Source organism: Labrus mixtus, chromosome 1 (genome assembly GCF_963584025.1).
Source record: "Labrus mixtus chromosome 1, fLabMix1.1, whole genome shotgun sequence".
NCBI lineage: Eukaryota > Metazoa > Chordata > Actinopteri > Labriformes > Labridae > Labrus > Labrus mixtus.
Genome location: NC_083612.1, coordinates 19,526,664 through 19,598,752, shown reverse-complemented (window position 1 = coordinate 19,598,752; position 72,089 = coordinate 19,526,664). Strand labels below are relative to the sequence as shown.

At 39.6% G+C, this 72,089-nt stretch overlaps 4 protein-coding genes across 17 annotated transcripts in view; 2 read left to right on the top strand and 2 right to left on the bottom strand.

The window, feature by feature from the left end:
• apba2b (amyloid beta (A4) precursor protein-binding, family A, member 2b) overlaps positions 1-27,741 on the top strand; it is a 58,997-nt gene extending 31,256 nt beyond the window's left edge. Inside the window, exons 1-14 of one of the 4 annotated variants that reach the window (XM_061037149.1) lie at positions 1,014-1,139; positions 2,802-3,290; positions 3,888-5,173; positions 7,878-7,958; positions 10,351-10,390; positions 10,896-11,041; positions 16,026-16,061; positions 17,960-18,046; positions 20,610-20,795; positions 22,024-22,203; positions 24,611-24,823; positions 24,914-25,033; positions 25,559-25,699; positions 26,317-27,741. In XM_061037149.1, the coding sequence (XP_060893132.1) occupies positions 2,822-3,290; positions 3,888-5,173; positions 7,878-7,958; positions 10,351-10,390; positions 10,896-11,041; positions 16,026-16,061; positions 17,960-18,046; positions 20,610-20,795; positions 22,024-22,203; positions 24,611-24,823; positions 24,914-25,033; positions 25,559-25,699; positions 26,317-26,388 (3,057 nt within the window). In that variant the 5' untranslated portion in view covers positions 1,014-1,139; positions 2,802-2,821 and the 3' untranslated portion in view covers positions 26,389-27,741. Of the gene's footprint in view, positions 1-1,013; positions 1,140-2,801; positions 3,291-3,887; positions 5,174-7,877; positions 7,959-10,350; positions 10,391-10,895; positions 11,042-16,025; positions 16,062-17,959; positions 18,047-20,609; positions 20,796-22,023; positions 22,204-24,610; positions 24,824-24,913; positions 25,034-25,558; positions 25,700-26,316 lie in introns of those variants that run through there. The other 3 variants (XM_061037155.1, XM_061037144.1, XM_061037159.1) reach the window with 3 other exon arrangements.
• An 830-nt stretch (positions 27,742-28,571) lies between these two features.
• Positions 28,572-32,244, bottom strand: sord (sorbitol dehydrogenase). Its single transcript, XM_061037163.1, has 9 exons — positions 32,078-32,244; positions 31,931-31,964; positions 31,454-31,618; positions 31,026-31,185; positions 30,748-30,866; positions 30,212-30,277; positions 29,894-30,072; positions 29,175-29,296; positions 28,572-29,043 (listed from the first exon to the last, which is right to left on the bottom strand). The coding sequence occupies exons 1-9, from the start codon at positions 32,129-32,131 to the stop codon at positions 28,878-28,880; spliced, it is 1,065 nt and encodes a 354-aa protein (XP_060893146.1). The 5' UTR covers positions 32,132-32,244; the 3' UTR covers positions 28,572-28,877.
• A 1,140-nt stretch (positions 32,245-33,384) lies between these two features.
• Positions 33,385-36,738, bottom strand: terb2 (telomere repeat binding bouquet formation protein 2). The gene is made up of 7 exons (XM_061044246.1): positions 36,531-36,738; positions 36,339-36,420; positions 36,109-36,248; positions 35,760-35,821; positions 35,605-35,678; positions 35,444-35,517; positions 33,385-34,126 (listed from the first exon to the last, which is right to left on the bottom strand). The coding sequence occupies exons 1-7, from the start codon at positions 36,592-36,594 to the stop codon at positions 34,014-34,016; spliced, it is 609 nt and encodes a 202-aa protein (XP_060900229.1). The 5' UTR covers positions 36,595-36,738; the 3' UTR covers positions 33,385-34,013.
• Positions 36,739-68,119: 31,381 nt separating this feature from the next.
• Positions 68,120-72,089, top strand: part of tjp1a (tight junction protein 1a) — a 99,654-nt gene continuing 95,684 nt past the window's right edge. For all 11 annotated transcript variants that reach the window (XM_061037133.1, XM_061037107.1, XM_061037126.1 and 8 more), the window contains exon 1: positions 68,120-68,712. In XM_061037133.1, the coding sequence (XP_060893116.1) occupies positions 68,621-68,712 (92 nt within the window). In that variant the 5' untranslated portion in view covers positions 68,120-68,620. The remainder of the gene's footprint in view (positions 68,713-72,089) is intronic.

Sequence of the window (72,089 nt, the reverse complement as noted above, 5' to 3'; positions counted from 1 at the left end):
AATTTGGGATATAAGTGATCAGCATTAGCAGATCCCTCTTCACTGCCTCTTGCATCAATTCAGCATCAAAATGAACTGTCTCTAGCTGACTAGAGCTACCTGTGTGAAGGGAATATAATAAATCAAAACACAACTCGTCAGCATGGCTGTTAGTTTCCAATCAGTTGTTAAAGTTGTTCAGCACCTGTGAATGAAGAGAACTACGCAGATCAGTTTATAGACCTTCGCTCTTCTTTATATTTAGTGGCTGCGATAAAAAACTAATATTTTCCACAACTACCCAGGCAAATAAGGAGTATTTGAGCAACAGGAACGTAATAATAATAATAAGGACTCTGCATGTAATGGCAAGTGGAATGGAGCCCTTTTGAAAAGTGGTAATTTATTTACCAGGCATTTAATGTTTGTTTAATGGATGTTTCTGAGCATAATTCCAAAAATAACAATATTTCTTAAGAAATGTTTTTGTGTTGGGGGAGGACGACGATGCATTTACAACCTGTGAGTACAAACACGGCTGCAGTGCACTATTGCTATATTTTTAAACTCTCCAAATAGTGCAAAACAGGTTGGACAGATCTCCTGTGAAGCTTGACCATGGCAGCGTTACCATTCTTGTACAAATGAGAGCAAATTCAATAAACAGCCAAATCTGAACTGTGTGCCAGACAAAACAGATTTGGGAAAAGCCACCTGGTTAGGGACTTAAAGGATTTCCAAATGTACACAACAGTTGTAATAGCAGTGGGGGAAGACAAATGCATGATGATATGAAACAGAAGTACAGCAACAGTCCAGCAACACCACAGGAAAGAAGGGGGCCTCGTGAAGCGAGAAAGGGTAACAAAGAGGAGGTCAAAGGGTATCAGTCCCCAGGGGATGCAGTTACCCATAGTTACCAATCCTTACCATCAGCTCTGGGGAATTGGACAGGGCGGGGACGGGTCTCTACAAGAGGATGCTGGGATATAATGTGGAGGAAGGAGGGTGGAGTCAGGGAGATGCGTGCTGTGTAGCAGCTGGTGGGGGAAGGGAGGAGCAAAGAGAGATGGCAGGGAAGTAAGGAGGGAGGATGGGGCTGTTAGTGCAGCAGGAACAACCAGTGCTATTGTGTACCTCATCCCAGGCCAGAACCTCAGGTAAGAGAAAGAGTCAATATTCCATAGATCTTTACAAGCTGAGGGCAAAAGTTGGTAGAGAGACCATCTTATGAGCTGTTAAATTATTTAAAAAAATACTCCTTTAGCTGTAATGCAGCTATATTTCATTAGGTGAGCAGAACCTGTAGGTGAGGCCAAGGGTTTGTGCATGCATTTACAAATTCTGTATTGATCAGTAACCTCCTTAGAAATGCCCCTTTTTTGACGTTTTTTTTGCAATATTGCACCAAGAGCGCACTACATAAAGGTTTATGCCCTCATGGATGATTTACTTGGCTACCTGTAGAACAGTAAACTGTGTGTGTGTGTGTGTGTGCGTGTGTGCGTGCGCGATCCTTGTTTGTGTACTGAGTTCATTAGAGTGTTATAATTGCTGTGTAGGAAAATCTACCCATGGTGAAGGAAAATGTTTGAAAGCAGTAACAACACCCCTCTGTGGGCAGTTGTTCATGGCAACTAGATGGCACAACAGAGTTGTGAAGGCAAGAAAATGCATGATGGTACAGAGAGCAGAGAAAAAGATAGAGAACACATTGTTTTAAAGTTGGTTGCTAAGATTAATTTAATCCTTGCTGTGGTTTGTTTGTGTGTTGTTGATGCTGGCTTGCATGCATGTGTGTTTTGTATGTGTGTAATAGGATTTAGTGAATATAAATCTCTTTATTATTTTCCTTTTATTTTAATAACATCTGTTCTATAGAGTTGAAAGTAAGCTTACTCACACTTTTTTTTTGTAACAGCTGCAGTCACACAGCCTGCTCTTTGTTGCTCTAAATGTTTATATATTCAAAGCTTCAATCTCTTATTGATTACCATACAGGGTATTTTCATGTTAAATGGCTGGACAGTGAAGATACTAAAGTGTGATTGTAAAATCAGTCACGTTTCATCACAGTAACCACCACTTAAAACTGGCAGAGGTTCAGTTCCATGATGTTTCGTTTATGGTTTTCAAATTGAAAAAAATAAGAAGCATTGATTTTACGACTTCTATCTCTAAACATGTTCACCACAACAAGTAACATTGTGCTGCCTTCCCACTAATTAACCCAGTCCTCTTCTGAAAGAGACTTTATTGTCTCCCAGGTTGGTCATTCTCAGCCATAAGCTACAATATTGATCAATCAATACAAGTCTTGACTGACATCTGCAAGCCCACTGGTATCAGGGCACATGTGCAAGCCCTATGTAGAGATGACCTTGATTTAACTATTGATTCTTTCTCCAGCAGTGTCTGATTAAGTTCATCATGTGAAGGCAGTGTCCCTAAACAATGCCTCGCTCTTTGTGTCTGTCATTGTCAAGCTGTGCTTCAGCGATATATTGAGCCCACTGTCGCCAACTTGAATCCAAAATTGTGCTGAATAAGCACAAAAAGGTGCTCTGAGTGTGGGTTAAGTAAATTAGTGCTTCATAACAGAGACAGTTTGGGTAGTCAGCCACTCCAAATATGTTGCAGCTGTCTGCAAAGTGCAGAAAATGGGTTAGATTGATCATTGAAGGACTATGATTGCTGTGAGGGTGTGAATTTTAATAGAAGAATCAACTCCAAGCAAATTTGATATTTTCATGAGGGGGGGGGATTTAAAGTTGTATTTGGTTTTGCTCTAACGCTGTACCCCCTGTGTCTCCCTCTCCTAGGGTCAAACCAATAACAATGCATGGCCTGTAAGCAGCCCATCATGGCTCATAGGAAGAGGCCAGGGAACAGCGGAGGAAACAGTATGGCTGCTCCAGGCCTCTGTTCCAACCCTCATCCTACCGAGTCATGTGAACCAAAAGCCCTCCCTCCTCGGCAACGCCCGATCCGCTACCCCAAAGAGTCACGTGATCCGAAACCCCTCCCCCGTTCCTGTAAGGTACAATACTCCCCTCCTAAGTCTCAGGATGTGAGTCACAACCATCCAGAAGCAGAAGCGGACACGGTGGTGGAAGTGAAGCGCTACAGCAACCAAGCAGATCCAGAACAGCAGGAGCAGCGGCCAGCTACACCCTCCTCGCCAGAACATGAACGAGACCGAGATGAGCATGACGGGGTGGACTTCCATGGTGGAGCTGACAGCCTGGATGACGACTCCAGCTCTGACTACATTAATAACACATCAGATGACGAGGAAGACTATGATGACGGTGACTATGATGTTTATCATGTGCTTAATTACTTTATACTGATCACAGAAATAGATTATATCCTCCCCCATATCCATTCTTACACTGTTGATTATGATTGCTCTATTCCTTACTGATTCAAAGAGGGACAAAAAGACTTATTTCGGTTTTTTTTTATTTCAAGAGGAGATCTCGTTTTTTAACAGCAAACCCAGGAAAGCAAAACAAAACAACAACAAAAACTGTTAGAGGAAGCATCAGATGAAATGCCAACATTGCCTGAAATCACTCATTGTGCGTGTGTGAGTGAATTCAAGCAAGCGTGTTTTTTCTAAATAACATATTACATACAAATACAAATATTGTCCTTTACAGCATTTGCAAAATTCCTTCAGATTGAAGTTAGCAATTGTGCTAATTCCTACAAACCCTGTATGCAACAGACATCAGTAAGAGTAATTGTTAGAGGCAAACCTAAATGGAACTCAGGATTAAGAAATGTGATTCTCTCCTCTAATAAGTACCTGTGAGTGTTTAGAAATGAAGCTCTAATTGTTGGTTTGATCAACAAGCCCCATGCATTAAAAAACACGTGTTTGTGATCATAAATCCCTGCAGGGCTGGCAGAGGAGGATGAAGGTACGACTTACTACATCCGCTACTGTCCAGAGGACGACAGCTACATGGAGGGTGTGGACTGCAGAAGCCAGGGAGACTGTAACCACGGACACAGCCAGGGCGACAGCACCAACACCATGCAACAGAGTGAGGGACACGCTGATGAAGGCCAGGAGGCTGAGGAAGGGTGGGCTGAGGAGGGAGCGGTCGAGGGGGAGGTAAGAGAGGAAGGGTGGGTGGAAGGAGAGGGAGGAGAGGATGCGGGTAGGGAGGAGTGGAAAGAGGAAGAGGTGAGGGAGGAGTGGAGAGAAGAGGAGGAGGAGGTGAGGGAGGAGTGGAGAGAAGAGGAGGAGGAGGAGGTGAGGGAGGAGTGGAGAGGAGAGGAGGAGGAGGTGAGGGAGGAGTGGAGAGGAGAGGAGGAGGAGGAGGAGGTGAGGGAGGAGTGGAGAGAAGAGGGAGAAGAGGTGAGGGAGGAGTGGAGAGAAGAGGAGGAGGAGGTGAGGGAGGAGTGGAGAGAAGAGGGAGAAGAGGTGAGGGAGGAGTGGCGAGAAGAGGGAGAAGAGGGGAGGGAGAAATGGAGAGAAGAGGGAGAGGAGGATGCCAGGGAGGAGTGGAAAGAGGAGGGTCAGTGGGTGGGACGGGAGAGCAGGGTGGAGGAGTGGGGTGAGGGAGAAGGGGAGGTTCGCTGTGAGGTGGTGGAACAGGATCCAGATGAACAGATATATAATGGAAGACCTGAGCCTATTCTTGACCACCATCAAAACCATCTTCACCTCCACCCTCCCCCACTGCAAGACACCCAAGACGAGGAGGAGGAGAGTGAGGAATACTGCCCTAATGAGGAGGAAGATGAGGAGGGGGACGAGGAGGAGAGACATGGAAGGGCCTACACTGGAGACTACTATGCCCCAGAGGACAATGGGAACTCAGTAAGGGTCTCGCCGTACCTTAACCGTAAGGTGCTGGTGGTAGAAGGGGAGACGGGGGAGGAGGCGGAGGAGGACATTGACCAAATAGTTGCAGAGATCAAGATGAGTATGAGCATGGGAAGTCTAAGCAGCAGCACTGACCAAAGCCCTGAGGAGCTGGCGCAGGACCCTGCACCGAGTGACTACCCTCACCCCAAACCCGACCCGGCCCCCTACCCTCCAGCTCACCATCGCCATGACAGCAGACCTAAGTCCCTGAACCTGCCCTCCATGCATCACAACAACCCAGACCTCCAGAGGGGCATCAAGGCACATCCACGCTCCCCTGAAGACAGGCAGAGATGGCAGCAGGAGCAGGTGAGCAGTTTTGGAGAGGTCTGGGAACAATATCCCTAATACACTATTTTATTTCCAGAAAGTGAACACAAAACTCATACTATTCAGAGTCATAAGCCATAAGTCATATTAACAAGTATTTAGAAACACATTTGACAGTTGGGTTATCTAGATGCTTGAGTGTGTTAGATTAACAGGCTTGGTGAAGCGATTTCCTGTTTGTCCTGATATATGATAACTAAGTTTATTATCCTTAAAAAAACCAAAACAGATATACTTAGGTAGATTCAGACCAGTGTTTGCTTCCACCAGCTGTCAGACAAAGAACAAAGCAAGCTGCTTGCTAACTAAGGAAGCGAGATCTACTGTTCTGGGGACCAACAATCTGGTTCTTTTAAAATTGTAAAAAAACAAGCATCTGTTTGTTGCGAAAATCAAAACAATACAAATGAATACTTGTTTCTTTGTGTACACTATACACTTACTAAACAATACTGGCAATCAAAAATCTGATTTTTGTCAATGATTAAACATTTCAACTTCTGTGAAGGGATTTTTAACACGTTAGTAATACCCTTTGTAAAGTATCAGCCATTACATTTTGAAAATTCTATTCAGAAATGATTATTCCCCTCCTTTCCCTCAGGACTTTAGCTAAAATGCCTTTTTGTAAATCAGACTCTTTGATTTCAAGAAACCAGATGATATAGCACATGATACAAAATTATTCAGTTTAACAAAGGAATACACATTATACATTAGCTCAAATTATTATAATTGAATGTAAGAATAATTCTAACCACTGTAAAATGTACCCATGTTATACTCTGTCCAGAGACAGGGATGCTATTTTCCAACAGTGCTTTTTTTCTAGATTGCTACACCTGTAAATGCAAAAAAAAAGAAAAAATGTTACAGCAACAACTGCATGCATTGCTCACACTATATACCTGACTCTAAAAGAAAGAGATGTTGAAAGTGCACCAACAACTGCATTCAGGGGGCCCATAGAGGTCTTTATTTCTGATGTGTGCAATCGTACTACATGTATAGAAGGTACACAATGCACAGTATATTCAGGCTATTTCAGTGCTCTGTGGCAGAGACTCTTTCCACCCTGTGTGATTTAAAGAGCTTTGTAGTGAAGGGCACAAGATGAGTTACGGATGACATGCTGCTCTTTGCCTCCCAGAGACTATCTGCTGCGTTTCCCCTCCCCAGTGTTACCTTGAGATGTCCCCCTTTCTCATCTCTTCCTCTCAGACCTGGATTAGTGCACACACACAATACTCACACATCAATAGACTCCAGCACATGCAGTGCTCCCCGATCTTCTAAAAGTCAGATGGTAAAATTAGAACACAGATAGTCTCCTGTAGGCAGCATGCTGATCACACCTGCTCCACAGTGTGTGTACATGTGCTTCTACATTCATTGTGTAGAACTGGGTCAGACCGCGCGCAATACACTGGGAGGATTTAGAGCACCCTGCCGATTCAGATGAATCCTGGTCTCACTTAGATGTTTCGTCCTCTGGTATTGAATAAAATGTTCTCTGTCCACCACTTCAACATGACCTCTGAATGAACCAGGACAACAAAGAATTTAATAAGAGCTTTGCTGCACAGTGTGAAGCCAAGAGATTGTGATAAGAGCCCAGTTATGAAACAGAGGGAGGTCATCCAAACACATCCTGTTGGTGTGTTGTATTTGAATTGTTTGGGATAGTTATGATTTTATCTTTATTTTTTATATATCATTTCTATGGCTTTTGTCTGTAATTGAAATTGCTGATCCACTAAGAGACACCATGTCCACACTCATATTGTTAATTTTACTGACAAACAAACATTATTGTAATTATAACTTGCAGCAGATTTGAAAAATAGTTAGAAGGGGAAAATATCAAACACTTTCAAAAATAAAAAATGCTGAATCCATTGTGTTTTAATAAGCTGGCAGTAACTGCTATGCCTCTCAGTGCTGATCCTGTGAATGCTAATTATGCTAATAGATAAAAGAGTGATGTGGTGTTGATTAATGGATGAGAAAGTTCTGCTTGTTCGCTTTTGATCTTACAAATGAAGGCATGTACAATGTTTTCCTGGAGTCATTTTGGATCCTATACATGACTAAAACTTTGTTAAACATCACACTTTAGCATGCCGTTCCACCAAACCACACACATCTCATCTATTTAATGGATGTTTGCACTGCTGAATATGAATACTAATCAGGACTTTATGCTCAGCTCTGTTTAGCACAGGAGGCCACGTAGAGTCATGTTTGGTATGATTAATTCAATTCTTAATGAACAACAACAGTATAGACTATTCCTCTGAATTTCACTTTTTCATGCTACACCAAGGACTAGCTTTTATTGGCTGAAGGACTTCATTTCATCCAGATACACGAATGAATGTTAATGAGCAGTTGTGGACTGCAAGATGGATATCCAGGGGATAAATGTAATCCTCCCTCTGTGTGATTATATGCATGTACACTATATAGGTATACGTGATGAAAGACGAAACAAGAGAAAGGAGACTGGAGGACAAGTGAAAGACAGACTCAACACGACTTTTCCTCCATGATGAATCTCTGTGGCCAAAAACAAGCCAGCAACAAAAAAGAAAAAAAGAGGATATTTTCCTCTTTGCTATTCTATTTCATCCTATTTTAATCTTTATCTGCTCGCACCTGTTCTTCTGTGTTGACCTACCAGGTGAGCAATGGTGCAGAGCAACCCAGAAAACAACAGCGCTCCGACCTCAACGTCCCCCTGGAGAACAACAATGTACCCGAGGTAAGATTTTCTCTCCCGGTGCTTCCTAGGTCTGTTGCAGTCTGTCTGTTGCAGGTCACTTAGGCTGTGGATATAGGATATTCTTTCTTCCTGTGAGTTTATGTGCCTGTGCTTGTGTGAGACTGTCACACCGGGTAAATTAGTAATTGTGTAATTACAACCTCGGCTCATGTCCTCTGTTTGCGATGTCCTGGTAATTGAGCAGTGCTTGTGCTCAAGGTTTTATGAGATCCATATTTCACTGAAATGTCCGCAGTGGATACTACCTGTGTTGGTTCCAGCCCGTGCCTCTTTGTCCTTGGGCAGAGTAAAATGTCTAATTGTATAGCGAGCAGGTTGAGCAGGGATGATTGTTTGAATCTAATTAATCACTTCACTGTTCAGAGCTCTCTCTGCGGCCACCTCTTGTCTATAGCTTCCTCCTGCCTCCTTTTTTCTCCTCTCTCTTGCACCCCCCACAGCAAAGTAAATGTGTAGAGGATGAGTAACACTATACTCTTACTTCACACCCACCTTTGCGGTGTCCTTGTTCAAAGCATACAGTATATACCCAGGGCTTCTAGCAATGGAAGAACAAATGTGAATGTAAAGATGGACAAATGCAACTTTCTGAGTTCTTTCTGATCCAATACCTGGGCTTTGGATATCTGCCTATATTGAGTTCTGATCCGATACCAGTGATAAAATAATAACCCATACTCCTCACTGTGAGGAAGACACTGGGAATCATTAAGTGTAAGGAAGCCTCAGGTTTTCTCAACTTTGTAAAACATAATTAAATAGATAAATACCACTTACAATGGCATCACTGACGCACTGCTATTACAGCTGATTTGCATTGTATGTGCAAAGCAGCCAAAGCTTTGCATTCTTGTGTTGTCCATTTTTTTATGTTGCTGTTGCTGTTATCTGATACTAGGATCAGATTGGTGCATCCATAAATGAATGTGAGCAGGTCATTGCCAAAAAAAATCTAAATATTTATGATTCCTATTCCAAGTGGAATCAAGCAAATGCATTTCTTTACAGTTAATTTGGGCAGCAGTATTATGGCGAAAATGATAATCACAATCGTTCATTTATTTTTGGCCCATTTTTTTGTTGTACTTTCACACTTAAATAGACAGATCAATGCTTTCTGGCTCACGCACTAATGAAGCATCAAATACTTAAAATGAATACTTGAAATGTACCTGAATTGGATGCATTTTCTAGAGATTGTCTTGTTTTGCAATGCCTGTCAGCACCTGTATGTCCAATCAGACTCAAAGCTGATCGTTTGCACTTACAGACATCGTTTCCTTTTTTCTAGATCCTTGCTTGTGTTGTACTTACTCTCTGATATACATCGTTTTGGATAAACGGCAGGCAGTGGTTTCATTCACTCGTTGCATTTCATTTTTTCTTGCTCAACATCCCTTGCCCTATCCATGAAATACCTGCACACAACCAGCGGCAAGCAATTAAAAGAGACCAGCTCTTTGTCTTCTGTTCCACATATTTGACTTTTGATTCTACCCCTGTCTGTTGTTTACTCTTCCACTTAAGTTGGCGCTCTTGACATGACATTCAAACTTACCCTAAAGTAAAGCCAAAACCTCTTGGTCGTCCCCTGAGGGAGTAGCTGTTAGTCCTTGATTTTATATGCAGCAGGTTTGTGTGGAGCATGCATCTTAATCCCAATAATGCTGTCATTCATGTTTATGCGATTGTGGGAAGCCAAAATGGTGATCAGGATCAACCCTACAGGGAATGAATTATTAACATTAACGGGGTTCTTGCTCATCATTCTATAAGAAAAGCAGTATTGACGGCACAAATTATTTCGACTTCTCAAACTTCTTCTCATCAAATGGCTCATACTATTTGCAATGGGTTTGTATTCATATGTTTGTGAAAACCAACTACCTTCCAAATAGCACAAGAGCATCATGCTGCACACAGCAGGAGGGTCGACTTGCATTCTTTGGTAGGTCAGAGAGGAATCAAATTATTCTTATGCTGTGAGGAAAGGCAAATGTTAAAAGTCCTTTCTTAGAATTTCTCAATAAGAAGACAGAAATGATTTAACAGGATGAGTTGTTTACTTTGATTCTTTCTTCATTCATGTTTTTTTTTTCTAAGGCTTTACTTGGAGTAAACCAACAGGCTTCAAAATATGATGAAATGGAAATGAAATACATAAGAATTCAGAGAACTCGCACTGTTTAAATGCATAATGCAAATTAAAAAAATCAGCAGAGCTTAGCCGAGTGGAACACCTGACAGCATTCACAAATGGAATGAATTCTTAACGTGTTGATTGGTGTATTTGAGGCTTGAGAGACATGCCTAATTCTCTGTAAACCTTCTCACATCCATTTATCTGGTATATTATGTTTCTGTCTTCCAGCCAACAAAGAAGGTTGCATCATTCCCGAGCTTCGTCGATGGTAAGTTAATCTTTCCACTCACCTGCCTGTTTGGATATGAAATAGAATGAATGAAATCAACTCCTAATGTTACCCTGCCCTCCATCTGTCACATCCCAGACCTGATATAACTCTTCCCTGCCTCTGGAAAGATGATTGACCTAATAATGTGTGAGGGGCTTAGCTGCTGGTCTGCTCCTTCAGATCATAACAGCACATTATGTCCCTGAGTGGGTGACTGAGAGTGCACATCTACATATCACAGACGCAGATTATTCTCAGCCCAGCCTCCCACCAGCGCAGCACCTCCATCAACTCACAGCCAGCCTGGCCATCTCTTGGCTCCATCCCACCTAAACTGTTATCCCCACCTTCCCAGCTCTGGGGCAGCATTGTTTGGCTTCATTACTGCTGGATACAATACCCTCTCCACTGCAGACCCGACCCTTTTCAGCCTGACTCTACTCTGCCATTCACCATGCCTCCCTGTTAATCACCATTCTCTCTGCTTCTCTCCATGGCCCAGTACCAGGACCCTGTGAGCCAGAAGACCTGATTGATGGAATTATCTTTGCTGCTAACTACTTGGGTTCCACTCAGCTGCTGTCTGAAAGGAACCCCTCTAAGAACATACGCATGATGCAGGCCCAGGAGGCTGTGAGCAGGGTCAAGGTACTCAAAAACACACCCACTCACACCCTGACTCACTGACTCACACACACACACACACACACACACACACACACACACACACACACACACACACACACACACACACACACACACACGCACACACGCATTGAGTTAAGTTGTGTCCTGAAGATAACTCCAACCCATTTAGGATTTTCTTTTCTTTTTTTGTATTCTGTTTTTACCTCAGGAGGAGATAAACATAATCTTTGCCTTATTCTGGAAACATCCAGAACTTAGTTAGGCTAGTTTCCACCTGAATAACTTTCAAACCAGCAAAGAACCTTGAAGTGAATTCAGGAACTGTAGCTGCATTTTGAATACTAGTGATGTAACTACATGTATAGATCAATTTCAGGTGTAGTCCTAATTTTAAAAACGAAGTAGTCTACTTTCTGATGGGGAGTAATTTGCAGGGCTCATTTAGTGCTCAAACACAGAAACTTAAGTTTCTCTCACTTTTGTGCAGCTTAATTCACAAAATACAAAATAATGGGCACCCTTGTATAACACTCAAGAGAGGGGAGGACATTTCTTGTCATTCTGTAGCATTTAAAATATGTAGTTTTCTCCCTGGCCAAAGAAAAAAAGGGAATTAAAGAGAGCACTGTGGTCGATAGATCTTCAAATGAGCGAGGCACCAAAAAGAATAGTGACAAAACTATGGGAAAAACAACAGGGGGAAAAAAACTGAAAATTATTATGAAACGAACAGCAGTCACTTTGAAGACAGTCTGTGGTTTTCATTTTCCTTTCTGTTTGTATTTCACACAGACAGCAGACATCAAAGCATCACAGGATGAGTGTGTGCTGTTGTTTCCTTGTGTTTGAAAATGTGTTCTTAAAAGGCCCTGGGTTTTTAAAATGTGGCATTGGTCTGACGCCTTATCTTAACAGCTCTTCAGATGAGCTGGACCTCCAAAAAGAATTCTTAGTTCCTGAGTGTTTTCCCTCTGATTGTAGAACTATTGGAACTTTTTGGAACTGTAAAAGAAGTTTGTGCTCCTCTGATTGAGTTTGACTAGCTGTGAATCTCAGGAAAGCAAGCAATCTTATTTAACAATCTTAAAACAAACATGATACCACTTCCATAATTACACCTTCAGGCTTTTTTCCATTTTAATCCTCTCTACATTTAGTAGTTTGGGATTTTAGCATCAACAAGATTCATGTTAAAACATCTCTTATCTGGTGCACCAGATGGCCTAGCGGTTAGGTTGAGCCCCATGTATGGAGGCTGTAGTCCTTGAAGTTGGTGGTCCTGGTTGAGTCTGATCTGTGTATGGTCATAAAAGTGACCCTACCTGGTGGTGTCTGCCGTGAAACTCATTCAAGACTCATAACCTCAACCTGGGGGGACAGAGCCTTCTCCACAGCTGCCCCCTCCCTCTGGAGCTCACTCCCCAAACATATTCAAGACTGCACTGACCCATCCACATTCAAATCATGGATAAAGACTCGCCTTTTTAAACAAGCTTTTAATGTGTGATAGTGCTGAGTGGTTTCATGGGTTGTTTATGTTGACATTTATTTGACTTGTGTGAAATGTCGCTGTGTTTGTTAGTTTGTTCCGAGACTATGTTGTTTTGATCTTTTAACTTTTAACCGATTACAGTGACTTTTGGATGTTTTCATTTACACATCTTTTCAGTCCTGCTGATTTGCTGTCCGAGCCTAAAAGGGCTTTTTTTTTTAATAGCATGGCAGTTTTCTCTTTTCTCCCCAGAGGTGACAGCAAAATGTTATAGACATCTTGTTGCTCTTATGACTGCATTGGTTACCCTGTAAAATATACTACAGCCCCACAGGCAATATGTGCAGCAGGTTTTCATGGATAATAATGTTGGATTGTATGTGTTACATACCTCCTGATGATTGTTGTGAGTTTTTATTAGTAATAATTATGGGCAATTTCTCTCATGATAAAATGTACATAGCAAATGGAGCTGCTTGTGTCTAAAGCAAAACACAACTGGTTTAGTGTAACTGTATATGAAGTGTAAGCAGTCTTAGGGGGAACACATATAGAACTTGTGTTTGACACAACTGCCTCAACCTTATATTTCTCTTGTTGAAGTTGCACCCTGCTGTTCGTTATTGATGTCACAGTGTGATGAAGATATTCATGTGCATTTTCAGAAAGTACTGTGTATAGTACTAATATAAAATAGAGAAGAGTGACTCATTATAGAGTGACTCATTATAAGCCGGTCGATGTGTTCATGCCTCTGCCTAAAGTGCTCGTGTCTAACAGACGAGCCCAATTTCCATCTTTCAGAAGTAGTTAGACTTTACGCTTTTTTTTTTTTCCTTCTCTGTATCATGGACTAAGACTTGTTTGATCAAAGAAGATTGTTCCGTGATGTGATGACATAATGCAGTGCTGATGTTTGAGTGCACAGTTGTTGCCCAGACACCAGTCTCTTTTATCTGCCTCCCATGTGAACACAGGCTTGGCTGTGTTTCTAAATATTAAATGACCTCCCGTGCAGAAGTCTACTTTTAGAAAGCTGAAAGCTAAAAAGACAGTAGAGAAAGAGAGATGGAGGAACTTACTGCCCTGTAACATCCAATATCAGGAACCAGGTGCATTGTATCAGCAATATTAAGAATAGCCTGAGAAGCAAATACCAGACAGTTTTTTATGAACTCCTTTTTCCTGCTGGAAAGATTTATTTGTCCTCCAATGTTTTTTTGGCTTTATTTTCAAGGATCTTTATGTTTTATTACACGTAGTGAATTGACATATATGTTTGTCATTTAAATATAGAAAACAGATTGTTGAGTCCCTGCCCTACAACTACAATATAATACATGAGTCTGTAGCTGAAGGGGGATTGAAATGACAAGAAGGTCTAATATAATGATACAAAGAAAATGTGCACGTCCATATTTGTTGCAAAACAATAATTTTTATGGGCAACTTTCTAGGCCAATACAACACCAGTGTTTTGGTACGAACACCAAAACATCAATTGTTTTGATTTCTTAATTTGAGGATACAAAAATGTTTCTCTACAGGAAAAGAAAGAATAGAGAAGTTGAATGTTTTAAATAGTACATGTTGTAAAGTACTCCTGAATGAAATATAGATAAAAGTAACGTTTTTAAATTGTTTATGTAAATCATTAAAATAAATGATTCAATGTTGGTTATCAAAACAAACAGCTTCAACTCAGCATTTGGTGCTAACTTGGTGTTTAACAGTTGGGTGTACTTTGCCCTGTCAAATCTTTTCTCTTGAGTTTTGTCCTTGAGCCACAGTTTCTTTACATAATGACAACTTCTTGTTTGAAACACCACTGAGTTAAAATCAGCAATGGAAATGATCATAGCAGAAATACATTTTACTAAGTCTCCCAAGCTATTTCTTACAGCAAATGGAATCATATTTTTAAGTGTATTACTTAATCTTAAATCTGAGGAGGCATCACCCTGATCAAAATGTACTCTGGATTAAAGCAAAGTGAAGGATCAGGGTCTGAAAGCCTTTAAGTCTTGTTTGCTGTTTTCACTCTGAAAACCTCAACTGGCATCATTTCACATCTATTTCCAGTCTTCATCTGGTTCTCCTCCTCTCACTCGCTCAGTCTGTCATGCACAATTTCCTTCCCTGCAAAAAGTATTGTCAGGATGAAACCATGGCAACAGTTAGCTATCATCCTTTAGTGCCTCCCCCGATTGGATCGGGTCCAGTGAACCAGAGGACGTCCATTATTTCCTTTATGTGTCCCTCGTTGAAAAAGTAGTAGCTGTACGTTAAACAAGATTTCATCTTTGGCATTGAAATGGACATTGACCACTCACAAAAAAAGCACACATTAATGTGTAGACATACTTGTTTAAAGGCTGCAGATCAGCCTCAACAAGCAAACATGAGGTATAAACAAGCACTTAGACTATGTCGAGCTGAACTGAGAAAAAGTAGTGTGCCAGGTAAACTGTAGAAAGGCAGTATAGGTTATTTATGCAGATCTTTTTGGCATGATGTTCAGTCTGTTTGATGTAATATTTATAGAGCTTCATTCCCCCCACACTCTCTCCTGCTGTCTCTCCCCTCCCTGCTCAGCTCCTCCTCAGCCGAGCAGTAGATGTTGCTGAAACCCTCAGATGTCTGTCTTGCGTGAGAGCTGATCACGGAGAAGGAAACTTTACAACCTCAAAAAAAGACTCTTCCCTTTGGGCTGTTTCACTCACTCACTCACTCCCCCCCCCCCCCCCCCCCCCCCCCTCACTTATTCCATATCGGCAGTAACAGCTCGGCACAGTGGCTCAGGCAAACATCCAGTCTCACACTCTCTAATGAAATGAACGTCAAGATTATTTCCTCTGGTCGACCGCAGATGGAGAAAGTGGCGGTAGCTGGGCTTGAACTCTATAAAGTACCAGAAGAGTTGATTCTGAAAGATTACAGAGTATTGCAAAAGATTATCTGTGTAAGATGAACTCCTGCAGGGCACACGCCAAGACCAGAATAACTGACGAACTAATCAAGCTGTTAGCACATTTGCTGTGGACAACTGCCACCATGTTGATTTAAGCTGTTTAATTCCAAACATAGTGACTCAACTTTTTTATGCAGCCCAGTGAGCAAACCCCAAAGTGTGCAGTTAAAATCTTCCCCTTGACTTTTGATTGTGTTTGTTGTTTTTGTGTTTAAAACAGGAAAAAAAAAGCAATTCTTACCCTCTGTAATTGCTGTTAGATTTGTATCTGATAACCAACACGGCTGTGCCATCGCTTTCTTCACAAACACACACATACACTCACACTCACTTCTCTCTTTCCCTGTCTCTGTTTCTGACATGAGCGATAGCACACCATACCGTTTGGTTTGGGGCTTTACTGCCTTACCTTCCTTTATTTACCTTCTTTATTTCCTCCTCTTCCTCCTGTTTTTTGTGCTCCCGTACCCGCTGACCTTGCCCCATCCCAACGCCTGCCTGCCTGCCTGCCTGCCTGCCAGAGGGTACAGAAGGCTGCCAAAATCAAGAAAAAGGCGGTGTGTAAAAAAAACAGAGCAAAAGAAAGACCCTTTGGCCGTTTTCCCCTCCACTCTCACCTTTTGTTTTACATTCAAATTGTCCCTGGTTTTGTGTGTCCTCTCCCGTCTGTGTCTTTTTCATCTTTGTCATTTTCATTAATTGACTCAAGCAAATCTTTTCTATGTTTTTTAAGAATAGGGACACATGAGATTTTGTGATACGTCGATGGCTATACATTCAGTCTTTAATTAGCCTAAATGTATTATTGCTCAAACTGTAGTCACTGGAGAAGATTACAAGTCTTTGTAATATTCAACAAATGTCTTTTCAGTGTCGCAATATCCAAAACTGGAGTTAAAGATTTAAACAGACTAATCATGCCATGTTTTATAGAGTGAGATGCATTTTAAGCCTCGTACACTGAACTCATACACAACAACAGCCGTGAGCACAAGGTGATAGAAAACAAGTCAAAAGGAAACTGTACAGAAACATCTGGGGTCTGTTTTAATTCAGTGTAAATATTAGTCTGTATTCATCTTTGAAATAACACTTACTGTTTCCTGAGATCAAAATGTTACATAAAATGTTATGTTTCTCATGTGGTATTTTTGGTATAATTACATATTATAAATCCAACCATATTAAGGTATTGTACTTTTTTTGCTCTCTTTCTGTGTTGAGGATAAATTGCAGTGTTTCGAATGAAACCAGTGCTTTAAATAAAGGATTCTGGAGGTTATTGATGGAGGATCTTGAGCCGGTTAAAATGTCTAACAACCAGTTTGCACTGTATATAACATTAAACAATAAGATTTATGAGGGTGTGTTACTGTGCAGGTTTCACATTTCTCAGATTAACACATTTTTTCATGGTTTGAAGCAGAAAGTAAATCTAGCTATAATTCACAGATCATGTCTTTAACACTCTGGTGAGATACAGTGAGAAGAGGATTATCCATAAACGGCCTAAGATAGAAGAAGAAGAATTTGTGTTTAAGCATCAATCAGACAGGCAGAAGTCTGTAATAGAAGAGGCTGATTCGCACTTGTCCCATAAATACAGTTGTACATTAAATCCACAAGGCAGGATGGATTTGAAAAATGGGAGTATTACTGCATTCACTTACAGTATAATACCAGTGTTAGCTGTGCCTACGAGCTTAGCTCATTTAAAAGTACATACTTGTTTTGTGGTTATAGTAAAAGGATGTTCTGGAAATGAGTTACTCTTAAAGCTACTGCCCAAAAGAGGATTATAATATATTATCACATCTTTTTAGTGTCCATGCATCCTCAATGAATTGGTAGCGAAACAAGTGAAAGGGCTATTACAAGCCACCATTTAAAATACATGCTGTTATAATTACAGCTATATGTCTTTGATTTAATATTTTTTATCACCATTGCCTTATTTCAAAGTGCGCCATGCTTTTGTGATTAGCCAAACGCAAATACAATTTTATTAGCCTGCGCTTCACAGTGATTATAAAGTAATGTGTGCAGACTTCATCTGTGCTGAAGTTGCATTGCTCTCACTGGTGAAACAAGCCAGCTGGTCATGGTTTAGTGTTAAGCTGTTTCGTGTTTCTGTGCCAGCTGGCAATCCTCATGCCAGGACAGTTGATGTCAAGTAACACCACTGCCAAACTCTTCTTTTTTTTTTTTTCCTGCTTTTTTCCACCTCACCTGGAGACTCAACAACCTGTCATCCTAACAAGCATTTCTCAAACTGGATCCTCAAACTTTTCCATGCATGCATTATGGATATCTGAACTTAAGCCTTCCCACGTTCAACACAGACACCATTCAGTTGTGACTAATTATTTATCATAAACTGTCCTGTTGAATACTTAAAGCAAGGTTAAAGATGACAATCTGACCACGTCTTGTTTTTGTCTTTATCTTGTTGCAGAATGCAGACGGGGATGCTACAACGCTCACTGAGGTCGATCTGTTCATCTCCACCCAGAGGATCAAAGTCCTCAATGCAGACTCACAGGTGAGTACCAGCCAGCAAAAATACATTGTGATCCTATCCAATGTGGCTTTTCCTCCTGTGTGGACACAAGCTGTATATTCACTGAGACAAACAGGCCCTGCATGCAGGGCAATGCTGCTGTGTCATAGCTGACATAACTGCAGCTTAACATTTGATACACATTGCTTGTTATGAAACCTCACCAATGATTATTATTTAATAATGTAATCTCATGATGTCAGAATAAACGCTGCAAAGCCTGAAAATACTGCACGAACATCTGTCCTTATTGCAGTGCAAGGCGTTTGACTGCAGCACAATCTGCCCACCTTGTATTTAGTACAATGTAAATTCTTCATGCTTTGAACGTCAGTATAAACCTCGGAAAATAAACACATCTTTACTGGATGTGTAATTTGTGAAAAGGCTGGTGTTTGTTTCAAGTTAAAATAAATTCCTGCAGGGACGATGTATGTTGATTGGGATAACAGCAGAAAATGTGCTCTGAGTGAACACTTTATCTTCAGTAAGATTTCTCTCTTTAACTCCACTTTTGTGTTGGGGAAAAAACGCAATCGCCAGAAGGAAAAACCTAAGCTCAGGCTATAAGTGAACGACAGTATGGTAACATGGCCTAGACATTACTATGGTTAAACTTCCAACTTGTCCCTGTTGAGTGTGATGACATTTCCCAAACAACCTCTGAAAGCTTATTTAGCCTCTGCCTTTTTTATATCTAGTAAAGTTTCAGAATTAAGGAGCGGGGTATTTACAGACATTTTTACTGTATATCTGGACCACAAGAAGAAAATCTCTGAAGCTTGTGTAAGACACCTACCTCATTTCAGGTTTATAACCCAAACCCAAATCACAAGGCAAAAAAAAAAACCTTACTTTGAAATAAAGGAACCAGAAGTGCAGAAAGGCTCAATAATCTTTGGGTTTGAATTTTTGAATGCCTTGTTTAATGGAAAAATGAACTCTCCTATAAGTCTTTAAACATAACTTTGATGTTGCAGGTGCTTTGTCAAAGTTCACTTTACTTCAAGAAGGGGTGGTTTAATCAGCAGTTCAATCTTCAGGAGGTCGAGTCTTTGACAGAAGCAGAAGAATTTTGCAGAGCTTCATTTTGGATCATAAATAGACAACGTGCTCACTGTAGCACTTAAATGTACATTTGATAGATGATTCATTTGCAATGTATGAGTCGGAGCTGCTGTCTTGCTGACTGACTGACTGTGTGTGTGTGGGCAGCCGCCTGGCAGATACTGACGTGCTGCAATGCAGTGTGGATCTTCCTCTCATTTCCATCTGGTTGTCACTGGTCCTCGCTCTGTTTTAGAAAGAGATTCTGATTAAAAAGCTTCATTTCGCAATTGAGTAGCTCGATGCAGCTAGCATGGAGTTTCGTGGCACTGAATCTTTATACAAGCATCTCCAAAGGTTGGAAGGAGCAACAATACTTATTAAGCTAAAGAAATAATACCAATAGGATCGGTTAATAAACTGCAGTTAACTCAGCTGAAAATAAATGAAGCATCTTATCATTTAATATGAACAAACACAAGTTCCAACTAAAGATTCACCTTCTATGCAAGTCCATATCCTCTAAGCAGCAGCTCCATTGCTGTGTGCTCAAACAATGCCTCATATTATCTCCATTATGACACAGGATAATTAGTTGGCTGAGTGAACAAACATGATTACACAGTTCAAATCACCTAGTTTCATCAACACAAACACTCTGATATCCAAACCTGTCTCAAGTCATTTTTTTTGTACCCCTGTTTATTATTGTACCCATGATCATGTACTCATGATCTAATTTATTGGGCCGTTAATTGGGCTCTAACCAGATTATACACCAGGGTTGAAATCAATTCAGAGTAGACATTTTTATATCATGAAACTATCGTCTAATTCTATGTCCTTAAAGGAAGCAAAGAAACAGATATCCTGCACAATGCGTGGACTCTCCAGTGTATTTATAGAGCATATTGTTATGAAACACACACATATTGTTATCTTTGCCCAGCTGTGGTTCACTTTATTTGTTGTTTCATGGTTTGGTTCATTCAATCTCCCCATTATGCAAATAATAAAACCACATTTTCATGATCCAGTAGGATTCACATTGCGATGCTTTCACTGTTTAGTAAGGAGAGTATGTACCGTAATGAACTCAGTCATCTCTATTAGCTGGAGAGCGGTGAATAAAGCCCTGCATCGATGACATCACCAGCTTTTAAGGAGTTGGTCATGAGGCACTGAATTATTAAAATGTATGTGTTCATGTGCTTTTTGGGATTTCTACATTAGGTTTTTTTATTTAATTTATTTATTTAATCTCACATCCCAGTAAAAAAACAATGGCTGCTGTCATTCAGTCTATTTTTCATTATCTGTGCAGCAGCTTTATATTTAGATAACATCGTCTTTGCAGTTGGTTCCTCTGCTGCTCAGCTTATATAAAATACATGTTGTAACTGTACTGCATTGTTCAGTATTACACAAACAGGGTTAGTGTTTAAAAGATGATTTTTTTTCCTCTGATGAGTGTGATTTTGGATGGTATACCCCGCAGGAGACAATGATGGACAACGCGCTCCGCACTATATCCTACATTGCTGACATTGGAAACATCGTTGTGCTGATGGCGAGGCGCAGGATGCCACGCACGGCCTCTCAGGACTGTATCGAGACCACACCAGGGGCACCAGAGGCAAAGAAGCAGTACAAGATGATATGCCACGTCTTTGAATCTGAAGATGTAAGTGCTTTGTGTGTTCTTAAGCTAACAAACCTGCCGACTTGGTTAATGTGTTGATGAGAGAATCTCTATAGAAATCCTCCCTCGGCTGGGAGCAGGTGACAGGTTACACAGTAAACAGATATAACAGGAAGTCTGGTATTATGTAAGATGACTCAACTGGAGGATTTTTTCCAGTGTCTAAAAAAATGTTAAGAGGGGACTTTTGTCAGTTTTGTTAGATTATTATTAAATTTGAGCCTTCCAGTTATCTCCAATTATAACCTTTACTTTCCATTTGGTTCCGACCAACATATTATTATTATTTTTTTTTTTGTTCCTCACCGATACTTATGCTGTTACTAAAACATGGAGATTAGTACAATCTCTGACCTTTAGTAACCAATGAGAACGTTCCACTCTGTGAAACTACAGCATGTAAATTAGCTGGCCATTTTAAGTATTTATTTATCTATGTCTTTAAACACAGAGAGCTGCTGCTCGTCTTGTTGAAGCAGACACAGTAAGACTTGGCACCATGAACAATGTCGTAAAGAGGAGCCAGCAGCTGAGTTTTCTGTGCCAGTCGGTATAAAGGCTGGATTCCAATCTGTCCGCTCTTCCTCTAATTTAGCTGCCACGTTTTAAAGGCCTTCCAGAGTTATGATAGAAGCATTCAGCCGCTCATCCATCAACTTATAAACTGTTCCTGTTATTGTAGCTCCGCTGGCTGTTTGTCCTGACTTTTTGTTCTTGTTACTGTCCTGCAAAACTAATTCAACAACTATTGATTTTAAGTGTTTGGGACATTAATGTCTGCAAATTCAACAAGAGATTTATACATAAGAACAGAATTCAATTAAATAGGAGAATGGGGAAAACACAGCTTGCAAAATCACCCTCTTAACTCTCTCGATCTATATTATCTCTCACAGCCTTTGGGTTTCAAGTTTTTACAAGTTACTTTTCTTTCTTTTTTTTTTACACCTTTAACTTCTCTTGGTAGCAAAGGTTTTCTTTTTAGGATTGATGGGGGGGGGGGGTGCTTTGAAGCAAATACTTAACACCGTTAAACCTAACAGATAAGCTTCTTCAACGCAAACTTCCATTTTTCAAAAGGTTTTCTAAACTGTCGTTGACTCTGTTTTAAGCTCTTTGTTCAAAGATTTTTTTTTTTTCTGATCCTAATTGATCCTGATCCCAACAGGTTTTTATGTCATGATTGTTTTTTTTTTCTCTCTGTCTGCAGGCCCAACTCATCGCTCAATCCATCGGCCAGGCGTTCAGTGTTGCTTATCAGGAGTTCCTGAGAGCCAATGGCATCAACCCAGAGGACCTGAGCCAGAAGGAGTACAGTGACATCATCAACACCCAGGAGATGTACAATGACGACCTCATCCACTTCTCCAACTCTGAAAACTGCAAAGAGGTACGTCTATATTCATTTAGCTGCACAGGATTAAATGATATGCAAATAAAAAAGATTACTGAAGCTATTTGTGGGTTTGTGTCAGTGCGGGGAAAATAACAACCCATTCACTGTTCGACTTAACATGTGTGTTACACATCTAACTGATGCTGCAGGGCTGTGAGTGAAACATAAAAGTACACAGTAGCTGTTCACTAATTGGACAGATTAAACAGATGGTAAATGGAAAATACTCTCAGAGAATAACAACTCTAGCTTCTTCTCTTTTTCTTTATCTTTAACATTTCCTCTTTGCCCAACACTTGGCCCTGAGAGCCTTGACCGGAGGGTTTCGGAGAAATTAAAGGCGTGAAACAGATTCTGCTGTGTGAGCAGAGAGGCTACATGGTCGTCACCACACAGCTGCTACTTTAGGGACATATGGGTAATTTTTGTGATGTGGAAACAAGGCTTTCTTAAAGCAATAAAGCCTCTTGTCCCACTGTGCTGAGAGTCAAGCTCTGGTCTCAAGGCTTCCTGTGTACGATGGTCTCATGCGCAGGTGGAAAGAGCCAGAAAAGAAATATGCACTACACATTTAAACAGTGATGAATGGAACAACACACTTTTAGAAAGGCCTCTGAATGAAATTGCTTAAGTAATAAATTACTACCATTTAAAGCAATGGCATGTTGTTCACTGAGCTGACACTGGGTTCAGATTCAAGGTTTAGATTCAAAACTGTCTATAAAGAAAATGTGTTGAATGAATAATGTCAATATTATATACTGACTGTGAGAGTTCAAGTGGTATGTATTAATCTTAACGTCTGCAACAGCATAATCTATTCAATGTACAAAAACCTGGTCTAGGCTTCAGCTGAGGTAATGCGCTCTTCAAAGCTGCAGTATAAATTCCTTTTTTTGCCCAAAATTTGTTACATTTCATTTATTTTTCCCTTTCCATTGCTTACTTTGAGAAAATAATGGAAAACCTAACAGAATTCACTCTATTACAAAATAACATGTCCTTAAGCTAGTCATTCTGATAGGTGTTTTCGATGTTTTTAAAATTAATTTAAAGGGATCATATTATGAAAAATCCACTTTTACAGTGTTTTTGAACATATATTTGGGTAACCTGAATGTCTACCGACCCACTGAATGTGAAATAAACCCATCCAGTCCTCTGTTTGTGGTCTGCACAAGTCTTAAAAACACAGAGAAAAATGCTGTGTTTCAAATTTGCTCTCCTTATGACATCACAGTGGGATTCTGGTAAAAAACAAAAAACCTCCCCTCCCCTGATATCTCCACCCATGGACTCCACCCTCTGCCTAGAGCAAAACTTTTACGCAGGTCCGACATTTTTACTCGCTACAGAGGAGTGATGTCTACCGGGAAAACTCAGCAGGGGACTCACTGCATTTAAAGAGACACACACACCAAAACGGAGCGTTCTGAGAGAGCTGGTTTATACAGGGTCACAAACCTCCTCTGATGCTTGATTCATGTTATATTTGACCAAAGCACAGCACAGATGTTTTATTTAGACCACAGGGGGATTGTTTGGAAAGGTGGAAAAGGGGTCAAATATGTCCTCTTTCCAATTGAAATGATTGTTTAATTTTAAATTGTTAAATGTTTTCATATAGTAAACGTTGTGGATATTTGAGAGAAGCCATTGATTGATCAAAATGTTTGGATGATACATTTGCTTAAGATAAGTGTTACTTATTAACTTGCATCATAGCCAGCAACAATCTGAGGTAGATGTAGATAGAAAGAGTATTGGAGGAACTCTCTGTAGCTTGAATTTGGTCTTGTTTCACTGTATTTTACACGGTGTGGTATTTCAAAACCGGCTACCATTTTAGCTCCAGGGCTGCTTTTATACCACAGATTTTGACTATGATTTAAAAATAAGACCCGAAAGAAGGGGAATTTCAAGCAGACTTATAAAAAAGAAGATTCTTGGTGCTTTTACTCAGGACATCTTTTATTGATTTGAATCAGGAAAAGCTGTATGATACAGTACATTAGAATGGAGGCCTGTTACCTTCAGCTACAGCAGCTGTGAGCAAACTGTCCTTCTGACACTGATGTGAGCTAGAATAATGGAAAGAGAATAAATGCATAGAAGACTTTCTGTATAATGGCTGTATGTGTGTTTGTTGCTTCTTCTTTTTTTTTTACTGTGGGTGAAAATAAAACTACCATTTGATTCTAGATCTTACAAACACATCAGTTTGTAAAGGGGAAAAACATCGGTAGGACACGAAGTTGCGTGATAGACTGATGTTTGTGTCCTCCACTCTGTTATAGTCTCACATCCATCAGTTATCAGTTTGCTCCTGTCATATTGTTTTATATGTCAGTTTTTGTACTTGGTGAAATGTGTGACAAAGAAATCAAACCTGCCTCCACAGCTGCAGCTGGAGAAGAGTAAAGGGGAGATCCTGGGCGTGGTGATAGTGGAGTCTGGCTGGGGCTCCATCCTGCCCACAGTTATCTTGGCAAATATGATGAACGGTGGACCGGCAGCTCGCTCTGGCAAGCTCAGCATTGGAGACCAGATCATGTCCATCAACAACACCAGCCTTGTGGGGCTGCCACTCGCCACCTGTCAGGGAATCATTAAGGTACAGACAGACTGTGGATGTAGTGCAGCTGAAAAACATTTTTTTTATTTAACCACACAATTAATGTGTGTGTGTTTCTGTGTGTCAAAGGGCTTGAAGAACCAGGTTCAGGTGAAAATGAACATCGTCAGCTGTCCTCCTGTTACCACTGTCCTCATCAAGAGACCTGATTTAAAGTATCAGCTTGGCTTCAGCGTCCAGAACGGCATTGTGAGTACATTTCTGACTTCTTTATGTTAACCAGATGCATATAGGTTGGTTACTTTCTGTATTTTATATTAACAAAAATGTCATTGTTTAAAAAAAAAAAAAAAACCTAAGATGGTGTTTTTTTCTGTTTTGCTCATTGCCTTGTGTTCACTTTAATGTGATGTTTGGTTCGCATCAGTTCTGTTCAGCATGTGCATGTTGCAGTGTTGATTAATCTGCTCATTATTTGATTTGTATTGGATGCACTTAGGAAACATTTTGTCATTTGCAGTGTTTTGATAAATGACCGTACTGCCTTGAACAATATTTATGGCCATAGTAGAATTCCTGCTAAAAAAAATCAAATTCTCATTAGCAAGGATTTAATTTATCAATTTGGCCTTTTGAATATAAAATGTCTCTTACAGCCTCAGGGTCAGGTGCCATTGTTTTGTCACTGCAGACTTGTCACCTTTACAGAGGCAATCATTTAATTACATAACATGTAACCTGTGTGTGTGTATGTGTGTGTTTTTTGTCTGTCAGATATGCAGCCTGATGCGAGGAGGCATAGCTGAGCGAGGGGGGGTCCGAGTGGGTCACAGGATCATAGAGATCAACGGGCAGAGTGTGGTGGCCACAGCACATGAGAAGATTGTCCAGGCCCTCTCAAACTCTGTCGGCGAGGTGAAACTGATGCACACAAACACACAAAGGACTATAACACATCTACACTTTTAAAATATTTAGCAATGATCTTTGATTTCACTATTTACCTATAGAAACAAGTAAATGCAGAGTATAGAAAGAATGATTTGTGTTTGAAAGATGGACCTTCAGAGGAAGTCCTACAAAAGAGACTACTCAGTAACATTATGGGAAATGTAGTAACCGTAAACTTATATTAGCATTCACAGCTAGTACTAGCTAGCCTACAAGGAAACATGCATCTGTTGGATGCTGGTTTTGGCTCGTGGAAATTAGGCTAAAAAAAAAATGCAAGTGTGGATGGAAGTTTCTGTTTACACACAAGGACGGCTGGAACCCATTCAAACATTGTAAAGGAAAGGACTTGAGTGATTTTTTTGGGCCAGAAAGTATTGGGCATGTGCGAAATCATCCAGTTTTACTACTCACTATTTAAAAAAATAGTAAAGGGAGCATCCAAGAATATGCAATTATAATTTCTTAATCCGCCATTCTCAAACAAACACAAATAGACAATCTTCTTAATATCTATAAGAAAACAGTTTAAATATTTGGTCTTTTAAATTGCTTTTTATTTTTTCTTGTGTCACTGCCAGATTCACATGAAGACCATGCCAGCGGCCATGTTCAGACTTCTAACAGGACAGGAGACCCCCATGTACATATGAACAATGGCCGGGGAGTGTTCAACAGGACAGGCTGTCAGTCACCGTTGATTGGTTATCTCACAGGGCAAACCAAGCTGACCGCTGACAGGGGCGGGGATTACTTCTCCATGCAGACTCTTTTATTTGATCTTTCTTTGAGTTGATGAATTCTTTATCATCTCTTCCCTTATATGTGCTTAACATGCAATGGTCATTTTATTGATGTGAGATTTTCCATCTGACCAACTGAAGAGACTGTGTGTGTGTCTGTGTGTGTGTGCGTGTGTGTGTGTGTGTGTGTGTGTGTGTGTATTTATTTGTCCTGTTTGTGCTTTCCTGTGTCACCTCTGTGAGATTTTGTGGACAGACTTATCGAGTGAATGCATCACAATTTATTTTTTTATATCCATGTAATGCAATATGATACTTCTACTATACTTCTTGTATAGTTTCATTTCTTCTCTGTTTATTTATTTCTCATGTAAATACATATTTTGCTAATATGGAAGGCAGTGGGGAGAGCGGGGACACGGCTGCATTGTGAATATTCCATGAATCTTTGCTGTTGAAATGAAAGCGGTCCTCAATGATGGCAAAAAAAACAAAAAAAAAAACAATGAATTGCCGGATGTTGTAGTCGTTACCAGTAAAAAGGGGAATGAGTGAATTGTTTGAAATGTTAGGGTTTTAAATATGCTAAGTTGATCAAATGTAATGTGAATCAAACCAATGCTTGCAGCAGGGGTTTATGGGAGTAATGCCATATCCGTTTGATTTCCTTCATTGTACGGCAATACACAAGCTCAACCTCGGAATGGCATAAAGGTCTTTTCTAAATCTCATGTAAAAAAAACACTCACACACATTGAAATAACAAGCAACTGAATAAAACTATTGACATGCATTAATTATGTTTTTGATATCAAAGTCACATGTACGAACAATTTTATTTTCTGTGCTACTCTACTGTGTGTTCATCTCTAGTGTTCCTTACTGAAACTCATGCATACTGAGTGGATTGTGAATGTAACTGTGTCATGTGAGCTGTCCCATTGCCATAAGCAGTATTAGAATGTGTGTACATAAAGAGAAACTTGTCTAGTATCGTTCTCATGTTGAAAAAGAAAAAAAAAAAAAAACACACGGGTTTAGTCTCTGCAAACATCTTCCTTACCCGTATGTTGGCTTTCAGTCTCCCGAGGAGAGAGAACTGTGAATCACCCACACTGTGACAGAAAACAAGCGTTGCCACCAGGTAATGCTTCTACAATGCATTGTAGTGAATTGAACCATATGAACATTATGTGTGTGTGCATGCCTCGTAAAGTAGTTTCATGTCATTGTGGCAAGAAAATAAAATCTGAGCTAAACCTGCCTGTTTTTGTTGGACTGGGAAACTGACTGAAGAAAAACACATTAAAGGACACAGGATACGTTTTACAGACCAAATACGAGTGAGAGAGTGAAAAACTGAAAATCAATATCTCATCATCTTAAGTAATAAAAAGTGTGGTCTCATGAGTTGCCCTTTAGAACTGTTACTCTGAAAAGGCAGTATTTACTATGATTATCAGGACATTTCATGTAAAGGACTTTCAATGTGTGCCTTCATTTCACACATCAGAGCTCTTCTAAGTAGGTTTTAAAAATTATGGAGAAGAGGAGCTACCCATAGGTGAACATTTTTAAAATTAATAATAAGAGGTAAGAAAACTCTTGAGAGATCTTGGAAAACAAAACATTGAATATTTCACAAAACCTTAAACCTTTTGTGAAGTTGAATTTGCATTGGCAGTGATAAGTCATAGTTTGAAGTCCATTGGTACGTGTGTTTCAGTCATTGTGTTGGTACAATACTGTAAAGTAAATATCTTTTATAATTTCATTTCCAAAATGTTTAATAACTAAACATGTTTTGAACATTGATTCCATGTGATAAGATCAAGAATGTGTACTCAAACATGTCAGTAAAGTGTGTTGTGAAAGTAATGTCTTATTAATTTACAACACTATAGTAATAAGTCTGATGAGTCGGCTTCAGGTTGACCTTCACTTTAAAGACACATATATACTATTTACCCCCCTCCACTATTATAAAAATACTGCTATGTCGTTTTTACTTCAAGTATCTAGCTCCCCCTAATGGCTCCATGTTGGTAATGCAAGTACTGTGAAAACAAGATATGAAGACAGCACCAGTAACATTTTGTTAAATTAACTTTATTTTTCAAGGCCTCTCTTTGTCTACAGTGCTCGTGTAAATCATCAATCATTTAAAATTCATTAAATGCTAAGATGAAATATTAAAGTGTTGATTAACAAACAAAGTTGTCCCTAATTAAATAATTACTCGTACCACTTAATGCTTACAACAGGTCCGACCTGCAGGTAGTGCGTCTCTTTGAGCTCCATCTGTTATCTTTCTTTAGGTCAAAGTCCAGTGTGTGGATTCTATCTGTTATGCTGACTTGCTCTCAATTGGTCAGGTTTTGTCACTGCAGCGGGTCCGTTCAGGGTTTCTGGTCAGTCTGGTCACACTTTAACATGACCTTTATCCCGAGACCCTGACGCGTGGTCTCAAAGGCCTGGACCGCCTGCTCCAGAGGGAAACGGTGGGTCACGAGGGGTTTTACATTTATTTTACCTGAAGCCAACATGGCGATGGCCATCGGCCAGCTGCAAGGCAGACAAAAACATTTGAGTTAAGAGATCAATCTCTGAGATACAGAATAACTGAGCTGTCTTTTATTCTGCTTGAAAACATCTGCTAAGAGTTCAAGAAAGGCATTGCAGGGGTCATTTCTTACGTATTGCAGTAGCGGAAAACACCTCTGATGTCCACTTCTCTTACAGCTGCATTGATCAGGGGAACAGTGGCCATCTCAGAGCCGAGACCAACCAGCACCACCACTCCTCCTGAACGAGTCGCCTGACGGGAAAAAATATATCAATCAAGGGTCATTTTATCTACAAATAGTCTGCAGCTTGATTTACAGTTCAAAAAAATATAGCATCATATTTACAAGCAATGGAGACAGTATTCAGCTTCTTCACTTAAGTAAAACAGTGATACCTCATTCTTAAAATACTCCATTACAATGTAATGCCCATCACAACAACTATTCCAGACAATGTTTATTTTAAGTTTAAAAAGCCACTGCAGACATTTTATTTGAATATTTAATGGACTCTTTTCTTTTTTTTTGCAGAAGTATTATCATGAAATGAATGTTTAACTTGAGTGCCTGCTGCGAGGTTGAGCCCATTTTAAATATTTGATTTACTGTTAAGCTATTTAAACTATTAAAATGCAAAATACTTTGAAAAGTCTTGATCTGGATAGTAAAAAGTACCTTAAGAGGTAACGAATGCACTGAATGAAAATAATAGAGCAAATTACAAATACTCCAGAGCAGAAAGTAAGTGCAGCACCTGAGTGAATGTACTATTGTATGTAGTTTATGCAGAGCTGCTTTATTATTCTGACAATGTCCTTGAATGGTCTTTACTGAGCATAATCACGTACATAGATGGCAGTTTGAATGCTGCTCTCAACACCGGTGCATTCAATAGTGATGTGGGGCTGAGCGCCCAGCATGTCTGCTACATTCTGAGCCAGCTGCTGGGGCGCGTCTCCTCTCGTCACTGTCACCTGGAAGTCTGCACCTAACTCTTTGGCCACAGCCAGGCGCTCTGAGGACAGATCTGAGCACAGGAGAGGTGGACATAGAGAGAAAAGAATGAACCACTGAAGAGAAGATGCAACCGAAATGGTTTTTTGTTCATGTTTTTCTGTTCTGGGACCTTTCAGTTTCGATGGATGTTTATAAAGCTTGTGTCTTACTGGTGATGACGACTTGTGAGGCCCCCATTGCCTTGGCCACGACTAAACAGACCAACCCTATTGGTCCTGGTGGGAAGAGGAGAAATCAACAAGATTCCTTAAACTGTAGACAGGTTTGTAAATATCCACTAATCTAATGTTTCAAGGTGTATTCTTACAACATGACTATGAACACTTCTTAGACATTGTAATAGACATAATGCATGATCAGCAACATCCACTGTTTCACCTGGTGCAGCTTAACACAGCTGTCTGAAGTGTTGTTTTCACAACAGGAGGGGTTTGTTAAGTATTAAGTCTCTAACACGATGCGTTCAGGTTCACAAGCTTTTCACTCAGGTTTTGTTGAGTCAGTATGATTCTCACAACTACAACCAATGAGTGTTTAACCAGATTCCTTACCTGTAGAGACGTGCTGTTTAATTTCAGTACAGGCATGTATTTTATACTTGATTGCACAATACTCTGAAGAATCTTGTTGTGTAAATTTGTGCTGTACAAAAGCCTTCTTTAAATGTAAGTTGAATTGTTTTTACCTGCACCACAGATGAGCACGCTGCTGCCGAGGGTAACGCCAGCTCTGCGACAGGCGTGGATCCCCACAGAAAGAGGTTCAATTAGAGCTCCCTCCTCAAATGTTACGTTGTCGGGCAACCTGAGCAGTGAACAATAGTGAGAGTGAAAAAGAAGAAAGACAGGGAAGGACATACGCAATTGTGACGCAAGAGAGTCCTTTGGCAGTTAAGAGATCGCGGAGATTTTATTGGGTAATCACTGGTGTGGCAAAGCGATAAAATCCTGAGCAAACTGTTACTTGTAACAGAAGTTGGCACTGTGAGTGTAGTATCTGCACAGATTTCCATCGTCAGGGGGTGTGGCACAGAAGAAGATGGTAGGAGACAGGTTGTAGCGTCCATTTCTGAAGAACTCGTCCGTGCCACGGGGAACACCAGGCTCAATGGCCACTCTGTCACCTGCAAAAACATGAGGTGAAGTTTAAAAAGCACAGTTAGCCATAATAACTCATATCATCGTGTGACTAAGGTAGAACTTTTTTTAAATCATACTTTTTTTTTAAGATTAAGTTAAACCTTAAAAATGACACATAACAGACATGACAACAAAAACAACTCCCATTTAAACTTTCCTTTCAAAAGAATGGGAGAGTGCATCAATGTGTGCATTACACACTACATTTGATATATCACTGCTCTGCCACACCCACGTTCCTCCCCCACTTACCCACTTTAAGGTGCTTGACTGCGGCTCCAACTTTCACCACCCGCCCTGAAGCCTCATGACCCAGTATCATCGGCTTTTTAAGCACAAAGTCCCCAATTCGGCCGTTCTGCCAGTAGTGAACATCTGATCCACAGATGCCCACAGAGTGCATCTGGAGCAAAACCTCTGAGGAAAAAAAATAAAAAAGCACAGGCATGCTAAAATGACCTTCTGATTCATCTGCACATTTCAAATACCCCCCCAAAAAGCAAAGACTGGTTTCTCTGTAGTCTAAATGAAATGAAAGAGAATAAGAGGTTAAACAGAAGCAGTGCAGGTGTAACTCAATTCGACATACAGAAGCTTGAAACTGATAAACAGACTGTTAAACGCAAGTGAAACAGGTGGATGCGTTTTGTTTTTTTCAATTGGGCTATTTAAATGTTTTGAAATGCATGTAAAAGTAGCCTATTCATTATTCAATATGTCATACTGCACCATTTGGTTCTGGTTCCGGGATAGGTCGATTTTCCTTTGAAAAATTGACAAAATCAAAAAAAGAAAAAAAGTGCAGTCAGTTGATATAATACAGATTTTAACTTTAAAATGTCTTGACAATGATGCAGGTTTGTGTCGGTCCCCTACCAGCCTCAGGTCTCCTTTTGAGTGCAGCACCACGGAAAGATTGTCCTGCGACATGACCGACGTAGCAGCGAGCAGACAACGAGCTGATGAGTCCGACAAATACTTCGTCCACGTTTACAGTCAAACTTCAGACTGTGTTTTTCTTCTTCTTCTGAGTGAGTCAAAGTGCAGACAGTAGCAGCAGCGACATGACTTCCTAAGAGTGGGGCTGGCACCAAAACAAAGGACGTGATTGGTCGAAAACCGCGGCACAGTCCATTTTGCAGGGGTGGAAATTACCTCACAGAGACATTTTACAATATTAGTTAAAATATATATAATGTGTATACATAGGAAACACATTTTTTCAGTTTTGATAAAAATACGTAATTAAGCCTGCATTGTCAATATGCCTTTTACGTAAATTCACAACTCCCTTTTAACTTCAGTCGCAGTGCACGAAGTCTGATGAGCTTGTCCAATAGAAACAATCAGAGCTAGTCTCTTACAGGTGAGGAGCAAAGTTTAAATAAACAGTGATTTTTAGTGGGCTGGCCCTTAATGGGAACAGGACTCCAGAGTTTATTGAGCGTTCAAACAGAAAAGTAAGGCTTTTAGAAGACTAACTCAGGTGAGGCAATAAGGTGTAGGGCATCTGCTGGAAGAATGTGAAAACTAGGGGTTCTTGCCACAGAATAGACAGTCAGACGGAGTCAATATTATATTAAAAAAAAGAAGCAGAGGCTGTATTTTGTTCTTTGTTTACCTGTTTGTTAGGTAATCAAATTGGTGAAGACTCATTTCTCATTTCTCCAACATATAAGGTAAGGAGAAGGGTCACTGAGACAGAGCCTCAATATTCAGTTCTCCATTGAACTCTTTCTTCTCTGAAATACATTTGGCACTTTATAACATTTTACTCACTACTTTCTTTTCATTTGACCTTATTAAAGGCATTTTGAGTGTTTCAGATTATGGCCCTTGTTTTTCTTTTCAACTGAGTGATGTGAAGGGTATTCTGCTTTGCTCTCCATCTCTACACTTTACAGTTACAAAACATTCACTAATAAAGAGCACTGTTGGACATTCTGGTCAGTACAACTACAGGCAGGCTAACTCTTTTTGCTTAATTTGTAACCCGAGTACTCTTTAGCCTACAGTCCAACTTATAGCCTGTAAGCTGAGTTTAGTTAACGGTCCAATATGTAAGAAAGTAACTGAATTAAATCATAAAATGACTTCACTATATTATCAGACATTAAGGGATGCTGAATGGTTTGTTTCTGTTTCGACAGTCTATGGTTTTGACCAGAGAAGGTTGGGCGGTTTTAAGGCGCCCCCACATGGACGTCCCTCTGTGAGCCAGGCAAACGGCAAACCAACAGGTGTTGCAGTGATGAAAGCAGGCAAGCAAACTGGATCAGATAACTGATTGTACACAACCTAAAAAGACTCTGCATCGTCTAGAAAGCTCCATGACCAGAAATGTGGTAAAACTAGGATAAATATTGGAGAAGTTTTGTAAAATGGAGAGGTTAGAACGCAGAAAGTTTTAAGACCGATGCAGAGCTGTATAAAGTGAAGCTTCCGATATTGACTGAAGGGGAAAAGGGGCGGGGGCTGGGGGGGGGGGGGGGGGGGGACAGCTCTCTCTAATGTTTTGAGTACTAATGTCAAACACTAGGTGTCAGAGTTACATAGAGCTCCTTAAATAGGGCTGAAGTAATATTTAGTTACAGTACAATGATGGATAGGTAGAACAATAACTTGACACAATGAAATGAATGTTTCACAAATGTATTATGTCATTGAATTGATTTGCATCAAATATGCAGATTCAGCTCAGGAATGCAAAACTTATAAACAAACGACACGAAGCTTGCCACATGGACAGCAAAACTGAAACCTGGTCCATTTTGAAGAAGCTCTCTCTCTCTCTCTCTCGGTGCATGTTTGCTCACACGTGCTGCAAGCAGCTACGAGTTTTACAGTTGGAGCATCGGAAACATCCGGGATGAAAATCATGCAGATCACCTGAATATTTCTGCAGATTGTCCATGCTGATGTACCCTGCAGTAAGTATAGTAATGTGTAATGTTGACAGGAAAAGGGATTATGTTTACCAACGCAGTGAATAACAACTCAAATATATTATTATCTCAGTAGCAGTGTTCATTTTGACAAGGAATTTAAATTTAGTTGATGTTGCTTTCAGAAAATTGTAGTTGATTTTATTCACATTTTAGTCTTTTCCATTTAGTTTTTTTTAATCAATGGAACTCCGTTTTCATTTTGGTCACATCTCAGTCCCTGTTTTAGTTACAATTTCTCAGACAGTTTCCTGATTCTTTGATTTTGCAGGAAGATATTTATCCTGGCTGTAAAAATGTCAATGAAAAGTGAGAATACTAAAAGTCAACTCAGCTGAATAAAACTGACACTCGGGGCCTGATTCATTAAAGGATTGCACAGCTCATTATCTAAATGTAGACAGAAGTGAGCTCCGTCAGGATAAGGGCTAAAGTTTATTTCTTTAAGGACTCATAAAGATGTTTCTCCCAAGTCACAATTACTAAGTACTAACAAAAGGAAATGTGAAAAATGCTACTAGCTAATGTAATTTTAACACAAGTCCTGCCTCCTACCATGCAGATCATTTTTATTGGGGATTAGTGAGTTTTGGGGTGAGGTGACCCTCCACAGTCTGACGTAAAACAAGAGCATACACCACAGAGCTGCTAATCTTTAAGGGTTCAGTCTCAGCATCATCAGCACAATATGCTGTAACTGGACCTCGAGACGGAGCAGATAGCGGGAGTAAATTAGGCACAATTCATGGTGCTATTGGCTGCCATAATCTATTCTATAGTGAATTATCCCCTCAGTCCTATTGTTCGATTTGAATAAACGTGTCCACAGGTAAACTCTCCTCTTCCTTTCAACAAGACTGGCTGCTGTTTTTAAGATGTCATTGCCCAGCAGTTGCTTCATTCAGCTTCATCACTGACACACAGCAGGGGAAAAAAAAGTCATCCCATAACAATGAGAAAGACACACGGACACAGTGAGAATCACCTGCAGCGCACTTGTAGCAGATAATTGTTTTGTTTTTAAGGATGTCAACTGTGACCAAACTTGGTTGTTGGCTCAAACACAGCTAACTATTTCTTCTCTGTTTATTCATCATGGCTTTATGAAACATTTCCCCAAAAGTTTTGCTGTCAATATATTTAGCTTTAATGTTGTTGCCTCATTTTGGTGAAGAAAAGAAAAGTATGTCAACGAAGACTTTTTTTAGTCAACATTTTCATTGACAAAATGAACACTGCGTAAGAGAAACAAGTTTAGACATTCTGACCCCACAGGAATTGTTGATCAATGTCGCACCTGTTAGCTTGTTTCTATCTTGATCATGGCCACATACTTCACTTTCAGATGAGTCTGTGTCGGATGGTTCAGAACTGCAACAAAAAAAAAAGCAAAAGGTGTGAATTAGTTCAATTGAGGAGTTCTAGTTTCAAAACATTCACAGTGGAAACTTAACATACCAGTTCCTGCTGTCTTCACTGTACTCATCTTCACTCTTGCAGCTACCTCTCTTATGGGAGCGCTGTTTAACAAACTTTAATTAATGGAGAATGCAATAAAATACATGATTTGCTGTATTGCTGGGCGGCTTTATTCCATCACATGGTGTGCCTACCTGGGCTACTGGCTGCTCGACTTCACTCTCCCAGATCAATCGCCCTACCACTCCTCTCACCTCTGAAATATAAGAGAAACATTAAGTATTAGTCATAAAATTGTTCTTTGTGAAACTTATAATAATTCAATGATGTCTGATGTTATTCGCTTTGACTTTCTTATAGAGTAATTAGAGATTAGTCCTGAAGTGTCAAACTAACTATGGATTATTTTTTTGTAGAAATGTGTTCCACTTATTTCTCTTTTCTTAATTATTTTTGCAACCTCTCAGGCTTATCTTAGCATGTCACAGCGGATTTGTAAAAGTACCCTATCTTATTGAACCACAGTCACTGACTCTGCAGTACCTTCCTGCACCGAGGCTGGAGGCAGCACATAATGACCGACGCACACTGACTTCACACTCTGGCGCATCTCACAGACGGACAGAAACAAGCTGTGAAAAACCACCACCTTGTTCCAGAGGCAATCCTTGCTCTCAAATATCCTGAAATACACAAATGGAATCGTAGTTTGGAGGGGGGGAAAAAAGGCTAAAGACTCACAAATGAAGCTTTCATTTCTTCATCACTCTCACCTCTGAGTATCAGGACATGTGGCATCTTCACTGAAAAGGTAATCCGCTTTTCTCCAATTAGCAATGATCCCACCTTCCAAAACTACAAGAAAATATATAATAACTACTTTATACAGTTACTTATATGACATCTAGAAATAATGTTAGTGGCAGCTTCTAGTATAAATCTTGACCTGAAAATAAGTCACTTACTCCAAATGTTCTGACGTGTCTGAGGCACACTGCTTGAAAACCAGGCGGACTTGTTCATAAACATGACTTTAGCTACGGTCCTTATCAGCTTGTTAACTAAGCCTGAGTCAAGACCTTTGATCCGAGTTCACAATGGAGGTCAATTTTATCTAGCTAGCTTCAGCATGCAAGTTTGGCAAAAGTGATATCTCTGAAGCTAGCCTGTTGTGATTCCTGTCCAACATTAACTCAACTCTTGAGTTCTAACTCTGCTGCATTTAAGTGCTGTGGGATACGGTCGTAAATTCGCATTTCAATGCCAGAATTTTTTTTTATAGACAAACCTAAATGTAACCTAAGCTGTCTACTTGAAACCTTTGCAAAGACATATTAGAGAAATATTAAGATTTAAAATTAGAAGAAAACAATGATTTACAATAAATACATCCAAATGTGTTATAGTTTATTTTATATTATTAAATCAATTTTATGATAAAACATAATTTCCTTTGTTGAAAGTAACAATGTAAGTCATGTTAATGATAAGGTAAGCGAGGTGATGATCAGAGGATTTTCTTTGACTGGTTGTAAAAATGTGGGTTTGTTTCCTGCTTTACTGCCCTATTAACATTTGAATCACGTCTTTTTTTTAGTTGGAAAATACTCTGTGTATAACAAGGGTTTCTTCAATGTGACCTTCTCAGACATGGCGCCCCTGGATAGAGAAATAAATGAGGATTCAACAGACAGCCAAAGAAGATCATTGTGAGCAGCCCTTCTCCTTAACCTTCAAATAGAGATGTTTCTGAATCAACTGTGTCATCCACAAGCCAAGGTAGGCCTCTGTGTTATCTGATGTCAGGTACTTTATCTACTCTAAGATCATATAATGAAGTCCCTGTGTGAAAAGGATTAGATCCACTTTGAGATTTACATCCTCCAGAACTGTCTTTACCATACCCACCAGGTGACATGAGTGTGTTGAAAATTAGAAAATGAATGGCATACCAAATGAAAGATTTAAAGGCTGGTGTGTGTTTGTGTGACAATTTACAATATACGTACTCAACAATTTGAGTAACACTTTCCCCATAGGTGGAAAAATAACTAAAATTCTGTACTCAAGTCCTGTTACATTATTAAAAGTTTACTTAATTACAAGTAAAAGTGGTGTAAGAAAATGACAAAGTAAGTCTTCTCAAAATGTACTCAGAGTATGTGTTACTCTTTTACCTTTCATTCTTAATGCATAAATAGCAGCAGTCTATCAGGTTTCTGCTTCTCCAAATCGTCAGTCTAAATTACCTCAAACTCCTGTGATGTTCTGTTCAGTTAGTCATCACCCCTCTGCAACTCAAACAGACTGTATCCATTTGTGTCTTAGAGTGACGCTGTAGGCTTTTTATGTGACTTCAGTGTAAAACCATTGTGGCTGTATGAGACACCCCCGGGATGTATAAAGAGTTAATGATGTATAAAGAGTGAGAAATGTCAAAGTTGGAGGAGGTGGTGGTGAATGGATGGATGGATGGACTCTCACCCAGGCGACTGAGGTTCATGTCCTATGAAAACAAAATCTTAATAAAAGTAGGAAGGCACATTGGGTTATGTGCGTCATGTGACTGTTGTCATGTCACTGTCATGAAATTAGGAATATAATGTAACATTTATGTGTTTTGTTAGGCGCTGCAGTGACATCACGTGACATACATAACTTAACAACAATGGTCTTATCCTAAATCAAACCAAACTGTGACTATTTCACAGAGTTCATCACATGTCAAACAGGCTTTCTGTCCGTGTGAGATACAGCTGCTAAAGGTCACCTTGTGCTTCAGTATCAGACGCTGAGGGGTGGTGATAAATTGTCGGTATGAAATCCCCTGCTCCTCCTTCATATGAAAATTGGATTCACTCTGTATTAAGTTGTGTAAAGTTGGAGAAAATTAGACACACTCTAAGAGGGTCTCTAAACAAATTCAATGCAATGTGGTCCCCCTTCATTTCTTATGCTAGGCGTCTACATTTCCCTGCGGTTCCAGAGTGATGTTTATGCATAGGTATTTGTGTATTAGACTATGCTGTATGTATGTGGATCTATATTTGTACGTTTATTTATTATGTCTCACCCCTGCCAGTGCAGAAGGCGGGATTTGGGGTAAGTATGTGGCAATTAAAGTCTTATAGACTGCAATACAGTTTTTTTTTCTAAATCGGTTTGACCTGTAATTGATCATATAAATGATCTGGTTTTTGTTTTGTTTTGTTTTGTTTTTTATTTTTATTTTAATTTCATACAAATTGTACTCAGTGCTCAATTTTAATCTTAACTTTGTGACTCTGTGTTTACAAGTTACAGTGCAGACTTGATAATATAGTCATAAAAGTCCACAAAAAAACAACTTAATTGAAGTAACTTGAGTATTTGTGATTAGTTACCCAAACTAGTCCCTTCATAATTCCTAATACAGTGCTATATAGTAGAACCAATAAGAATGATCAGGTAATGATCAATGAATGACCATCTGGTCTCACTCTCACTGATCACATTTATCACAAGTGGTTCATGATGTACATTATTCAATAAAACAGGAGTTACTATGAATGGTTTAATGATAATGTGAGTGACTGTATTTTTTATTTTTTATTCCAGTATGCACATTAACTTAAGTAGAACAGAATAAAGAAAATCAAAAAGCTATTAAGTGCTCAGTTTTATTTATCCCAACACTGTCATGACAACTCACAACAATGTTCAATACAAGGAAAAAACACTGAAAACAGCAGAAGTAAACATTTTGGGCACTTTTCTTTCACTCAACAAGAAAGCAATAAAATAGAGTGAAATACAAATAAACAATAAATGTCCAGATGTTTAAAGGAAGGCAGATGCTGCTACATGCATGGGTCATTAGAGTATGTGGAGGTTGTGTCATACTGCTGTAACCCAGAGATGACCTTAAACACTCTTGGGAGGTAGCATGATTGGCATACTGGCGCAGAGAAGGGTGTTTGTGTTTCTGGAAGCTGCATCAGGACAGACTGAGGGTTATGTGGCTCCATCATGCTAGTAAACGTTTCTGGCTGTGGCAAATAAATGGTTTCCATGGGCTGCATATAAATAACACTCATTGCCCCAGTGGAGGGGTCAAACACATCCACCATTAGAGTCTGATGATCATGAGAGTCCAACACGGGAAGTTGTTGAAAGGAGGGTTGCCCAGTGTGCGGAAGGGGACCTGGCTGTTTCACTGCTGTCTCCCTGTGTGGCTCCTGCAGGACTAGCTGGGATGGATAAGGCATCATCCCACCTGTCTGCAGAGGATTAGGCGCCATGACACCTGTCTGCTCCCTGGAAGGCTCCATCACACCTGTAAACAAACAACCATGTAACCGGTCAGTCGTCTTAGAAGTCAGACTTGAACCCCTGTAGTGTTTTTTTTATTTTACATAAAATCCTGCAGCATGATAAAAAGATCATCATACCTTCAGTTCTGGTGGGCGCTCTCTTCCTCTCCCTTTTCCTTTTCTTGCCCTAAACAGCAACAAAAACATCAGACTGTGTTTCATCTGGAGTTGTTGTTCTACTGATTCCAGTATCAGGACCACTTCTGATACAGCCTAAAACAATGGATTGGATTTCAGCATGTAGGCCTTATGCTAAAAATCCAATTTGTAATTCATTAGACTAGAATCAACTTGCTCGACCGGTAATTGAATCCTCTTTGCTGCTCCGAAACAATTGCCTACCATACCACTGCCACCATGAAAGTATCCATCGGTATTCTGCTACACTGAATGAAGCGGTTACAGATCAGTTTCAACATCTGGTGTGTTGTGAGCTAATTTGTGGCTAATATAAGCGTGTGCTGTGTCTAGGTGCTATGCTGAAAAATGGTTTAACCTGATCCTGGCAAAAACAGAAGAAGATTGCATTCAGATCACATTCATACAGGTTGAGCAGCATAAGGATGTTTTCTAAGGATCACACCTCTGTCAGGGACTTCAACAGACTTCAGTTATCAGAAACTATATCCAAAATAAGTTGTTATGTGATCTCTAGTTTCATCAGCTCTAGTGTGTGTGTGTGTTTTTTTTTTGTGTTGTGATACATGTATGCATTATGTGTTAGAAGGTTTACTCACATAGTTATTACCGCCAGTCCAATGCGGGTACAGTTGATTGTGGAGATTTCTTTCCGCTTCGGCAAAATCATAATAAACAGCCTTCTGTTCGCCCGTCAGAGACTTCCACTGTAGACAGAAGACAACTCACAGTCAGACACTGTGTTCAGGTTTGTCACCCAAAGTGTCCAGAACACACAAAACTAACATCCTCACCTTCTGTCCAAGGAACGCATTAGTTGATGCGCTCCCTTTGCCCTTAATGTCAGCCGGTACATTAGGCCTCTGCTCCCTCATAAAGAGCATGAAGGCATTCGGTGGCTTCTTGATGTACTGCCCGTCGTCCTGCTGGGTTTCTACAAGAGTTCTTTTTCTATGGTAAAAAAAAAAAAAAAAAAACAGTTTTAAAATTCATGTTATCACTCTGTGAGGCAAGAGGTATTTATGAAAGACATGTCAAAACACACTGTAAACATACATTGTAGATAAATGCTGGAAATTAAATAAAATACAACGTGTGATTTATGGCTGCACTTATTGCGGCATAAACTAAAGAGACAGCTTTTCTCAAACACTTACCTTGAGTAGGAGGTGCTTGGAAGAGGAGCAGCAGAGCTAGTGGTGGGGAAGTTTGCCGCTGGAACCTGGTACACGTCTCCATTGCTAAACAGACACAAAAGATTAGTTAACGGAAAGAGTGTGTGGGCAACACAAACAGGTGCTCTGCAGTCTCCTGTGTTTTGATGTGTTACTTACAGAACTCCAGCAGGCTGCAGGTACTGTTGGAAGCTTGCAGAAGGCCTCAGCGGTTCCCCGTCATACTGCGAACAGAAAGAACAGGGGGATGAAACAAGCTGCAATGGTGTCTTCTGTCCACCAGGAGTCACACTGCCTCTGAAGAAGCTGCTGCGAATGCAGAGAACTATTTTGTTTGAATTTGCTGCTGGTCAAAGTTTAAACGTTTGTCTTTGTCCCCTACAGTTGTGACGCTTCCAGCGCCCAACGCTTGAGAGAGCGGGAGGTTAACTGGGGTCTTACTTGTTGTTGAGGAGGAGCGGCAGGAGGACTGAAGGCTGCTGGTGCTGAAGATGTGGGAGCATAATTTACAGGCAGGTCATAGGGCAGATACTGTAGTAAGAGAGGGAGGGAGTTTAACAACAGTCATTACTGTATACTGACTGAGCACATAGAAACACACTACTAGATATCTGCTTAATAAGACATTTCCCATGAGAATCATCTTGAGCACCACATGGATACATCTCTTTACATTTTGTAGACCGTTTGTGTGCATCACTCTTGAGTGTTTGTAACGTCACAATTCCTTAAATGTGCCATCACTGTCTGATATATCAAGCAACAAACTTTAAACTCAGAAGAACTTCCTGAGGTGCACCAGGTTCAAGCAGCTGTTTGCTAACATCTCCTTTCAATGAACGCACAAAGCCTGAGGAGGGATTAAAACATCTGACATAAAGAACACATTCCTCCTGCTACATTTGAACTCGTCATCATTTTTTTATTCATCTGACATTTAATGCCTAAACTAGCTTCACACAAACAAGAACACACATTTAGACACATTTGCACTGAACATAGAAATATTAAATATATAAATATGTGATTACTCAAACTGACATTTATATATATATTTTTTTAATTTAAGTTGATTTATTTTAGTTTAAAATACAGGTCTTTTTATTTCAGGAATTGTGTAATGTATGTAATAGACGTTTTAAAAATATCCTGATTTGTTTTTTTACTCACAGAGACAGATTGACTTCAAAATGAAGCTGCTAGACATTTAACACTTGTGTCTTTGTCCCCACCCCCCAGTTGTGATGGTTTCAACACAGAACACTACAAAAATTCAAAGGTAACTGGGGTCTTACTTGTTGTTGAGGAGGAGCAGCAGGAGGACTGAAGGCTGGTGCTGAAGATGTGGGAGCATCATTTACAGGCAAGTCATAGTGCAGATACTGTAGTAAGAGAGGGAGGGAGTTTAACAACACTCACATTGATGTAAAACTATCATAACATGTATACACACTGGAAATCTGCTTTGTAAGACAGTCCCATATGAATCATCTTGAGCCTGGGGAGGCTAAAACATATCCCTCTTGATACTGAGGTAATTTTTATGTAGGCTACATTTGATCCATTTTCACTTTCTTCTTTCTTTTTATTGAGCTGTTAAGCTGCTACATTTGAACTTTTAATATCCGACATTTAATGCCCCAACGAAGAAGACACATTTGCACTGAACATAGAAATATTAAATATAACATGAGATTTATCAAACTGACACTTACATTTTTATTTTAGGAAAATAAAGTACAGGCCTTTTTATTTCAGGAATTGTGTATGGTTATAAACAAAAATATACATTTTAAATGTCCTGATATGACAGTCATTTACAGACCGTGTTGTCGCTGTTTTCATTTGTTTTTTCACTTGTTTTTCCGCCAAGACTCCCTATTCATGACTATACCTGTAGTTCAAAGTGATAACTGAATTTGTGTGACCACTGAAAGTGACATTTAAGCAAAAGGACATTTGTATTGGACTTATATTATTGCCATTAGTTTAGAAATATTATTTGACTGTTACTGGATTGAGTTTAAGGTTCTTTTATTGTTTTTTTAAGGCTTTTTTAAGGCTTTAGGCTTTTTTGGGGCAGCAGTAGCTCAGTCTGTAGGGACTTGGGTTGGGAACCGGCGGGTCGCCGATTCGAGTCCCGGTGCAGACCAAATATGGAAGTTGGTCTGGTAGCTGGAGAGGTGCCAGATCACCTCCTGAGCACTGCCGAGGTGCCCTTGAGCAAGGCACCAAACCCCCTCCCCACCATCAGCTCAGGAGCGCCCACTGTGGGCAGCTCCGTCACTCTGACATCTCTCCCTTAGCGCATGTCCATAGGATCCTGTTTGTGTGCATGTGTGTATATACTTCAGCCTATGTGTGTGTCTGCATGACTACAGAGTGTAAAAACTGAAATTTTCCCTTGCAGGGATCAATAAAGGTTAATCTTCTAATCTTCTTTACATGGTCTCTCCCTTCAGTACATCTCTGAACTCCTCGACCCTCTCTCCCACCCGGACCCCTCCCGTCTTAGAGCAGCTGCTCCTGGCTTTTCCTCGGTCGAGGCTAAAGGGAGAGGACGATCACACATTTTCTGAAGCTGCCCCGAAACCCTGGAGTAGTCCACCTCTTAGTATTAACTTTTCCCCTTCTTTAGGCATTTTTAAAACCAGACTGAAGACAAACTTTTTGTCCCTTGCATATCAGTGTCCTAAGGATCGCCTATCGTTCCAACCGTTAGCTTTTTGTGGTCCTGAAAGTCGAATATGCATGTTTCTCTATTCGATTTGACTTTTACCATGATGTGATCATTTTGTTTATGTATGTAATCCTATTGTACAGCCCTTTGGTCAACTCTGTCTGTTTTTAAATGTGCTCTATGAATATAAGGGATTTGATTTGATATGTTTTACATTAACATTTTGATAAGATTGTCAAGTACCTCTTACACAGTAAATCAAGGGATGTTAGCACCCAAATTAAAACATTACATGCACAAAAGCCTTGACTGATTATCTTACCTGCTCCAGGCTGAACTGGTCTGAGCCCTTGTTCATGTTGACTGGCTCCATGATGTCCTCTTCACACAGTGTTTTTAACATTGCGTGGGGACTGTCCAATGGGCTCAGCAGGTCAAAGAGATCAATAGCGTCCTCGAGGACGGTGTTCTCCACGAACTTTCCATCCTCACTTTCTGCAGGCTGAGAATGGGTGTTGACCTCTAAACCAGCCGGGGCAGTAGGAGGTGGAGTATATGTTGGAGGTGAAGGGTTGGCTGTGTCATCCAGAAAATTAAAGATGGTATCCTCCAAAGAGGAAACCATCTCTCCCCACTTCATCCCCTCAGTAACTCGGTCAAACTCTGCGTTCAGGTCCATTTTTGAAGGCAGAGATGGCTCCTTTGTTGAGAATTTGTTTTCTCTGGACTCCAGAGGTTTGACGGCGTCTGCCTCTGTCGTGATTGTCACAGGACTCCTGTCACACACAATGATTAAAAGCTACTTTTACGACACTTTCTATGGGAGTAACATGCATTTTACACATTTAGAGATCAATTTAAAAGTACAAAATCATTTCAAAGAATATTATCCCTTTCCAACCTTACTGCCTATATTTGTACACTCAATCGCATATTTTTTTAGCAGGTATCAGTTTCAAAACTGTTAAACTTCTGGATCATCATGCATTTGATAAATACTTTGATCACTCTTTGCTTTAAGTTGAGCAAAATGTCGACTTTACTTAAAGTATTTGAACATTTTGATATTAATTCTATCACTGACAATGGTGTGAAAACCTTGATCATGAAATCCAGCTTAAGGGAAGCAAACTGTTTTATGAGTCACTCACACCAAGCTTCAAAAGAAAATATAACGCTAGCATTAGCTGTTAGTCAAGAGAAATCCCAAATACACTGACATTTTAGCAACTTTTCTGATGCCGCATGTCAAAGTCTGAAAGAATCCATCAGTTTAAACGTCAGCTGCTGAAGTACTTACTTTACAGATGACACACTACACTAACTTGACTGAAAATCTGTTCAGGTTTTTGATGTTTTTGGCTTGTTCTCAAAGTTTGTTCGCACTCAGTAGGACTGTGGCTCTCAGGCTGAAGTCTGGAGGTGAACTGAATTAGTAGCTCTGTAGAATGTCTCCATTATGATGCAGCATTGTGACCTGTTACATTCTATGGTTCCATTCTAAAGTTCAAATCGAAACTGAGTTCAAATGTTCTCCACCATAACCACTTAAAGCATTTCACTGTTACTAATAAAACATGTTGTATATATATATATATATATATTTATGAGGCATTGTATTGTAAACACCGTTTCTAAGCCCTTTACTGTTCATCTCCACTCAAAACTATTATTACTCCAATACATCTCAGAGGGATGCATCGTATTTTTTATATCCACTAATGTTCTTAAACATCTAAAATATTAGTTAGATAAGATCAAATATAAAGAAAGAACAAAAACATTATGTGAAGGTACACATTTATGATAACTTTTTGCTATTTAGCAGGCTAATAAGTGTCTCTTCATTATTCAATATAAAGTTCTCATTGATGCTTAATTCCTAATAAACGTATACGACAACGTCTAGGCAGTTATAACTTCTTCATCACTGCTACTGCTTACTGATTTTGTTTTGGGGCTTTTTGTGCCTTTAATGGAGAGTTAGAACAGTGGATAGAGTTGGAACTCAGGGAGCGAGAGTAGGAAATGACATGCAGGAAAGGAGCCACAGGCTGGATTCGAACCTGGGTCCCCCGCTTGGAGGACTACAGCCTCCATACATGAGGCGTGTGCACTAACCACTGCGCCACCAGCGTCCCATAGAAGGGCTTTTTTAATTAGTTTTTCTTTTAATACGCTTGGCTCAGTATGAGTCAATAAGATATAGAAGTATACCACACTACATAGAAAAGCATTTTGTTGAATTTCACTTTGTATTTCACGTGCAGCTACTCCTTTATTTATAATGAATTTACAGTTTTAAGGATGTTATTGAGAAGCGTATTAGTTGTACTAGTTGTTGAAAAGGTTGATACAGAATTATGAAATTATTTTAAATGATTATTAAAAGCCAATATTCTGCTGAAGTTCATGCTAATAAAATAATTGTAATGATCCAAGAGCAGCAGCTCAAGCGCCAGAGTAGAAAACCAAGAGCAATTCAATGATTGATATAAATACAGTTTACAATAATTTGATCATCATAAATTATAATGTTACATCTGCACTCTATGTTCATCTTTTACTTATACAGGTAGGACATTGATTGGATAATTGCACAAACTGCACACATTTACCTCCTACATGGTAAATGGTCTTGATATAGCACTTTACTATTCTTCAGTGTTTTTTTCGCCGCTTGTCACATTCAAACGTTGAAGGCAGAGGCTGCTATGTAAAGAGTCCATCTGTATTAACTAATCATATTCATATGCTTTCACGCACCGAAGTGATGACTTGCCCATGGACATTTCGACAAGTGACTTCAGGAGGAAGGGATCGAATCCTCGACTTGCCAGGTAAGAGATGACCGACTCTGCCACTGATCCACAGCGGCATGGTGTGTTGTGTTTTATCCTGATTGACGTAAAAAAAAAATACGTATCAAGTATCAAACATAGCTCAGTAAACACAAGAATGTCTATATATATATATATATATATATATATATATACAAAAAAACAGTATTAGATTTTATTTCAAGTAAAATGAAAAAGATAAATCTTTGTATCTTCACATAATGTGAGACCAAATATGAAAAGCAGTGTTTGGGAAAAGCCTTTTTAATAAGAGCATAGCTTCTTATAACAATAAGCCTACAGCACAACTAGCAGGTACACTTTTGTATCTGATTACAACAGATTTTGATTTTTTTTTAAATATCCACATGCCAGAAAAAACAACCCACAATATTCAGTTCATTGTGAAACTAACTAACTTGGTCACAGGCCAGGCTTAGAAAAATATCATACCTCATTGCTCAAGTGTTTTTGCAAGGAATCTCATCTTAGGTTCAAATCCCTCTAAAGTGGCCTATTTTAACTTATTGATTTACTATGTATTTTAGGAATGCAAAGTACTTTCGTGCATTTATCCAAAGTTCACAGTGTCCACAAAGTATATTAGATATGTAAAGAGCTCTGGTGCTTCAACACGATTTGTCTGGTGATGTGTTCATCTTTGTGCCGCAGCAACAAAAATAAAATCTATTACACATAGCCCTGTTTACTATTAGACTAGCTGCAAACTTATTATTTAATACTCAAAACCGAAATAAAAAACGGGTTTTGTCTCAGTCTTATCTTCATATAATTTAAATGTGTCCTTCCGGCTAGCTTACCCAATCATAATGAAGCTGGGTGGGGGGGTCGGCTTTTCCAACAAAAAGTTTGCTAGGTAGCTAAATGTTATGATGGTTCTGCGGAGAAGGTCTCCTACAAGAAAAAATAGTTATAGGCCAAATTTATCCAGTTTATAATCCGGAGTTGCATGATCGATCATACTGCTACGTGAGTGTCACTCATAGACTGTATGAAGAGTGGACGAGACGAGATCTCCAGTGGACTGAACCTTTTAGTTTCACTGTATAATTGACAGGTCATCAAATCGTCCTCGCTGTTTCCGTGGTGGGATCACAGGCTGTAAATATAACATCTACTGCAAGGGTGGGAGCCATTCAGACTCACTAAACACAATCGGGTCTGTAATAAATTAAAATGTTCTTATTATTTTCTTAACCCATTTTATAAGCCGCCCTACGTAAGTTTAAAGTTAAAGTTAAGTTGCAATTAATCAATAAATATGGATATAATATAAATGAATAATATGAATGAATAATATCCTTTTTTAATAATAATGAAAAAACAAATACACAGTGGTTTCAAGATTCAAGATTTGTATTTGTCACATGCTCATACAGATGTGCAGTGAAATGTAAAGACTGTTCTGCAAGGCCATGCAATAACACTCAAATTACTAATACACATATATACAGTAAAAATAGAAATATAATGTAAATTTTAAAAAATAAATATTTGAATATACAAAATATAGAATATGGAATAATGTAAACAGTGTAAAGTGTCAGTGTGTAAAGTGTCCAGGGTGTCAAAGTGCAATGTGCAGATTGGAATGTGTGGTGTGTGTGCATCATGTAATCACAGGTCTGTTACTCTGCTTAAAATAAAATATTCTCTGTTTTAATAATAATAATAATACTTTTTGTAGTGCAATGCAGTGGCCTGATATCTGATGATGATGAAGGCCATACAACAAATATTCCCATTATTCGTTTCTCTGGTTATTTATTGAAGCTTTGTTTGTGCAATACTGCACATCACCACCAGGTGGTAATATTTTTTAACATTTACAGTTGATCACTCAGTTCTTATCCATTTTGCATGGCTTATAATAACACAGTCTATATATTTGAAGTAATGGATTTAGCTGTCAGGACTTATTCATTTCATTAGTGCAGCTGTTATTGAACAAATTAGTCTCTGTTGGTAGTGTTGCCATGTTTTCTAAATCAAAGTATCTTTGCAGAGCTATGTCGACTGTGCTATTGAGCGGATGACAGTGAGTTATTAAGACTGAATAATGAAGGAGCTATCAGCTGATGGAATTGCCTTAAATGTTTGCCCTATAAAGAACTGAATTAATATAATAAACTATTATATATAAATATATAAACTATTTATATATATATATATTTGTAAGCTAATTTCTGTTCGAGTTTCCATAGGTCTATCTTATCTTCAGCATGCAGAAGTGTTTCTTATATGTAAATTTGGTCTCTTGAAATGCAAATAAAACATTTAATTTAATCTGTTTTTGTACTAGTAAACATTTTGCACAGTATTTCTTGGCGGTACGTAGACATCAGTGCCTCTGCTTTGTATTTTAAAACATCCTTGATGAGTTTGTCTGCAGGTCAGGCTTTGGTTGCTATCACACAGACACACACAGGTCACCCATTGACTCCTGTTTTCAAAGCCGAGTAATGTCATGTAACCTTGTGTTTTATAACTGAGGCAGGCTATTAAGGGAGATATTGCTGTGCAGCAGTATTGCTGGTATAAGTGATGGGCTGCTTGAAGTGATGCTTGTTTGAACTCTGAGAAACCTGAGAGCCTTACGCTGTTTCTCAGGCTACTACAGGTATCAGAGATAGCTTGGAAAACCTCTGATCACATCTACAGCCTACTCGTGTGTGCAGCATGTGTCTACTTTGTATTTGAGTGACAGTGGAGACAAAGACAGGACAGCTTACTGCATGCATGTTTTTTACATTTTTGTCAGCCTTGCAGCATGTATTGTCGTTTCTCCACATCATACAGTTTATAGTTGAAGGGGGTTCATAGCAAGGATATCTCTGTTGCCATGACAACAAGCAAGCCACACCCTGTTTCATATACCCAACCCCCCAACATGCTCCGATCAGAGCAGAGCAGTCAGGAGAGAGAGGCTGGTTATTGCATGCACCAAGGTTTAACACAAGCAGCAAAACAGGCTAAATGAATCATGTATGTGTTGTTGTCGACCTTAGCAGCTGACAACACATGCCTTCACAATTTAAAACCAAAACACAATTGTTATTGTTTATCATTTTGTTTTATTCACATAAAAAGCAAAATATTCAAATTCAACGAATTTGTCTCTTTCGAGCTTTAAAGGATCGTAAATATGAAATATGGCGTTGATTGTGAAGTGGATTTATTAATAAGTGAATAAATGAAATACACATACAACAATACTCATTATTATTAAAGTTACATAAAAGAAATACTTTCTACATCCTGCTTCTTAATTGTGAGAACTTGATCCATTTTATGATCAGATGTTCTATCATTTTAAACGACAAATGTTTGGGTTTTTTACTGTTGTGGTGGCCGTTATTAGAATATGTTTCATTCTAAGGCGTCTTATTCATAATTAACTAAGGCCACGTAATGTAAAAAATAAAATCCTATGCCAATACTCTTTAAGTGTTACTGAAATCAAAACTTAATTAGATATACAGTATTTTTTTCCCTTCCATTCATCCCATCATACGAAGAGAAGCATCAAATTATATTTTCACAAAACAACCCTCTAAATATTTGTATATTGAAATATTAATTTTTTAACTCTTCATAACTATTAAATGGTGGACCATGTAATTTTAAACATCTACCATCTCTGTCAAAAACAACAACCTCAGATGCCAAGTACCACAAACTATTTTGGATTTACTTCAATACTTGGTAGATTTATTTTTCTGATGTAATTATCTTTTATGTTTTCTAATGATACCGCGCCTTTTATCAAGCACAGACACGACCAGGAGATCAACTGTTCACGCTGTTCTTGACGTTTAACTCATTAAACAGTTCATTTAATTTACAAAGAACAATCACATGTATCATTGAGGTATGATGGTGCTTAACTGCTCCAACTTTGCTTTTGTCCTGCAGTTTTTCTCTGCCTGTCGTGTCGTCAGATGTCCAGGAATAATTCAGATAATCTGAATTGTATAGAAAATGACAGGATCTGTCCTCTTCCTCCTCTTTGTGCTGATTTTGTCCTCAGCTTCCCTCCTGTTGGGCACAGTGAAAGGCCCGTGGATGCAGAGCTGGCTGCCCCGGGCTCATCCATCTCCCAGAGCTCCCTCATGATTTGTTCCATTGTGTGGTAGCCTAGATTATTGAGTTACCATTGTTGTTGTATTATTGCTGTCTGTGATTTGTATTCAGGCTGCAACTAACAATCATTTTGATAATGGATTCATCTGATGGTTATTTTCTAGATGAACTGATGAATTGTTTGGTCTTCATTATGTCAAAAAAATGGCGAACAGGTGGAACATTTCCCCCCCCCCAAAAAAACATAATCTCATAATTCTCTCGAACCAGAACCAGAACCTTTTCAATGTACAAGCATAAAAGTCTAACAAACAAAAAACACGTATAGACACATTTCAGAGGCTGAAACCAGGATTTTGTTTGAGTCGTTTTTGCATTCATCAACTACTTAAATGGTTACACAACTATCACATTTGTCTCTTGATGTTTTTTGCTATACATCTAATTGTTTAATTTTCACTTCAGCTCTTGAATGCTGTTGAACTAGAACAAATATGGCTCGACTACCCGGATACAGAGATGTGGTTTGGTTCTTCCTCCAGGCACTGTTTGGCCTGGTTTTGGTTTTTCTTGGACTCTTTTTCTTGCCATTTACTACACCATGCTGTGTTTCGCCAAATTGTGCTTCTGTGGTTCGATCGGGGTGGTGGGGGGATGTCGGATGAAGGCTAGGGGAATTTTATCAGCCACAAGGACTTCTCTAAGGACGCTTTGATGAAAAACTGAGAAGAAAGATAATGAGCATCGTGATTAAACATTAAAGAAAAAAGAACAGCACAAAAGCAGAAAGAAACAACATGTTTTTATGATTTACCACCCCTATGAGGGTTTGTATGTTGTGTGGGACTTCGAGCTACAAAATAATATCCAGACGACATGGTGTCTTTATGAATTGCTGCTGACTTTGACTTTTATATATTTACAGCTTCCAGATATCAGCAGACAGCCCGTCAGCAGTTTCATGCAGTACTTTGTCAGTGCTGTGGAGCAGTAAACATTACCGGAAATCTATCATTGAAGAGTAATAGAAGAGCTGATTTGCCGATCCGTCACATTAACTTACATTCAATATAGCTCAGTGTTAAATGAGGAGTCTATTATCGCCACATCTAGCTCTCTCTATCTATCAGCTTCCCTAGCATCTCTCTCTCTCTCTCTCTCTGTCTCTCCAGCTCCACAAACAACATCAAAGGAGATGTGCTTCAAATCGCAGGTGTTGAAGGATTAAGGCCACCGCAGGAAGGTTTTTTTTTTCCCCTCAGCCCCATCTTTGATCTAGAATCTCTCACTAACTTGTGTCTCTAACCTGTAACATGGATTAATAGCTCCGAGTGTCCATTGCTAAACTGAAAATATCCAGAGTCTTCTTTCTTACATAGCTTTATAAAGTGGGTTTAATTTCAAACAGAGCACTTTAAATATATAAAACAGCCTCTTGAGAGCACATGCAATTCAAAACGTAAAAGTCCTGCCACAAAACTATTGTCAAACTGCTTTAAGATTTAAACTCCCCTTTGACTTAAATCAACTTATTTAAAATAAAACAGAACTTTTATGTCTGCGAGGTCTGCACTGACCTCTGCCCTGGTTGGGTCACGGGGGTTTTGCTAGTGTGCAGAGGAGGAACAGGAGGGCACATTGCTCTCCAGACCGTAAAGAAGCCATGTCTGACAGAAGCGTGTGTGGAAACGTTGCAGGCTCCGCAGGCTTTCCTTTAGGGGAACAGACTCACTCTCAGGCAGGTGCTTACTGTAGAATCTTACATGCATCACATTTGCGTGCAAACGCATACACGTGTTTTATACATTTGCAAGACTGCACAGAGGTATCGCTTGGGCAACACACAGTATAAAAGATGTACTGGCTGGTACAGAGAACACCTGTGAGACTGAATCTGCCAACAGAATCAAAGTTTTGACGGACTGTTTATAAGTTTGTGTCTCACAAAGGACCGTCATGCTGCTATGCCAGACCATGTGTGAATGATTTTGGACTCTCACTTTGGTCCTTGATGAGTCATCTTTTAGACTTTGGAGGATTGCAACACAAACAAATGGCAGCTCCCTGGGAATAACCCCCTGCTGAGGACCAGCCATCTAACGTTTGAGAATTTCATCAATCTTTCTTTTGGGGTTTTCTGGTGGAAAACACTCATCCGTAATCTGATAATCCAGAAAATCAATGGCTTATGTCTTTCCTGTTAATAATAAAGCTGTCACACTGGGCACCCCTCAGGCCTCGAGCACTTCAACTGTGGACTGGATGACTGGATTTCCATTGTTTTCCTTTTGCGTGGCTTATTTGGATTTGTTCGGTTTTTACTTTTTTATTGGCGCATGTTTTCAGTTAATAGAGGCGTTTAACATTTCCCTAGAAAATTTTTCAATTTTTCCATTTGCTCCACGTTCCCATCGTTGCATTTGTTTTGATATCTTACATGTGGTGAATATTTGGCCTGTGTCACCTCATAGAAATCGTAGTATGTGCGGTTGCCCATGCTGGCCCTTGTAGACCTCAGAACAAGCATTCTATCCTTAACTAAGAGGCACCCTACTATACACAGGTATACGTTATGTCTGAATATATATGTTTTTTAATCATCAAAGTGTATTACCTGTCCTCCTTATGGTTGGTTATGTAATTCAAATGCAGTACACTTTTGATAAAATTTTGTAATTTTATAAAAAAAAATTGTCATCATACAGGGTTGGAATAGCATCATCTCGATACTTCAACTGGCTTTGATTAAGTCATTAAGTTTTGCGCACCTAAAATGAAATGTCATACCACCACGACAACTATAATCAGAAAGATGTATGAAAGTCAAGCACTCCTGCAGTAAATTGTCAATGGTTACTATTTTTAAATATACTCTCCTCGTTATTTTAATTTTGAAGCTGATTACTCTTTTGGTCATTTTAAACATTTTCATGTACTGCCACATTGAAATAATTAACCATAATTGTCACATGTATTATTAGTCTGAACCCAAACAAGAAATGAATCTCCAACAACAATAGTAAAGTGAACCGATGGATGGTTTTCCCTAAAATGTTGTATAGTACGTAAAAGCATACATAGTGATTTTTTTTAATTGTCTATAGTTTGGTACTTAAATAAAGTTATTTTCAACCACTGCCCAAGGAACTGTGGACACAAGCTGTGTCCTTTAACACAATGATTCTCAACTGGTCGAGCCTCAGGACCCACCACCAACTTCTCCTTGAAAAATTGCGTCCGAAATTTTGTATATTTTTCAACCAATCAGATTTATTCAATGAAAAATTATGTAGTTTGGACCTCAGACGGTACAAAACAAAACAAGCATGTTTTGAAAGTGCGTGGTCGACTTTTTGACTTTTTTTTCAGGCACCCAATTCTCGACCTACCGAGAACAACTTCGCGACCCACTTTTGGTTCCCAACCCACCAGCTGAGAACCACTTCTTTAACACACAAAGTTACTCAAAGTCAAAGTCTGATCTCTCTGATGGACCTCTCCATCATCAATAAATGCATCTGTTGGGGTATAGTATGATAACTGTTTCTATTACTAATGATTGATAGTGACTGATATGTTTGAAGAGTGTTGTTTTTATGTAAACAAAGATAACATACAACCTCAATCTCCCTGCAGTGTCAGCCTTTTTCCATTCATCAGGAAACAATGTAAACAGAGAACAGTGGTGAACAACTTACAGAATATTATTTGACGTCTGGCTTCTTTCTTCATCTCTGGGACGATGTGATCTCGATAGCTGTTCCTTCTTGTTTTAGCGGCACAGGATGCCTCTGTCTAAACACAGGCCTTGTCCTCTTCTTATAACACTCACTCACTCACCTCTGTTATATTTCTGTGTTCTCTAACCTGCTGTCCGGAAAGAAAATGAACAAATCTAAAGTGTATCTCCTAATAGAGCTTGACCATGTCATTTCATTCACTTCTCCTCGACTTTTGGTGCAAAACTGGTTGACGGGTTCAGTTTTAGATATTTACAATAAGAGCAATCATTTACAGTAATAGATAACTGTTTGTTGAGTTACGCAAAATGATGACCAAGCTTATATTAATATAAATCATATTTAGTTCATGAGTTTTTTTTTTTTATAATAAGCCAAGTCCAAATAGCAGAAAGGCTGAGGCTATCATTATTGTGGCAAACCCTAAACTGTTGAGACTAATCTGCCACTTTGTGTTGCTGTTTTAGATCTTCCCTAAGAGGCTACGAGAGCAGGGGACAGGCTGACTGGAGTTGTGCGCAGTGGATTTGGTTAAAGCGTTTCTGACTGTTGCTCTGCATGTCTCCGAAGGGCAGGAACATACAACTTGAGTCACTCCACAGTCAAAATGCCTGGCTGCAACGTCTAGCCAATTTACCTGGGGTCATTTATGATTTCATCTGTATTCCGTCACTCCAAAAGTTTAACTTTCTGCTGATGACTTCAATGACGATTAGGAAGCTGGTACCCTCTGGTGAGGAAAACTTTTTGTTCACATTCTATCTGTTGCCAATATTTATTGCTAAAGATATGACTTATGATTACATAAATTCAGGATGATTATGATGATTTATTATGTCTCAGAGTAATAGTTTGACAGTTTTTGTAAAAAAAAAAAAAAAAAAAAAAAAAAAAAGCATGCCTCTTTAGATGATCCTTCAAAGTCCACCAACAGGGGTGGATCTTTGCCTCTGTTGCTTACAGCCACAAGCCAATGAGCAGAGCGTAGCATAAAGTCTGGAAACATGGGTTCCCAGAAGTCATAGGCTTCACCAGCCTTCTCCAGCTTACCCACTGAAGAAATAGTTCTGCACATAACCCATGTAAAGCCACAATTTATCCTTTGTTCCCCTTTTTTTTATTTAAATTTAAACCAAAAGGATGTAACTTGTCAATTTGCGAGAGCTCCTGAAGACAAGATTTTGCTGCTGTTTCCAATCTTAATGCTAAGGTAAGCTAGTATGCTGCTAAGGAATATGCTTATGAGCATATTTCCCAATGACCTAATACCGCAAATATTCAATTTTTGATTCACATTTTCAAATGCTTAAAAGAAAAAGCAGATTTTTGTGACTTAAATGTTTAATATGTAAATCACTTTCTCTGGATTGCCAAAACCTTCCAGTGCTAAATGAGGTTGAAGAGTGTTTTAAATGAAGAGAATTTGGTTCCATTTTGTGTTGGAGTGAAGCAGTGATGTGTTCAGGATTGATTTATTTAAATCTAGTCCACATGTTTTTTATGGTATGTTGATTTAGGGAGCACGTATAAAGCTGCTTTTCCAGGACATCTTGTGGGAGATACCACAGATCTGACAGAATGACAGCCATGTTTGCTTTCTTAGCACAACGTCAGACACATCCAAGATTAGCAGGGGAGTTCTGACAATGGGGCTCCCTTGACATCTGGTGATAAGTGACATTGAAGAGTAATTTCTGCTATTTCTGGATGATGTTGTTTAGGGGTTTTACAGCGCTGACTTTACTGTAATCAATTTTATGTTGCACAGTTGTTTGCAGCTGACTGTGATGCTGTCAGGATCCTCACATACACGAAAGGCGACTTACCGAGCAGCTAGCCTGAGAAGAAACTTCAGGTATCTCAGGAGCTAAGAGTGTGAAATACAGTTTTGACAGCTTGTTAGTCACCTGGTCCTGTGAGGTTAGGTTGTCAGGAAGTCCATCAGTGAGATGTCTGACACCTGTGCTGATGGACCGTTCAGTTACAGCCTGAGTGAGCTGGTGGTGCCAGTCCCTTGCTGTGTCTGAAATCACATACTGCTCACTATATTTTGCACTATGGGCCATTTTGTCTGAATTATTAGTCTGCATTTACATACCCTAAATAGTCGGCTAATTCAATCCCACAATGTATTGTGAAAATAGTGTGCAACCAATGGTCAATAACCAAGCAATGTGTACCATCATGCATTGCCAATCAAGGCATTAGCAAGCGGACAGGGATGTTTGACTTCTTTCATCCATGGCAGTCAGACAGGAGGAGCACAACGGGTGAACCGAGTACCCAGAAACACAAAACATTTAATGTTTGTTGGCAGCTCTTCATATGTTCTTCGTATGATATAAGTTTGCTATCACTGAAATTCATGCCTTTATTTTTATAAATATTTGATCCCCAGCTGGCGTTGCTGTATGTTTTGGTTGTTGGACAGCAAGGACCTGATTATCGGCAGCCATCAGGAAAGCAAGTGGTGTGCAGTTTTTTTTATCAAACTGATGAGTTCACTACAATAGTGCACAACAGAAGAACTCTACGAGTGTTGGGAGTGGATCAAGGAATGAGTGTGTGATTTCAGACACAACCACCGCCTCTCTTACTCCCTTTACTGTTTTACGGTTGTTTTCTTTTCGTAATGTCTAATTTCCTGATTATGTCATATCATATTTATCTTACTAACCAGTTGCCTTTGATCAGCTATTGTCATTTATTCCAAATAAATTATTATAATTAATAAGACCAGTGTGTAAAATTTCAGGGGAAAAATGATAATTTACAGGCAGAAATGGTATTTGTGTTAGTTGGAGAAAGGGTTTGCATGTTTGTGTTTGTACACGGTGATGATGTATTTTGTGGGTGGAGCCCAACTGGTGGCAGAATGTTAGCTAGCGGTGTTGAATTAATTAGCGATACTCTGCCACAACCCGCTTTTGGAGACCCTTGTTTATCATCATAATAACATTAAACATGTGTTTACGCTGCTCCCTTCCAGATTATAAGGATTTATCAGTGCCATCAGACATTAACGGTACTTGGAAAGAGTTTGTGGAGTCAAAATGAATGTTTCAAGATATGAATATTAACAGAAAATATAGTTTAATTTTGTGGACAATCGCAATATTGTGTCGCAATTCTCATGCTGGCAAAATGTTTAAAATCACAAAAATATCGGATCGGGACTCAAGTATCTTAAAAATATTGCATCATGACGCCTCCGGTGATTCCCCCCCCCTACAAGAAACCTTTTGTTAAACTGGATTTATTAGCCTGTTATGGCTAAAAAGGTATATCATTTCTAAAAGGGGACAGTATTAACCTACTGTAAAAGTCCAGTCTGATGACACTTTGAATCACTAAAATATGTTACTGGTGTGCATGACATCATCTGCATATGTTTTAGCAGATCACCACCCACACCAGCACAAGGGCAAGATTTTTTTTTTAAAACTTCACACCCATGCTGGAAATAGTGAGGGCTCTGTTGTGTTGCAGTTGTGGGTTCAGGTTACCTCTGCCTCTGGCGGGAAGTGAGCCTGCTGTGACCTTGACCTTGGCCCTGCAAATCTGTGCAGTGCAGCAGAATCTCCCCCTTCTCTTCCCCCCTTCTCTCTCTATCGCTGTGCACCAGATCATGCACTCCCACGCACTCTATAATTTTGGTGTCTATATTTTGGCATATAACATTTTTTGCCTACTGCATTGATATATAATGGTGATTTCATCCCCTGTACAAATGCGTCCATTCAACTGTATTCATGTGAGAGCAGACGCCAAAGAGGGTAACAGTTTTCTGAGAGGCCAAAAGAGATTGATCAAAAAGCTCCTTATGCATTTAAGTGTAAAAAACGTTTTGACCAATTGATTAGAATATGAAATTACTGTAGATTTGATACAGTATGAAGCCTTAATTCTAGTGTGATTATAGAAGGTGCAACTCCTTCAAATATGAGGATAACCCAAAGGTTGATGCCATATTGTCTTGAATTTTCAAAAGTTAGTTTAAAAATATCACCTCCATCATTTCAGTATGGTATGTGTTGAGTAAATTTGGCTTCACATTCACCTATCCTTACACTGACTATATACGTCTTATTTTTTTACAAATACTTATTTTGAGGCATGTTATGCCTTTATTGAAGAGACAGGACAGTGAATGGAGTTGGAAATCAGGGAGGGAGAATGACATGTGAGATGTGACCCTGGGGTGTCCACTAAAAGGACTCCAGCCGCTGTACATGGGACGTGGGAACTAACCACCAGGCCACATGCTTCCTGAATACTGATGCTTTTTAGATTATACCTTTTAGATTACCTCACAATATCATAGGCGCTCCTGATCACTTTTATCAAAATGGCTGTTGCCAAAGAATGTTGCAACTATGGTATGGTATGTTTCTCCTTGCTGCATCTATCTATGTTTAATGTATCTTGGTGTTGCATTCTAAGTATATAAATCAAATAATAGACAATTAAACTATATGTAGTGTATAGATATAAGCCAAATTTCTTGAAAGGCTAGAGATGAACATGTTGAGGCACCTTGTTACTTTCTTGGCCAAGGTGTATTTGGAACATAGGTGGAAGAAAACCTGTTCCACTTCATTTATTATTTTGATCTACCTTCCAACTTCCCATTGCCTGGATGCCAATGCACTCAGGCTTAGTAGTGTGTATCTGTGTGTTGCCTTGCTGCACATTTGTCCTGAATACAAGAATACTGCTCCTTGAGTCGTGTGTTACTCTTTAAAGCACATCAGCCGCGGGTATTGAGGAAGTGGGTTTTTAAAGTTTGTGAGTTGTTATGTAAGAAATGCATCACGCAGTAGAGCCATAGCAATAAAGACAAAGGACTCGATGATGCACGCAAATACAGTACACACACACACACACACACACACACACACACACACACACACACACACACAGGCACTAAGGCTCACACACACATATACAGTGGGATCTCACTGTACTGTCTCATCTCTTTCTTCTCTGGTTTCATTTTTGACAGGCGAGCCAAATAGCCTCTCTTTGTTGCCAGTTCTCTGTGGTAGTTGGCTGCAAAACCACAGACCATCATTTCTTCAGAATATCAATCACTACCTCTGTTAAGCCTAGAAAACACACAAAAAAACCACTTAAACGATTGTGAAAACGTGAGAGACCCCACACATGACGACAAATCATGACGATTTTAAAGTTTTCTTCTTATTGTGTGTGGTGTGCAACGAGTCAACCAACTCAGCACACCACACACTAAGAGGTTAATTCACCAACAACCAAAGTCTTGACTCTTAAAACTTGTAATCTTGTGCAGTCAAACACGAACAAGGCGGATGACAAGCAATGGTGGTATTATGTGATGTTACGATGGTCAAGCTAAATGTGGTTGCGTGGTACATCCATTTAACAACAAGTTTGTCCTCCATTTCTGATGTCCTTCTAACTTTATGACTTTCGTTTGCTGTTGTTGCCATGGCTTTGTTTGTTGTGCTTTCTGCTTCAGTCAGCTTCTTCCTGATTGGCTATTGTTCCCGTTCCTGACAGTCCTGAGTGTGTGTTCGGGCCGTCCTTTGTGTTTTCGCCACACAACAGGATTTTGGGTTTCGAATCGGGGCGGCTCCAATTATCTTCCGAGCAGATCGGGAAGGGTAGAATCACTCTTAACACACCTCACACCACAGGAAGATCTGGCAAGATAATCTTTAGAACCATCAGATAATTTGTCTTTGCTGACTTAGGTCGGAACGGGGGAATAAGGCCCAAAATAGACCCTATTATCTTGTAGTGTGTAAGCCGCTTTAGTCAGACAAGGCTTGTTGTACTATGTACAGAAAAATAAAAAACAAAACTGTTTAGCACAGTTATTTTGCTTTGCACGTTGGTTTTTATAGGGAACTGTCTGAACAAGGGTTTATTCAAGAGGATACAGAGTATACACTTTCAAGAAAAATTACTCTGGCAAGATCATTGATCAAAATAGAGGAACACTATGAAAAGAGGCCTACAGAGATTGCCACACCAATAACGTTGGTTTATTACAATATAAAGGCCAGTTTCCCCCCAAGCCTTCAGTTAATAGTCACTTTGTGGTATGAGTAATGGAGTCTGTTTACTATAAGCCAACAATATTTAATAGACAACTGAAAATTTAATGTTCTGACTGAAGAAAGAAATTGATTTACAGTGATAGTACATCATATTTTTTAAACGTACAGGTAGTAACCAAACATCAGTATTGTTATATAAACTTCATTACTTTAAATTAGTAGTCTGTGACTAAACTTTGCACTTACATTAGTACACTATTAACTCTCTTACAGTACTCAAGACCACACCATTGTAGTGTATAAAAAGTTGTTTTATTTGGAATAGACTAGAGGGTTCGAGTAAAATGGGATTATAGAGAGTTGAATTGAGTCGAGGTTTGCTGGAATCGTCAGGAACTGGGGGTTGCTTTCTGGTTCATCATCCTCCAGGGTTTCCTGAATTAAGAGAGAGGGGAGAAAAAAGAAACGTGGTCTTGAGAACAGGGACAAACAGGACAGAAGGGGTTAGGTATTACTATTCACAGGTGAAAGGGCTAATGAGACTCTGCATATGTTTTAGCAAATCACCACCCACACCAGCATTTTTTTTATAACTTCACACCCATGCCGGAAATAGGGACGGCTCTGTTGTGTTGCAGTTGTGAGCTAATAGTGAGTGAATCATTGAGAGACAGATGTGGTCCAAAAACCTGTGTATAAATATCTTGTAATGCTAACAGTGATTACTGTCTAAACCTGACTGTTCAGATATTTTATCCTACGTTCATTAAACATTTAACTTAGGACAAGCGCTTCTAACAGAAGTTTGTTTGCTGAGCCGTTTTCTGGATTAACAACTTTACATATAATCTGCACTAAAACATACTGACAAGCTCAACAAGCATAAAATATCAGCGTATTTACTCTTGAAGCAGAATATCACATTCACAGCAGCAGATTGCTCCTCTGTATGCTTTGCCTAAATAAATATATACATACACAGATGGTGTAATACTCTATTGTCACTGTTCACTGAGATTTCTGTGATAAGATAAACAGCGACAGCATACAGCCCACACATATGAGGCAGCATGGCAGCACCTACAGCGATGTCCCATATGCAAACACACAGCTTCATGACTTTACTTTAATATTCACCAGTTTCAGTTGAGGATAAATGTTGATTGATTTATAACTGTCTACTTAAAAAGACACAATGAAAAGCTGAATCAAAATATTATACTGATATAATCACAAATTAAAAACGTTTAACACATTTGAAGTACACTGTGAGGACTGTGAGCTTCTCTTAGGTGTGTTTGTGCGTGTGTTTGTGCATGTGTGTGAAAACCGTGGGAATGTCAATAAGGGCAGAGTGTTTTTTAAAGAAATCACATAATCTCCGTCAACCTTCACTAAGAAACATAAATCCATGGACCGAAACTGCTCTTTTGCAAAGACATTCATCCGACATTTATTACCTGAGGAGTGTTATTTGAAGGTTGAGCTGCAGAGGTTTTCACTAAAGACCGGGGAGCTTATCACATAACGCCCCTTATTAGCCTACTTAGTTTAGTCCTTGTCTTTTTTTCTCATGCTCTGTAGATCTTCTGTACCTCCCTGGAGCAGCACATTGATTTCTTCATAAAAAGCCCCTTTTGTAATTTGACTTTTAATGTACTGTAAATGGCTGTAGCTGAAGTTTATATGCAGCAAAATGATGTAGTGAGTACAGTATCATTAACAAAAAAAAGTATGCCTAGCAATGCAAACATTTTTCCATTATTTAAGTGTAATGCTAACTCTGTTTATGTATTATACTTATAGAGTAATGTGACAGTCAACAATTTAATGAAGAGGAAAGCTTTATGTTTACATTTACTGTATAGCAAAGTCCTGCTGATCAAGATGGTTTATTTGAGATGTTTTAGAATATTTTTATTGTTGCCTAAAGGTTTTAGTGATGATTTCTGGTTTGGTGGATTTGGTGATCACCATGTGACTGTTTTCCAGATAAAATGTGAGACATAATACAGTAAAGTTTGAAAGGTGATGGTAGACTTAAAGCCACCATGTTGTATCATCACAGCTACAGATGTCAGCAAAAGAGCAGACCATGCACCCGGCCTTTAGGTGCTTAGCATAGTACCGTGGTAAACTGTTTATTTTGCTGTTGTGTGTTACCTGTAAACAGTACTTTTTAACAGAAGGGATAACCGCGCCCTCCCAAAGGCTTTTTGTGCCTCAATTCATCACCTGCCTCAGCAGATCTAACACTACAAGGAGACACTTAGGAGAGAGAGTCTCCACCTGGCAGACTGGTAATAAAGGTGACAGTGGGAGGGCAGGAGCGGGGGGCGGCTGGTGTCACACCTTGCTGACTGTACGTGCACAGAGCTTTACTTCTCTGAAATCTAATACTGTCTACACTGTATACTGGTATCCGGACTCAAACCATGAAAATACTGTTTTCTCTACAACTGTCAGGCAGAATATCAGTTTTCATGTGTATCCCTCTTCATGTGGAATGCTCCTTGTTTTCCTTCCCTCACTACTCCCCCCACTGTACAGGCCTGAAGCTGATACATAAATCACTGTCCGAGCAGCAACAGCAGTCGTTTAGCATCCAGGGCTCTCAGCACTCATTCCCAGTCTCTTCCTCTGTTTATCTTCTGCTCAAACTCAAACACCTTGCAACCTCCATGTCCCAACCTAAAGCGGTTTTGAATTAAAAAAAGAAAAAAAAAAAGAAATGTTTCCACCTGTTACCTAGCAACAGATGGGTCGGGGGGGACTTAAAGGCAAACAAGGCTGCCAATGAAAAGTGTTTGAATGCACTCTGCTCTCCATAGTTTGACCCAAGACAAAGCAGGTGCTTATGAAGGGGGGGAAAAACAGTATAACGTGTGCGTGTGTCCTGTGCATTTCACATGCAATCTTAAAACAACAGCAGGCGCATTCCCTTCAACAACTGATTCATTTACATATTGCATTACTCTTGGATGGATTCATACGCTTTATGCATCGTCTGCAGCTTCCATGTCTGGCGGTCCATGTGTGCCTTCTTATCACATCACTGCTCTCTGGCAAGTCTCACATGTAACAGGCAGGTTTTTATCATGCAGATGCTGTACTTATATAATTTCCCCCTGTGAATAACAGTATCTACCTGTGCTTCGTTTTAGCCATTCTAGCATCAGAAATGTGTCTTTTTAAAGTTTCCCTTATCATACATATAAACCAGAGACCGGCCCCTAAAATATAAAACATCTGTTGCTTTTCTTAACGTGTTTTCAAGTGTTTTCTATCTGTATTTTTTTCTGTTTAACAAGCATGTCAAATAAATACAACGGGCCTTAACTGCTACTGTGTTTGAGTACAGCAATATACCACTACATCATAACACCATCATTAGCTAGTCCTGCATCCCAAATCAGTTTTGAAATGGACCCAGTGCCTATTAGATCTAATTTTAGCTCACCATTTACAATCCAAATTAAAAAGGATGTTCTCCATAGTGACATTCTGCTTCTGCTCATTTTATTTAATTCAGTGTCCCATTTTTGCAGCACTTTCCATGTTCCATTAAAAATTCTCTGCCTGCTGCACTTGATGAAAGAAACATATTTAACCTCTTGGGCATGCCGTACTGTAAACACCAGCATGTATCGTATCACATTATCATGCTTTAAGTTTATACGAGGTTATTGTAGTTGAGCTTAGAGTCTTATATCATACTTTTGCCCCAGGCATGATATATTATGAAAGTAGAACAATAACTAACAGCAGCAACTAGGTATTTTTATCCTCAATGAATCTTGGTTCTTGATTTTAACAATTAATCAGATGTGCTTTAAATCTGAAGTAGTCTACTTCAGCCATATTTTTCACTTGTAGATGCTTTGAATAGTTTTTATTTTTTTCCAATTACAAGTCCAAAATTTGAGACGCTTAAACCATCACATTGGTTGGAGTTTATGCTTGAAGCCAAAAATGTATTTCTTATAAGAATTGTTGCCATATATATTTATAAAAGCTCTATGTGTGAGGAAAACACTCTCTTTTCATCATACCAGATCATCCAACATCATTTTGCTTTACAATGTAAAAGCATCCCATGTGTCAGGGCAACATAGCGAAGTCCAGAGCCAGTGTTTCTGTGGCGATCCAGGTCTGACGGTGAGATATTAAAGCTCTGCACTGAAGTGTTGAGTTACAGGGTGCACACAACATCCACATTGCATAAGGTCGAGAGGTGTTGCTTTACAGACCGTGTTGTTCAGAAAAGGTATGTTTATTGTGCACGCGATAGATGACAACAGGTGGACAATGACACACCAGCCGCACAGTGACTCATTTCCATGATGACATGCTCATAGCTGTAATCTGTATGTGTTTGTTGCTATATGCTCAGCTGACGTTGTGTCTACTCATGCTGTGTGTTTTTTGATTATCTGTATGCCTTGTGCATGAAAGAGAGAGAGAGGGAGAGAGAGAGTGAGACAGGAGAACAGTCCAAGGCTACAGATTTAATCTGGCCGCTGTGGTCATGTGATTAATAGTGGCCAGGGGCCAGGGGATAGTGTAATTTATGGTGGTGGTGGGGGGTGGGGGGGGGGGGGGGGGGGGGGGGTGGGGGGGGATCAACACATTTGGATGGTTGCTGCTCCTGAGGGAAATCTCACTCTTAACCAATCCAGTATTCTTCTCCATCCATCTCTGCCCAACTCACCGTTAACATCACAAGGGGGACAGCAGTGTTTTGGGCAAGCTAGCCATTTATATTTGGGACTATAAGGTTTATTTAGCAGATGTGTGAAGTTCAAAGAAACACTTCCAAGACATTTGCCTTTGGCTATCAACAAATAATAAGTGACCCAAACAGAAATTCCTTTACTTGAGGCCAGCAATGTTAGCACAGATCAAGGGGTGCGCACGCTACAACATGAGCACTAACACAGTGAATGTTCGTAATTTTTTGAATAAACTAGCTGATAGAGTCCATTTGCTGGTCACTAAGTACCAGTAAATTTTGTGTTAACAGATATTAAAGAGAATATTAACGGTCTGATGGGGGCTGTGCGTCATACATCGTCTGCATCATCCTTCTGGCTAAGGACCACATTACTGCTGTGGTGACCTCACTATCCTTGCTCTCCTTTTGGCCTCTGGTTTGCCTGTGTGTTTGTGTGTATGTGTGTGTGTGCATATGTTTATTTAATCCTCTTGAGTAAACCCCAAGTTACTCCCAGAACTGTAAACGAACATCACAGAAGTCAGGGGAAAGGCTAAATCGGCTGTGTTGAGATATTTTTGGGGTGCATTTCTGTTGTTTTCATAGCTGCCAATATCAAGCAGCGCTGATAGCAGCAGTTTTCCACTGACCTTCCCCACCAGCTGCTTACCAGCTTGCCCAATCCAAAAAGAGTCACCTGCCTTTCCACTGGCTGATTTTTCTGTTCTCCTTTTATTGTGGTGTTATTCATCCGGGTAGAGTTTAGATTTACGTTTTCCGGTGCATGGGCCATCTCACGAGTACGATGGTTTATACACTGGAACTCTCCTTTCCTTCATTCTGTTTATGAGTCTTAGCAAATATGTAAATACAGTGACAGCGACGTGAGCGCTCACCTCATAGCTCAGTTTCATTGTAAAAACTGTGGGATGCTCTCCAGCTTCACTACCAGCTTGTTTAAAGGTTAATGGTCCTGCACGAGTCTACACAGGAGTCTATGAACAGTCTTTATGGTTACATCCCTCGCCTCCTAATCACTCCTCATTCCTGAAGAAAACTCTGTTTTTCCTCTCTGACATAGACTGTGCAGGCATACACATAACAGCACACTAGGGATTCATCCTTACTTAGATCTCATGCACGTGGACTCCTCTGGTGTCCCCCCGTCCTTGAGGACTCACCAAAGGCCCGTGTTTACTGGCCATTTGAATTTGACACCGAATCAATTATTGAATTGATTAGCATCTACAGAGACAGTGAACTGTCAGCCCATAAAGGGGCGGGTAAAAGTAACCTGAAGCTCACAATACTCTGTGGGTTTCACATGCGGTGGTATACATCATTAATAAATAATACTGATCCATCGCATGAATGAAAGTTGATCGAAGTTCTATGTGCCTTTTCTTTGCAGAATTATTGTGGTTCCCTAATTAGCTTTACTTGGCTCTGTTTAACTTAGCCGCCAATAAGACTCGATGATAACTTGCCTCCACATACAGCCGCATGTGAAGAGCAGGACTAGATAGATCAATATTACCATGGCATGACTGATACAAAATGATTGAAGGTGCTACTAACATAGACATTTGAGTTGTTAAAAAAACTGTACAATATACTTTGGTAGATGTTCTTTGTTTAAAAACACATCAGCATAAATTACATATCTTCGGTCTAGTGGCCGTTCTGTATGCAAACTTTTGATCTCTGCTTAAATTATTACAATGAAAGGCCAACTTTGACCACTTCACGAGGAAACACTTGTTTATGGGAGTTGTAGTCGTCATTGTTGAACAAACTACATTGCAGATCTAATGTGAGTCAGACAGAAAATAGGTTCATGCATGAGTTCAAAATCTCTAAATAAAGCAGCTGTATGGAAATCCATAGATGTTACTGAGCTCTTTATTAGGTGGGGACAGACATGAGGTCACAGTGACCTTTGATCACTAAAACATCATCAGTTTAAGTTGAGTCAGTACAAGAGTACGAGGCTTTTCTATCATGTAAAATATCAAGAGGAGACAGCTTGCAGTAGTGTGCGTGATGAGAAGACCAGTTGGTTTCATTCAGCCACTCCTTATGACACCATCAGAGATGAGTGCGGGCACGATGCAAGTTTGCTTCACACGCCAGCTCTCTAACCTTTTTTAGCTATCAGATGATTTTGCCAAAGCATAACTCTGGTAACTTAGAACTTGCCAACACATGCCATAACAATGGTCACAAAAATAAAAAATAATACATCACTTTTAATGTATAATGGTTATATAAGGAGTTATAAATAAGCTTAAGTAATGTGCAAAGCACTAATTGCACAACCTTAGTTTCACTATTTCACTAAAATGTTGAAATGTAAGCTGATTTTTTTTTGTTATTCTTAAAACACATTGTGTCCTTTAACTGGTTTAAATATTTGTCTTAACCTCAGAGGTAGTATAGTATTGTGGTCTTCCTTCATCTTAGACTGTTGAAAGGCTGTTGTTTTCTTACAACCCAGCCTCCCTGAAGTCCAGTTTAATCCCTAAGTGTCTTCTAATAAACCAAACCCCGATGTTTTTATTGTGCCTCGAGGACCAATCCTGTGAAGAAAATAACCCCCGCTTGCCCTCTAATTTTACAACACTGAGATTTGTATCAGCAGAAGTAGTTTACCCCCTCTCAAGCCATTACATCGTTTTTCTGCCTCTCCTCTTCCTCCTCCCCCCTCCCTGTCACTCCCCTGCTCTCTCTCGCTCTCTCTCGTTGGACACACGCGCACTCCCTTTCCTACCTCGCAGACGTTTGGGTGCCACCGCCGCTGCATCCTATTTCAGACTCCGACTGTCTCTTTTCTGTTGACTCATTTACTCCTCAGAGACAAACCGGAGCAAAACAAGAAAATAAATGAAAAGCGGAGGTGAGGAGACAAGAAAGTGGCCGCTGCGGGGCGAACAACAACAATGAGTCGCTCCTGACTAAAATTGAATGGATTAACCAATCTATTCTGAGCTCTAATGAGATTAGAGACATGGGTCGCGACGGCGTGGTACCTTTCGTTGAGCTCCTCGGGGAACATTTTCCCCGTCAGCACTTCTCCAGACGTGGAAATGGCGTTTTTGATACGGAAGATGCCGCGCGTGCCAGGGGACAATAACAGACATTTGGATGCACGCTCACCTGTGCCGCTTTTCTGGCGCGCGGATTCCTAGAAGTAGAAGTAGTAGTGGAAGTAGTAGTAGCATTAGCCGTAGCTGTAGTAGTAGTAGAAGAAGTGGCAGAGGAGGACAACATGAAGTACCAGAAATATATCACGGTGATGCAGATGGCAATGGGAGTGACAGCCTCCAACAAAGACTGCCTCCCCACTAAGAGACAGCTGTGGTGAGTAGACAGGAGGAGCGAGAGGTGCGCGTGTGGATGGATGCGTGTGTTGGTGCGTGGAAAAGGTAACAAATTGTGTGTCTTTTCATGTGGATGAAATAGTTTTAAAATGAGCCTCTTTAGGTCATGAAACAAAAACCCCCTCCTTTCCCCTTTGCCCGTGTCTCGTGCGAAGTTGAAGCTGAGCAGCTGTTGGCGGAAGTCGGCTAGCTCCATCTCTTTCTTTACCTTCAACAACTGTTTTCTCCGCACACACACACAGGCACATGCAGGCATCTAGCCGGGGACAAGAGGCGCGTATAGCTTTATGTGCAGCGTGCGTGCGTGCGTACCCGTCCCTCTGTGTTTATCAGATGTTTCACTTGGCGGACTCTTGTTTGTTATGATCGGCTGGAACAGGGTGAGTTTCACATGCAGCGGTCGGAGGAGCGGACAATACAGAGCAGGTGTATTCACAAACAACAACAACAGTGGCAAACAATGCTGAGCCTTCGTCCGCTTTGAAATCACCTGCACGCGCGCGCTGTTTTCCTTTTCAGCAGTCCCTTTATTTGAAGCTTCCACGTGTTATTTTTGTTCATTTGCATTTGCCCAGCAAGTCTCCGTGCTCAGATCTATTTTTGTCTTTCTGATGTAGTAAAACAAAAATGTCGGCTGATTTCTCCACTCATCACTTATTTAGCAGCTTCATTCCTCCTGCATTTAGCTTACAACGTGATGGAGTGATGTAAATGGTTGCCTTTCAATGGCTGCTTATTTCTGCCTTTGTTTTCACATTTGTTCTCACCTATATTAATGTATACCATACACAGTTATTATTTACCCTTTTTTTTTTTTTTTTACATTTTCCCAACTCATCCAGGTGCATCCACCAAACTTGCACCAGTTTTTCATTTATAGTCTTCTTGTTTTTATGTTTATTTAATATTTTTTTCAGCTTTTAGAAACATCTTTTACCACCCATTTCTCTATTTTAAAGGTTGAACCACCTTGTTGCCTACTGCTGAAAATAAAACTGTTGATTATTTAAGCTTACTGCTTAATGTAAATCTCTACGATTCACCCATTAGTCAACAGAAAATGTCCAGCGTCGCTTTAAAAACATGGAAACAGACACTTTATATTTTTTTCCTCCAACCATATGCCCAACAATTAGTCTTGTAATTAAGCAATAATGGTAAGATGAATCCATAATGAAAATAATCGTTAATTGCAGCTCTTATTATGATATTAAATAGAGAAAGGTGAGAACATACTTTGAATTGTGAAGATGTATGAAGAAAATACTGAGCATCATTGAACTTCTCCAATAACATTTGGAAATGTTACCATTTTAATTATGGTAATTTAGGTTTTTGTACAATTTGTAGTTTGTGTGTTAGTTGATATCAGGGGACCAGAGGTTGATATTGATGTGTTGCCTCATCTGGCTATGACAACATGAGAGAAACAACAGATGTTTTGTGGTATGATTATGTTTTAGGTCATATTAAGGTTAACTGTAAGTCTGCCTCTTCTGTTCATTGAAATGATGAGGCTAATAATAGAGAAAAGGGAAATCCAAATATATTACACAGCAGAGTAGTGTTCATACTAATTAAAGGCTCTTAATCCCTATAATGAGCACATCCAGTTGTTCTTCTCCTATTATCCATATAGATCAAATTAAGCACAACATATATCCTTCCAGATTGACATTTCTTCACAGTGAGAAGGAAATAACTGTTTTTTGGTGAATGCCTGAGGTGGTTACTGGGTTGTACATCCTATATTAAGAAACAAAAGGCTTTGTTATTTCTCACCTGTAACACCCTAGACTGAATCTGCAGTCACCACATGGGGCCAAAAGGATTGGCTTTCTTCTCTTAGCTCATGACTGCTGTCAAATGTGCTGCAAAGGAGATAGTGGTGACTTGGTTTTGACACTTCTCCCTTAAGAGAGGCGCGGCGGTTTGTCTGGGGCCATCACTTCATGGTGGGGGAAGGGGCATGGCCATTAAAACTGGATTACTGTATCGCCTCCGACAGCCACTTTAACGAAGAGAAGCTGAGCAAGCGTGTGCCTGCGGTGTATGTTTCATGAAGTCACCCCATGCATGGACTAGCATGACATGTTTGTCTTTATTCACTGTGAAGTGGGAACCTATAAGATCAGTGGGTTTGCGTGCACTCAAGCAACACAATTTCAATGAAAACCCAGAACCCGATTCTTTCCCTAATGCATCACTTTACATCCATTTCAAAATCTAAACCAGACTGAGCAGTAAATACATACGTACATATAAACAACAATGTTATGCTAAAAGTGATCTAGTGTACACATGTGTCTCGGTTCCAACGACGTCATACGGTTTAATTTAGAGTTGAGGTGTAGGAGTTCATGCAAAAACAAATGCTCATGATGAAACCTGAAACATGGCACAAGCTTTGGCTGTGATAAAGGTTACATAAAAAAAATCAAAGTAAGATCAAGCTGATCTTGGTACACTCTGGTTATGCTTAAGATGCAAAGGTAGGGTGTAGATTTTCCTTATAAACAAGGAGGCAGAACAGAGACATTATCACAGCAGCAGATGAAGAGATAGATGAGGGGGTGGTTGTGCACCAGATGGTTTAATGATCTTCCAAAACACATGACCCCTTTGATTAAAAAATAACTCCAAACCATCCATCATATTTGAGGAGCCGTGCATTCACTGCCTGAAAAAATGCATTAGAATGAAACATGTTTTTGCCTGTATGAATATGTGCAGATACAATGATTACTTTTATTGTGCATTTATATCTAGACAGTTAAATTAAAGTTCCTGTGAGAAACTTTCAGTATATGTTGAGATTTACACCACTGTGGACAAAACAGTACCTCTCATACCTTTGCTAATCTTGTTTTGTTTCAGTAATTGTGAATATTTGATGTGGAAAAAATACAAGTTTTTGTGTAGTATGCTGTAAAATTTAATCTGAAGTTATCAATCTTGTCGCTGATGGTCTTGTTAACTTTTGGAGGTCTGAAAAAGGCATTAGTATGCATGTCTTAATTCATAACCATTCCTCACAGGAGCTTTGAAAAAATCTTCAAATTTGCCAGAGTTAACCGAAAGGCTTATGTTCAGCAGTTGACCTCCGACATGTACTGTAGTTTAGGAAATACTGGGAAATAATACTACATAACAATAAAAAGAGCAATTCATGACCATAGGTGAGGGTTGGAATGTAGATCGACTGGTAAATCGAGAGCTTTGCCTTCAGGCTCAGCTCTCTCTTCGCCACAACGGTCCGACACAACGCCTGCATTACTGCTGACGCCGAGCCAATCCGTCTGTCAATCTCACGCTCCATCCTACCCTCACTCGTGAACAAGACCCCGAGATACTTGA

Excerpts from the sequence above, each read along its gene's own strand:
- sord (XM_061037163.1), bottom strand. The coding sequence starts at position 32,131 with ATGTCGCAGGACAATCTTTCCGTGGTGCTGCACTCAAAAGGAGACCTG. Across the intron at positions 31,186-31,453 it reads AGTCAAGCACCTTAAAGTGG|GTGACAGAGTGGCCATTGAG; the intron begins GTAAGTGGGGGA and ends ATGTTTTTGCAG. Across the intron at positions 30,073-30,211 it reads CTCACAAGTCGTCATCACCA|ATCTGTCCTCAGAGCGCCTG; the intron begins GTAAGACACAAG and ends TCCTGTGCTCAG.
- terb2 (XM_061044246.1), bottom strand. The coding sequence starts at position 36,594 with ATGTTTATGAACAAGTCCGCCTGGTTTTCAAGCAGTGTGCCTCAGACA. Across the intron at positions 36,249-36,338 it reads ACATGTCCTGATACTCAGAG|GATATTTGAGAGCAAGGATT; the intron begins GTGAGAGTGATG and ends TGTGTATTTCAG. Across the intron at positions 34,127-35,443 it reads AGATAGAAACAAGCTAACAG|GGTACATCAGCATGGACAAT; the intron begins GTGCGACATTGA and ends TACTTACTGCAG.